The sequence below is a fragment of the Rutidosis leptorrhynchoides genome, chromosome 6 (assembly GCF_046630445.1).
Source record: "Rutidosis leptorrhynchoides isolate AG116_Rl617_1_P2 chromosome 6, CSIRO_AGI_Rlap_v1, whole genome shotgun sequence".
NCBI lineage: Eukaryota > Viridiplantae > Streptophyta > Magnoliopsida > Asterales > Asteraceae > Rutidosis > Rutidosis leptorrhynchoides.
In genome coordinates this window covers 157,702,379-157,774,467 of record NC_092338.1, presented here as the reverse complement: position 1 = coordinate 157,774,467, position 72,089 = coordinate 157,702,379, and the positions used below count along the sequence as shown (strand labels likewise).

General features: G+C 35.1%; 2 protein-coding genes across 3 annotated transcripts; both read right to left on the bottom strand.

Moving 5' to 3' along the window:
• Window positions 1–44,533: 44,533 nt before the first annotated feature.
• LOC139853105 (uncharacterized) lies at window positions 44,534–50,077 on the bottom strand. 2 transcript variants are annotated; one of them, XM_071842476.1, is made up of 8 exons: window positions 49,912–50,077; window positions 48,667–48,870; window positions 48,394–48,575; window positions 48,161–48,263; window positions 47,984–48,076; window positions 47,024–47,269; window positions 46,141–46,404; window positions 44,534–45,259 (listed from the first exon to the last, which is right to left on the bottom strand). In XM_071842476.1, the coding sequence occupies exons 1-8, from the start codon at window positions 50,020–50,022 to the stop codon at window positions 44,723–44,725; spliced, it is 1,740 nt and encodes a 579-aa protein (XP_071698577.1). In that variant the 5' UTR covers window positions 50,023–50,077; the 3' UTR covers window positions 44,534–44,722. The 2 variants fall into 2 exon arrangements, with proteins under 2 accessions (XP_071698577.1, XP_071698578.1); XM_071842477.1 differs by having other exon boundaries at window positions 44,534–45,256.
• A 3,721-nt stretch (window positions 50,078–53,798) lies between these two features.
• Window positions 53,799–63,827, bottom strand: LOC139854203 (uncharacterized). Its single transcript, XM_071843521.1, has 8 exons — window positions 63,691–63,827; window positions 62,984–63,184; window positions 62,724–62,905; window positions 62,399–62,519; window positions 62,236–62,328; window positions 56,167–56,388; window positions 54,486–54,722; window positions 53,799–54,299 (listed from the first exon to the last, which is right to left on the bottom strand). The coding sequence occupies exons 1-8, from the start codon at window positions 63,814–63,816 to the stop codon at window positions 53,799–53,801; spliced, it is 1,683 nt and encodes a 560-aa protein (XP_071699622.1). The 5' UTR covers window positions 63,817–63,827.
• Between the last annotated feature and the right edge of the window lie 8,262 nt (window positions 63,828–72,089).

Here is a 72,089-nt window from a genome sequence, read left to right as displayed (position 1 = left end):
GATTACACGAACCTAAATGTTTTTAGCCAAAATATTGATCCACAAATATATTTTGCAACACCAATGGTGGATCAAATCAGAAAACTTATCTAGGGTAAAAGCTAGATTGAATTTTCAAAAGATCAAATGTTTTCATAAAGATCCTATTTCCTAAAGGATCTAAATTTTTATAGTCATGTGGGACTGTAAACCGCCTTTCAAATGTGCACTTTGCTTTGGAAACCGAAAGTAAATCGGCTATTTGATTGCAAGTGTCGTTGACCTAAACCCAAGGCAACTGTGGATGACACACCCACCTTTAACCATCATTACCGTCATTGTTTATACCGCTATATCAAAATCACTGATGTACAAAATGTGATGAATAAAAAAAGTGATTCATGTATGTTTTTATTTCAAGTTCTGTATTGCTTGAGGACAAGCAACGCTCAAGTGTGGGGATATTTGATAGTGTTCCAAATGAACATATATTTAGTAGCAATATCGTTCCAATATGTAAAGTTTTTTAATGTAATTTCCTTATTTTTAGTTGTAATAGTTAAATAAATAAGTGCGAAGACGAAAGACGCAAATCGCTCGAAAATGAAGATTTAAAGACAAAAACGAAGATTTGAAAGACCAAAACGTCCAAAAAGCTCAAATGTACAAGATACAATTCAAAAGGTTCAATTTATTGATGAGAAACGTCTAAAAATGACAAGAGTACAAGTTACAAAACGCAAAGTACACGATATAAAATTGTACGAATGGACGTTCGAAAATCCGGAACCAGGACATGAGTCAACTCTCAGCGCTCGACGCAACGGTGTAAAAATTACGAGTCAACTATGCACAAGAATAAAATATAATATTTAAATAAATCATAATAAGAATAATATTAAATAATAAAAAGTTGTTAATTGAGCATAGTTCAGGGGTCGTAAATGAAAATTCAATTTATAATTTGGCCTATAAAAGGAACGATCTATGTAACGATGAGCCGGAGGAAGAATTTTTTTCCGATCTTTTTTTCTTCGATCAATTATCAATATCAATTATCAATATCTATATTCTATATCTCTATCATAATGTTAATGTAATAAGATATAACAATAATCTTAATTTTAAGTTTAAATTATGATAATAATAAGATTTATGATAGAGATCATTTGAGTGTGTAAGTCGAAATTCTGTCCGTGTAACGCTACGCTATTTTTAATCATTGTAAGTTATGTTCAACCTTTTTACATTAATGTCTCGTAGCTAAGTTATTATTATGCTTATTTGAGCCGAAGTAATCGTGATGTTGGGCTAAAATATTAAGACGGGGTTATTGAACTTTGTACCATAATTAAGGTTTGGGCAAAAGACCGACACTTGTGGAAATTGGACTATTGACTATTAATAGATGGGGGGTATTGTCTAATTGAGTGACAACTCATTGGAGTCTGTCGAACCTATCTTCAAATTAATTAACCTAATAATTAATAATGATTATGGTTGTCCTATTTAGTGACGTTCATATGGAATCTATTATAATCATTTAATTAATCAATTGGGTTGGGTAATTGATTATTCATTCTGATAAAGTGGATGAATTAATATTCATAAACTAATTAAAACAGGGGTGGATTACATACAGTGATAACTGGTGTAATTGTTGACAGAAGTGATAACTGCGTCATAGTTTAAATCCTTAATCAGTTGGAATATTTGACTTCGGGTATAAGGGTAATTTGACGAGGATACTCGCACTTTATATTTATGACCGATGGACTATTATGGACAAAAACCAGATAGACGTATCAAATAAACTAGGACAAAGGACAATTAACCCATGGTAATAAATTAAAATCAACACGTCAAACATCATGATTACGGAAGTTTAAATAAGCATAATTCTTTTATTATATTTCTCATCGTATCTTTATTTACTGTCATTTTATTACTCGCAATTTTATTTTCTGTCATTTTATTTATCGCAATTTATTTTACGCACTTTAATTTTTGTCATTTATTTTTACGCTTAAAATCGACAAACCGGTCATTAAACGGTAAAACCCCCATTTTATAATAATACTACTACTTATTTATATATATATTTTTACAAATAAACTTAATAATATAGCGTTAACTTCACCAGCTCCCTGTGGAACGAACCGGACTTACTAAAAACTACACTACTCTACGATTAGGTACACTGCCTATAGTGTTGTAGCAAGGTTTAGGTATATCCCATCCGTAAATTAATAAAACTTGTGTCATATTTTGTAGTATTTTGTATTAAAAATAATACTATTTCGTACCCTCACGCTACATCATCAGATATATATATAGTTAACATGATACTATGATAAGTAAACATATCATTAAGTATATTAACAATGAACTACATATGTAAAAACAAGACTACTAACTTAATGATTTTTAAACGAGACATATATGTAACGATTATCGTTGTAAAGACATTTAATGTATATATATCATATTAAGAGATATTCATACATGATAATATCATGATAATATAATAATTTAAAATCTCATTTGATATTATAAACATTGGGTTAACAACATTTAACAAGATCGTTAACCTAAAGGTTTCAAAACAACACTTACATGTAACGACTAACGATGACTTAACGACTCAGTTAAAATGTATATACATGTAGTGTTTTAATATGTATTTATACAATTTTGAAAGACTTCAATACACTTATAAAAATACTTCTACTTAACAAAAATGCTTACAATTACATCCTCGTTCAGTTTTATCAACAATTCTACTCGTATGCACCCGTATTCGTACTCGTACAATACACAGCTTTTAGATGTATGTACTATTGGTATATACACTCCAATGATCAGCTCTTAGCAGCCCATGTGAGTCACCTAACACATGTGGGAACCATCATTTGGCAACTAGCATGAAATATCTCATAAAATTACAAAAATATGAGTAATCATTCATGACTTATTTACATGAAAACAAAATTACATATCCTTTATATCTAATCCATACACCAACGACTAAAAACACCTACAAACACTTTCATTCTTTAATTTTCTTCATCTAATTGATCTCTCTCAAGTTCTATCTTCAAGTTCTAAGTGTTCTTCATAAATTCTACAAGTTCTAGTTACATAAAATCAAGAATACTTTCAAGTTTGCTAGCTCACTTTCAATCTTCTAAGGTGATCATCCAACCTCAAGAAATCTTTGTTTCTTATAGTAGGTTATCATTCTAATACAAGGTAATAATCATATTCAAACTTTGGTTCAATTTCTATAACTATAACAATCTTATTTCAAGTGATGATCTTACTTGAACTTGTTTTCGTGTCATGATTCTGCTTCAAGAACTTCGAGCCATCCAAGGATCCGTTGAAGCTAGATCCATTTTTCTATTTTTCAGTAGGTTTATCCAAGGAACTTAAGGTAGTAATGATGTTCATAACATCATTCGATTCATACATATAAAGCTATCTTATTCGAAGGTTTAAACTTGTAATCACTAGAACATAGTTTAGTTAATTCTAAACTTGTTCGCAAACAAAAGTTAATCCTTCTAACTTGACTTTTAAAATCAACTAAACACATGTTCTATATCTATATGATATGCTAACTTAATGATTTAAAACCTGGAAACACGAAAAATACCGTAAAACCGGATTTACGCCGTCGTAGTAACACCGCGGGCTGTTTTGGGTTAGTTAATTAAAAACTATGATAAACTTTGATTTAAAAGTAGTTATTCTGAGAAAATGATTTTTATTATGAACATGAAACTATATCCAAAAATTATGGTTAAACTCAAAGTGGAAGTATGTTTTCTAAAATGGTCATCTAGACGTCGTTCTTTCGACTGAAATGACTACCTTTACAAAAACGACTTGTAACTTATTTTTCCGACTATAAACCTATACTTTTTTTGTTTAGATTCATAAAATATAGTTCAATATGAAACCATAGCAATTTGATTCACTCAAAACGGATTTAAAATGAAGAAGTTATGGGTAAAACAAGATTGGATAATTTTTCTCATTTTAGCTACGTGAAAATTGGTAACAAATATATTCCAACCATAACTTAATCAACTTGTATTGTATATTATGTAATCTTCAGATACCATAGACACGTATACAATGTTTCGACCTATCATGTCGACACATCTATATATATTTCGGAACAACCATAGACACTCTATATGTGAATGTTGGAGTTAGCTATACAGGGTTGAGGTTGATTCAAAAATATATATAGTTTGAGTTGTGATCAATACTGAGATACGTATACACTGGGTCGTGGATTGATTCAAGATAATATTTATCGATTTATTTCTGTACATCTAACTGTGGACAACTAGTTGTATGTTACTAACGAGGACAGCTGACTTAATAAACTTAAAACATCAAAATATATTAAAAGTGTTGTAAATATATTTTGAACATACTTTGATATATATGTATATATTGTTATAGGTTCGTGAATCAACCAGTGGCCAAGTCTTACTTCCCGACGAAGTAAAAATCTGTGAAAGTGAGTTATAGTCCCACTTTTAAAATCTAATATTTTTGGGATGAGAATACATGCAGGTTTTATAAATGATTTACAAAATAGACACAAGTACGTGAAACTACATTCTATGGTTGAATTATCGAAATCGAATATGCCCTTTTTTATTAAGTCTGGTAATCTAAGAATTAGGGAACAGACACCCTAATTGACGCGAATCCTAAAGATAGATCTATTGGGCCTAACAAACCCCATCCAAAGTACCGGATGCTTTAGTACTTCGAAATTTATATCATATCCGAAGGGTGTCCCGGAATGATGGGGATATTCTTATATATGCATCTTGTTATTGTCGGTTACCAGGTGTTCACCATATGAATGATTTTTATCTCTATGTATGGGATGTGTATTGAAATATGAAATCTTGTGGTCTATTATTATGATTTGATATATATAGGTTAAACCTATAACTCACCAACATTTTTGTTGACGTTTTAAGCATGTTTATTCTCAGGTGATTATTAAGAGCTTTCGCTGTCGCATACTTAAATAAGGACGAGATTTGGAGTCCATGCTTGTATGATATTGTGTAAAAACTGCATTCAAGAAACTTATTTTGTTGTAACATATTTGTATTGTAAACCATTATGAAATGGTCGTGTGTAAACAGGTTATTTTAGATTATCATTATTTGATAATCTACGTAAAGCTTTTTAAACCTTTATTGATGAAATAAAGGTTATGGTTTGTTTTCAAATGAATGCAGTCTTTGAAAAACGTCTCATATAGAGGTCAAAACCTCGCAACGAAATCAATTAATATGGAACGTTTTTAATCAATAAGAACGGGACATTTCAGTTGGTATCCGAGCGTTGGTCTTAGAGAACCAGAATTTTGCATTAGTGTGTCTTATCGAGTTTGTTAGGATGCATTAGTGAGTTTGGACTTCGACCGTGTTTACTTGAAAAATGATTGCTTAACAAATTTTGTTGGAAACTATATATTTTTAACATGTGAATATTATGTGATATATTAATCTCTTAACGCGTTTGATATTATGTGATAGATGTCTACCTCTAGAACAAGTCCCATTGACTCACCTAATAATAATGAAGAGTCAAATGTAAATTGGAATGATTCGTGGACTGATTCAGAAGTTCCCGAAGAGGAACCGGAAGAAGAGTCGGAACCGGAAGAAGAGTCGGAACCGGAAGAAGAGTCGGAACCGGAAGAAGAAATAGAACCGGTGGGGGAAATAATAAAACGGTTAAGTAAAAGAAAATTCTCAACCAACCGACCAAGGTTAATTATGGTCAATGGTGTTTCCGCCAAGGAAGCAAAATATTGGGAGGATTACCAATTCTCCGATGAATCGGATTCCGGCGAGAATTCCGATGATGTTATAGAAATTACCCCAACTGAATTTAAAAAGGCAAAAGAAAATAATAAGGGAAAGGGCATAAAAATAGAGAAATCTAATTCCAACCCCGATAACTTTATATGTATCGTCAACCCCCGAAGTCCTTAAGTTGTAACAATGACCCGGGAACCTCTAAACCACCAGGTGTTTCTAAACCGTTGTGGAAAACGACAGCTAGTATTAGGGGAACATCATATATCCCTAGAAACTTGGCAAAACGAACCAAAACCGAAGAGGAAGAAACGAGTGAGTCGGAATAAGATAGTTGTATTCGTGTGGTATAATATATGTAATATAGTGTGCTTATGCTTTATGATATATGTAAAAATTGCTTGTATTAATAAGTATTTTTTTTATGAATCTAACTCTTGTCTATTTTACAGTTTATAAACACAAAATGGATAGACAACCCAATATTTTAAGAGACCTACCCGGAGACATGATTGATGAAATCTTGTCTAGAGTCGGCCAGAATTCCTCGGCACAACTATTTAAGGCGAGATCAGTTTGTAAGACATTCGAAGAACGTTCCAAGAATGTCTTGGTTTATAAGAGACTTTCGTTTGAAAGATGGGGGATATCACATTGGGAAACCCATAAGTTACGATGTGTTTACTTTGACGCATATATTGCGGGGAACCCAAATGCTATTTTACGCAACGGGTTAAGAAATTATTTTGACTCAATGTATCCGAATATAGGACTTCATGATTTAGAAAAAGCGGCTAACATGCAACATAAAGAAGCATGCTATGCTTACGGGTTAGTAATGTTTGCTTCTCACCAAAGTGAGAAAAAGAACATCGGGCTACAGCTACTAAACAAAACGTTCCCACAAGTGACGAAGTCGGTAATTGGGGTAAGAAATGAGGTTTTTAGGTTATTACGAGACTGTTGGTCATTACGTAACCCTAGTCCCTTTGACGACGTTACAACACGCTGTCTTATCAACGGCCATAACGGTTATGTTCCACAAGACCAAGAATGGGAAGTAATCCTAGTAAAACCAGAATGCATGACTTGTTTCTGGACGTATGAATTACGTGTCTTTATTGCCTTTGCTGAACGACTTGTGTACTAGCTAGAATTATCTTCACAACCATCTTGTATCAAATTTATTGTGTGCTATATTTCATGCTATATGTAAAATAAGCGGTATTGTAAGTTTGTAAAATACTGTGTAAAAGTTTGAACGCGAAATATTATTATAATCAGTTTTTCATATAGAATTGTAGTAGTTGAATTGTATATTAGCTACTAAGTATGAACTTAACGGGTAGGTACTACCCGAATTTAAACTTATAAAATGCTAATATGAAGAAAAAGCTTTTATAAATAAGTTCATATTATGCTACGAAATACTATTAACTACTCTTAATATTCTGTATGATTAACTTGTTCCATTTGACTATTTTGAAGGAAATGGCACCGACTACTCGACACACCGTGAATATGAATGAAGAGGAATTCCGTACTTTTCTAGCTTCAAACATAGCCGCAGTACAGGCTGCGCTACATACAAACAATAACCTTGGATCTAGCAATACAGGAAATCGTGTAGGATGCACCTACAAAGAATTCACTGCCTGCAAACCTTTGGAATTTGATGGAACCGAAGGACCGATCGGATTGAAACGGTGGACCGAGAAGGTCGAATCGGTGTTTGCCATAAGTAAGTGTACTGAAGAGGACAAAGTGAAGTACGCTACGCATACCTTCACAGGTTCTGCGTTAACATGGTGGAATACCTATATAGAGCAAGTGGGACAAGACGATGCGTACGCACTACCGTGGTCAGCATTCAAGCACTTGATGAACGAGAAGTACCGTCCCAGAATCGAGGTCAATAAGCTCAAGACAGAACTTATAGGGTTACGAACCCAAGGATTTGATATTACCACGTACGAAAGACGATTCACAGAATTGTGCCTATTGTGTCCGGGAGCGTTCGAAGATGAGGAAGAGAAGATCGACGCGTTTGTGAAAGGATTACCGGAAAGAATCCAAGAAGATATAAGTTCACACGAACCCGCCTCCATACAACAGGCATGTAGAATGGCTCACAAACTAGTGAACCAGATTGAGGAAAGAATTAAAGAACAGACGGCTGAAGAGGCCAATGTGAAGCAAGTCAAAAGAAAGTGGGAGGAAAACGGTGATAAGAATCACCAATACAACAACAACAGCAGCAATTACAATAATAATCGCAACAATTATCCCAACAATCGCAACATCAATCGCAACTACAACAAACGGCCCAACAACAACAACAACAACAACAACAACAGCAACTACAATAATCGTCCCAACAACAATAACAATCGCAACAACAACAACAACAACAACAATCAGAAGCAGCTATGCCAAAGGTGTGAAAAGTATCACTCGGGGTTCTGCACCAAATTTTGCAACAAGTGTAAAAGAAATGGTCATAGCGCAGCGAAGTGTGACGTCTACGGACCAGGGGTTAATAGAACGAAAGGAACAAATGGTGTCGGAACGAGTAATGGCGGAGCAAGTAGTGTCGGAGCAAGTTATGCCAATGTAGTTTGTTATAAATGTGGAAAACCGGGCCACATTATTAGAAATTGCCCGAACCAGGAGAACACGAATGGACAAGGCCGTGGAAGAGTTTTCAATATTAATGCGACAGAGGCACGGGAAGACTCGGAGCTTGTTACGGGTACGTTTCTTATTGACAATAAATCTGCTTACGTTTTATTTTATTCGGGTGTGGATAGAAGCTATATGAGTAGAGATTTTTGTGCTAAATTAAGTTGTCCATTGACGCCTTTGGATAGTAAATTTTTACTCGAATTAGCAAATGGTAAATTAATTTCAGCAGATAATATATGTCGGAATCGAGAAATTAAACTGGTTAGCGAAACATTTAAGATTGACTTAATACCAGTAGAGTTAGGGAGTTTTGATGTGATAATCGGTATGGACTAGTTGAAAGAAGTAAAAGCAGAGATCGTTTGTTACAAAAATGCAATTCGCATTATACGAGAAAAAGGAAAACCCTTAATGGTGTACGGAGAAAAGGGCAACATGAAGCTACATCTTATTAGTAATTTGAAGGCACAAAAACTAATAAGAAAAGGTTGCTATGCTGTTCTAGCACACGTCGAGAAAGTACAAACTGAAGAAAAGAGCATCAATGATGTTCCCGTCGCAAAAGAATTTCCCGATGTATTTCCGAAAGAATTATCGGGATTACCCCCACATCGATCCGTTGAATTTCAAATAGATCTTGTACCAGGAGCTGCACCAATAGCTCGTGCTCCTTACAGACTCACACCCAGTGAGATGAAAGAACTGCAAAGCCAATTACAAGAACTTTTAGAGCGTGGTTTCATTCGACCAAGCACATCACCGTGGGGAGCTCCTGTTTTGTTTGTCAAGAAGAAAGATGGTACATTCAGGTTGTGTATCGACTACCGAGAGTTGAACAAACTTACCATCAAGAACCGCTACCCACTACCGAGAATCGACGACTTATTTGATCAACTACAAGGCTCGTCTGTTTATTCAAAGATTGACTTACGTTCCGGGTATCATCAAATGCGGGTGAAAGAAGATGATATTCCAAAGACTGCTTTCAGAACACGTTACGGTCATTACGAGTTTATGGTTATGCCGTTTGGTTTAACTAATGCACCAGCTGTGTTCATGGACCTTATGAACCGAGTGTGTGGACCATACCTTGACAAGTTTGTCATTGTTTTCATTGATGACATACTTATTTACTCAAAGAATGACCAAGAACACGGTGAACATTTGAGAAAGGTGTTAGAAGTATTGAGGAAGGAAGAATTGTACGCTAAGTTTTCAAAGTGTGCATTTTGGTTGGAAGAAGTTCAATTCCTCGGTCACATAGTGAACAAAGAAGGTATTAAGGTGGATCCGACAAAGATAGAAACTGTTAAAAAGTGGGAAACCCCGAAAACTCCGAAACACATACGCCAATTTTTAGGACTAGCTGGTTACTACAGAAGGTTCATCCAAGACTTTTCCAGAATAGCAAAACCCTTGACTGCATTAACGCATAAAGGGAAGAAATTTGAATGGAATGATGAACAAGAGAAAGCGTTTCAGTTATTGAAGAAAAAGCTAACTACGGCACCTATATTGTCATTGCTTGAAGGGAATGATGATTTGGTGATTTATTGTGACGCATCAAAGCAAGGTCTCGGTTGTGTATTAATGCAACGAACGAAGGTGATTGCTTATGTGTCTAGACAATTGAAGATTCACGAGCAAAATTATACGACGCATGATTTGGAATTAGGCGCGGTTGTTTTTGCATTAAAGACTTGGAGGCACTACTTATATGGGGTCAAAAGTATTATATATACCGACCACAAAAGTCTTCAACACATATTTAATCAGAAACAACTGAATATGAGGCAGCGTAGGTGGATTGAATTGTTGAATGATTACGACTTTGAGATTCGTTACCACCCGGGGAAGGCAAATGTGGTAGCCGACGCCTTGAGCAGGAAGGACAGAGAACCCATTCGAGTAAAATCTATGAATATAATGATTCATAATAACCTTACTACTCAAATAAAGGAGGCGCAACAAGGAGTTTTAAAAGAGGGAAATTTAAAGGATGAAATACCCAAAGGATCGGAGAAGCATCTTAATATTCGGGAAGACGGAACCCGGTATAGGGCTGAAAGGATTTGGGTACCAAAATTTGGAGATATGAGAGAAATGGTACTTAGAGAAGCTCATAAAACCAGATACTCAATACATCCTGGAACGGGGAAGATGTACAAGGATCTCAAGAAACATTTTTGGTGGCCGGGTATGAAAGCCGATGTTGCTAAATACGTAGGAGAATGTTTGACGTGTTCTAAGGTCAAAGCTGAGCATCAGAAACCATCAGGTCTACTTCAACAACCCGAAATCCCGGAATGGAAATGGGAAAACATTACCATGGATTTCATCACTAAATTGCCAAGGACTGCAAGTGGTTTTGATACTATTTGGGTAATAGTTGATCGTCTCACCAAATCAGCACACTTCCTGCCAATAAGAGAAGATGACAAGATGGAGAAGTTAGCACGACTGTATTTGAAGGAAGTCGTCTCCAGACATGGAATACCAATCTCTATTATCTCTGATAGGGATGGCAGATTTATTTCAAGATTCTGGCAGACATTACAGCAAGCATTAGGAACTCGTCTAGACATGAGTACTGCCTATCATCCACAAACTGATGGGCAGAGTGAAAGGACGATACAAACGCTTGAAGACATGCTACGAGCATGTGTTATTGATTTCGGAAACAGTTGGGATCGACATCTACCGTTAGCAGAATTTTCCTACAACAACAGCTACCATTCAAGCATTGAGATGGCGCCGTTTGAAGCACTTTATGGTAGAAAGTGCAGGTCTCCTATTTGTTGGAGTGAAGTGGGGGATAGACAGATTACGGGTCCGGAGATAATACAAGAAACTACCGAGAAGATCATCCAAATTCAACAACGGTTGAAAACCGCCCAAAGTCGACAAAAGAGCTACGCTGACATTAAAAGAAAAGATATAGAATTTGAAATTGGAGAGATGGTCATGCTTAAAGTTGCACCTTGGAAAGGCGTTGTTCGATTTGGTAAACGAGGGAAATTAAATCCAAGGTATATTGGACCATTCAAGATTATTGATCGTGTCGGACCAGTAGCTTACCGACTTGAGTTACCTCAACAACTCGCGGCTGTACATAACACTTTCCACGTCTCGAATTTGAAGAAATGTTTTTCTAAAGAAGATCTCACTATTCCGTTAGATGAAATCCAAATCAACGAAAAACTTCAATTTATCGAAGAACCCGTCGAAATAATGGATCGTGAGGTTAAAAGACTTAAGCAAAACAAGATACCAATTGTTAAGGTTCGATGGAATGCTCGTAGAGGACCCGAGTTCACCTGGGAACGAGAAGATCAGATGAAGAAGAAATACCCGCATTTATTTCCAGAAGATACGTCAACACCTCCAACTGCTTAAAATTTCGGGACGAAATTTATTTAACGGGTAGGTACTGTAGTGACCCAAACTTTTCCATGTTTATATATATATTAAATGAAATTGTTATTTACATGATTAAATGTTTCCAACATGTTAAGACTTGATTAATTGAAATATGTTTCATATAGACAATTGACCACCCAAGTTGACCGGTGATTCACGAACGTTAAAACTTGTAAAAAATATATGATGACATATATATGGATATATATATATAGTTAACATGATACTATGATAAATAAACATATAATTAAGTATATTAACAATGAACTACATATGTAAAAACAAGACTACTAACTTAATGATTTTTAAAAGAGACATATATGTAACGATTATCGTTGTAAAGACATTTAATGTATATATATCATATTAAGAGATATTCATACATGATAATATCATGATAATATAATAATTTAAAATCTCATTTGATATTATAAACATTGGGTTAACAACATTTAACAAGATCGTTAACCTAAAGGTTTCAAAACAACACTTACATGTAACGACTAACGATGACTTAACGACTCAGTTAAAATGTATATACATGTAGTGTTTTAATATGTATTTATACACTTTTTAAAGACTTCAATACACTTATCAAAATACTTCTACTTAACAAAAATGCTTACAATTACATCCTCGTTCAGTTTCATCAACAATTCTACTCGTATGCACCCGTATTCGTACTCGTACAATACACGGCTTTTAGATGTATGTACTATTGGTATATACACTCCAATGATCAGCTCTTAGCAGCCCATGTGAGTCACCTAACACATGTGGGAACCATCATTTGGCAACTAGCATGAAATATCTCATAAAATTACAAAAATATGAGTAATCATTCATGACTTATTTACATGAAAACAAAATTACATATCCTTTATATCTAATCCATACACCAACGACTAAAAACACCTACAAACACTTTCATTCTTCAATTTTCTTCATCTAATTGATCTCTCTCAAGTTCTATCTTCAAGTTCTAAGTGTTCTTCATAAATTCTACAAGTTCTAGTTACATAAAATCAAGAATACTTTCAAGTTTGCTAGCTCACTTTCAATCTTGTAAGGTGATCATCCAACCTCAAGAAATCTTTGTTTCTTATAGTAGGTTATCATTCTAATACAAGGTAATAATCATATTCAAACTTTGGTTCAATTTCTATAACTATAACAATCTTATTTCAAGTGATAATCTTACTTGAACTTGTTTTCGTGTCATGATTCTGCTTCAAGAACTTCGAGCCATCCAAGGATCCGTTGAAGCTAGATCCATTTTTCTCTTTTTCAGTAGGTTTATCCAAGGAACTTAAGGTAGTAATGATATTCATAACATCATTCGATTCATACATATAAAGCTATCTTATTCGAAGGTTTAAACTTGTAATCACTAGAACATAGTTTAGTTAATTCTAAACTTGTTCGCAAACAAAAGTTAATCCTTCTAACTTGACTTTTAAAATCAACTAAACACATGTTCTATATCTATATGATATGCTAACTTAATGATTTAAAACCTGGAAACACGAAAAACACCGTAAAACCGGATTTACGCCGTCGTAGTAACACCGCGGGCTGTTTTGGGTTAGTTAATTAAAAACTATGATAAAATTTGATTTAAAAGTGGTTATTCTGAGAAAATGATTTTTATTATGAACATGAAACTATATCCAAAAATTATGGTTAAACTCAAAGTGGAAGTATGTTTTCTAAAATGGTCATCTAGACGTCGTTCTTTCGACTGAAATGACTACCTTTACAAAAACGACTTGTAACTTATTTTTCCGACTATAAACCTATACTTTTTCTGTTTAGATTCATAAAATAGAGTTCAATATGAAACCATAGCAATTTTATTCACTCAAAAAGGATTTAAAATGAAGAAGTTATGGGTAAAACAAGATTGGATAATTTTTCTCATTTTAGCTACGTGAAAATTGGTAACAAATATATTCCAACCATAACTTAATCAACTTGTATTGTATATTATGTAATCTTGAGATACCATAGACACGTATACAATGTTTCGACCTATCATGTCAACACATCTATATATATTTAGGAACAACCATAGACACTCTATATGTGAATGTTGGAGTTAGCTATACAGGGTTGATGTTGATTCCAAAATATATATAGTTTGAGTTGTGATCAATACTGAGATACGTATACACTGGGTCGTGGATTAATTCAAGATAATATTTATCGATTTATTTCTGTACATCTAACTGTGGACAACTAGTTGTAGGTTACTAACGAGGACAGCTGACTTAATAAACTTAAAACATCAAAATATATTAAAAGTGTTGTAAATATATTTTGAACATACTTTGATATATATGTATATATTGTTATAGGTTCGTGAATCAACCAGTGGCCAAGTCTTACTTCCCGACGAAGTAAAAATCTGTGAAAGTGAGTTATAGTCCCACTTTTAAAATCTAATATTTTTGGGATGAGAATACATGCAGGTTTTATAAATGATTTACAAAATAGACACAAGTACGTGAAACTAATTCTATTGTTGAATTATCGAAATCGAATATGCCCCTTTTTATTAAGTCTGGTAATCTAAGAATTAGGGAACAGACACCCTAATTGACGCGAATCCTAAAGATAGATCTATTGGGCCTAACAAACCCCATCCAAAATACCGGATGCTTTAGTACTTCGAAATTTATATCATATCCGAAGGGTGTCCCGGAATGATGGGGATATTCTTATATATGCATCTTGTTATTGTCGGTTACCAGGTGTTCACCATATGAATGATTTTTATCTCTATGTATGGGATGTGTATTGAAATATGAAATCTTGTGGTCTATTATTATGATTTGATATATATAGGTTAAACCTATAACTCACCAACATTTTTGTTGACGTTTTAAGCATGTTTATTCTCAGGTGATTATTAAGAGCTTCCGCTGTCGCATACTTAAATAAGGACGAGATTTGGAGTCCATGCTTGTATGATATTGTGTAAAAACTGCATTCAAGAAACTTATTTTGTTGTAACATATTTGTATTGTAAACCATTATGAAATGGTCGTGTGTAAACAGGTTATTTTAGATTATCATTATTTGATAATCTACGTAAAGCTTTTTAAACCTTTATTGATGAAATAAAGGTTATGGTTTGTTTTCAAATGAATGCAGTCTTTGAAAAACGTCTCATATAGAGGTTAAAACCTCGCAATGAAATCAATTAATATGGAACGTTTTTAATCAATAAGAACAGGACATTTCACGCATGAGGTTTCCTTGTTATGGCCATGCGATCGCATGGAGTCGAGTTCCAGTCCAGATGTTGGGCTGCTATAGTACCTTGGCCCGATTACTTTTTATTTATTTTTTTCTGATTTTTAAATTTATATAAAAAAATAATATGTAATAAAAAACTTATATTAAAAAAAAAACTTATTAGTTTTAATTTTTAACAAAAGAAAAATAAAAATGTAAACTTTTTAATTTAAATACTTAAAAATATAGAAATATATTTTTCTTTTTCTGTTTTTTTTCTGTTTTTATATTTTTGTTTTTAATATTTAAAACTTATATAAATATATTTTTACAAAAAATAACTTAAAAACTAATTTTTTTTATAGCGTTTCGCTTCGTCGATCCCCGGCAGCGGCGCCAAAAATACTTGATGTTATGCGAGATGTATACGAAATAGTTATATTTTTATTGCGAAATATTATTAAATACGATACAATTTTACACAAGTTATTTATTTATTTATAGAGTGGATATACCTAAACTTTGCTACAACACTATAGGCAGTGTACCTAATCGTAAAGTAGTGTAGTTTTTTAGTAAGTCCGGTTCGTTCCTCAGGGAGCTAGCCAAGTTTAACGCTATATTTTTAAACTATATTTGTATAAATATATATATATAAATAATATTATTATTATTATAAAAGGGGGTTTTACCGTTTAATGACCGGTTTGTCAATTTTATGCCTTAAGTCACAATTAAAACCTAATGTAAAATATTAAAAATAAATATAACTTAATTTAAAGCGTAAAGTAAATGACGATAAATAAAAATTGCGATAAATAAAATGACGATAAATAAAATTGCGATAATTAAAAAGTACGATAATTAAAAGTGCGATAAGATATAAAATAAAGGAATTATGCTTATTTAAACTTCCGTAATCATGATGTTCGACGTGTTGATTTTAATTTATTACCATGGGTTAATTGTTCTTTGTCCTGGATTATTCGATATATCCATACGGTTTTGTCCATAATAGTCCATCGGTCACAATTATAAAGTGCGAGAATCTTCGTCAAATTAACCTTATATCCGAAGTCAAATATTTCAACTAATTGGGGATTCGAACTGTAACAAGGTCTTAATACTTTGTTTAATGAATACACCAGGTTATCGACTGCATGTAATCCAAGGTTTTACTACTTTGTTAACAATTACACCAATTACCCTTGAATGTAATCCACCCCTATTTTAATGAGTCCATTAACTATTAATCCATCCCCGTGTCCGGTAAAATGAACAATTATTCGTATTTATAGATATCCCGCCCACCGTACCCGATTAAGCGTATGTAGTTATATATAGATACGTCAAATTGTAACCTTTATATTAAATTAACGAGATATCGTTTAGTTAATATAAAGTCCATTAATAGCCCATAGTCTAATTTCCACAAGTGTCGTTCTTTTGTCCAAACCCTAATTATGGTACAAAACCCAATAACCCCGTTTTAATATTTAGCCCAACATCACGATTACTTCGGCTTAAATAAGCATAATAATAACTTAGCTACGAGACATAAATTTAAAAAGGTTGAACATAACTTACAATGAGTATTAATCGCGTAGTGTTACACGGCAGAATTTCGACTTGCAAACTTACAACATTCGCTACCATAACCTTATTATTATTAAACTTTAATATTAAAATTATAATTAAAATATAAATATAATATATATTTAAGAGAGTGAGAGATAGATAATATATGGTGTATTAAACTCGTCCAAAAAATGCTGAATTTATATAACCTGGCCAGCTACAGTATGTCATGTGATCGCATGGGTTTAAGGCTACCAGGCCATGCGATCGCATGGCCGCCTTGGACAGCTCACATCTCTTGTTTTCTTGTTTGCCGACGGTTTATAAATAATATAATATAATATATATAATTTTATATAATTATATATATATTATATTATATTCATGTGCCTAGTTGACTTGTAATTTTTGGTCCGTTGCGTCGCGCGCTGATAGTTGGTTCATGTCCCAGTTTTGGATTTTTGAACGTCCTTGCGTACGATTTAATATCTTGTACTTTGCGTTTTGAGGCTTGTACTCTTGTAATTTTGAGACATTTCTCATCAATAAATTGAACCACTTGGATTGTATTTTGTACTTTTTAGCGTTTTGGTCATTTGCGTCTTCAATTCGTCGAATCTGTCTTTTGTCTTCACCTTTTAATATTTAAACGGATATCACTTGTAAATAGAACAATTGCAACTAAAAGCTTGTCTTTCTTGAAGGATAATGCTATGAAATATATGTTCGTTTTTAGCATTATCACCGTCCCACAAATTATTGAATGTAAATTTGTTTGACCCACTCCAACCCTTTTATTGTCTTGTTGTAATAAACCCTACTCATATTATATTTTATGTATAATGAACCATATTTAACTATGACTTCACATCTGATGTAACTTTAATCACCGTTTGGTTTTTTGGAACAAGGAGCATTACATAGTACTATATGTTGATTTAGTGTGCACGTCATGACACGAACTATACTACCGATTATGTACACGCCTATAGGGTCACACAATTTAGCATTTAGACATCAATTATTATATATTGTTAAGACTAAATTGCGTCGTTGGTCCTTATGGTTTGAACCAAATTGCACGATTTGACCAATACTTTAGTTTCGTTGGTGTTGGTCCTTGTGGTTTCAAAATTGAACTCGTTTGGTACATCCAACAAACGGACGTTTAAGTGGAGCTGTCAAGTCACATGCTACTCACATGAGGGTATTTAGGTAATATGGCTATGAGAGATAGTTAACTAGTCACATGTTTATAAAAAGCCCCTTTACACCTGCATCAATTGATAAAAACCCTAATTTTGAAAATAAATCCCTAAACACCTAATTCACGATGGTTAATTTTTGGTGTGGGAAACCTACTGTTGAACAATGTGCTTGGACAGATCTAAACCCAGGTCATCGATTTTAAGGGTGTAATACACGGGTAATTAACACCTAATTTTATGGGTTTCAATTCGATGGTAAGTAAATTAACAACCTTTTTTTCTTTATTAGACAAATTGTAGGTTTTTCTCATGGATTGATCCACCAATGTGCCAACGTGCTACTATTATTATTCCCGGTTTGTTGAGGGCAAAGAATTATTGGGAAAACAAAGCAAAAGAAGAAGCACGTAACGCAAAAGAAGAAGCACGTAAAGGAAAAGATGAAGCACGTAAAGCAAGGAAGATAAAGTTGATGATGGTTATTAGCTGGTTTCTGTTGGTTGTTTGTTTTATCAATAAATGTTGAATGAATGGTGCTAGTTCTTTTGGTATTTTTTTGGGTTTCTTTTGGTATTAATGTATGGTTGTTATGTAAGTTATGTTGGTACTAGTTCTGTTGGGTTTCTTTTGAATGTATGAAAAGTAGTATGAATGAAAGTAGTTATGTTTGTCTTAAAGACTTTGTCACATTTGTTTTTGCACATTATTTACAGGTTATTGCAGTCTTGCAGATATGTATCAAAGTAGTAACACAATACACAAGTTTATACTAAATGCATATATATGTAACAAAGTAGAAACACAAGTTTATTGATAAAAGACAATAACACAACCAAGTTCAAAAGACAATAACATGTTCAAAAGACAATAACACAACCTAAGATAAAGTACTAGACCAACAAACAAGTAGTTTAAAAGACAATAACAATATTAGACCAACAAACAAGTTCAAAAGACATTAATACCCACAAACAAACTACTTGGACTTCTTGACTCTTCCACCTTCACTGCTACTAGCTTTCCTTTTTCTTCCACTGGATTCACCAACTTTCTTACCTGTGCAACCTCTTTTGTTATGACCTTGGTTGCCACATTTTCCACAAGTAACTGTTTTTCCACTCCTTGAAAGTTTAGAACCAGAACCATCATCCATTCTCTCCTTTTCTTGAAACCCTTTCCTTCTAGATTTCTTTGGTCTACCAGCAGTAGCAATATATTTTGGTGGTAATAGCATTGTGTTAAAAGTAGACTTGGGCCACATGTCTCTTCCATTCACAGGATCAATAGTAAACTCATAGGTTTTTTTCCATGTACTCATCTGTAATACCCCGTTTTCCCATACGTATCGAAAAGTACATACTTAATCATTTGTACGTTGTAACTCGCTAGATTATGCGTAATTGTATAGATATATGAGTAGATATGTATATATATATATATATATATATATATATATATATATATATATATGTACTTGTTAATGTGTGCGTAAATAAATCTTAAAGGAGTTTCGGTTAGTGTTAAGTTTTGTGAGACTTAGATATGAGAGTTAGACGTGTATTGGAAGCTTGGACGAATTTAATGTTGTGTAAAACGATTTTTGTGTTTAAAATGGTCGAGCTGACCAGATCGTGCCTTAGGCCACGCCGCGACAAATGGGTCCGCGCCGCGGCAAAGCAAGCAAACCAGGATCAGAAGTTGGGTTAAGAAGGGTTCATTTTCCTTCGATATGTCGCGCCACAACATTTGGGCCGCGTCGCGGTAAATCTGCTGGACAGATTCCGGTTTTAGCTCCAATTAAATGACTTTGAGGGGCAAATTGGTAAATTGACATGTGGATCTGATGGAAGCATTAACTCTCCACCACATATCCATTTAATTCATTTTTTTTTTCTCTTTTCTCTCCATTTTCTCTCCCAAAACTTAAAACCCATTTGAATCAAAAGTAAGATTGGAGAGGGAAGGATTGAGGGTTGATCTTTGGAGCAAGAATTAAAGTTGTTCCTTGTGTCTCTAGCTATGCGTTGATAGTCTCGGTAAGTTCTAACTCTAAGTTTTGAATTTTAATTAGTTAATGACTAGGGTTTTGGGTACTAGAGATGTGTAAGACCTATTTGGTGGTAAAATGGGTGAGTTGGGTTATGTTGTTGTAATGAAACCCTAATAGCCACAATCTAGGGTTTTGGCCTTGTGATTTGAGGTTGTAAGTGTCAATTGGTGTTGTTAGTCACTAATGCACTTTAAGATTTATGAAATAAGTGTTAATGGGTAAGTTTGACTTGATTGTGAGTTTAAGTGAGATAAAATGGGTCAAAATGTACAAGTTGACCTAATGGGATGAAATGGGTATGGATTACCCTAAGTTTTGTGTTAATTAAAGTTAATAGACTTTAATTCACTAGTCTTAGTGATTAAAGTCGAGTCTTGGCCATGTATGGCCGGTTGTGAGTAGTTGAGTCATTTAATGCAATTTGGGTCATTAAATGCTCAAGTGGGAGTATTGTGGTTAATCCCACTAGTTGTGAAATTGAATGTGCACTTAATGGTTTAGGTACATTGCGTTGAAGCTCGGAAGTGCTAAATCATCATCCTTGTGACAAGGTGAGTGGAATAATTATGCGTTCATGTATATGGCGTGTTTATTTGTGAATGTTATGGTATGAACCACGTGCCGGTAGTGCCATAACATGTGTGGGATGGGATGTGAACCACGATCCGGTAGCATCGAGTGTAAACCACGAGCCAGTAGCACTATAAACTAAGATGTGAACCACGAGCCGGTAGCATCAAGTGTGAACCACTAGCCGGTAGCACTATAAACTAAGATGTGAACCACGAGCCGGTAGCATCGAGTGTGAACCACGAGCCGGTAGCACTATAAAAGAGTATGACTCGAGGGTATGGTGTGAACCACGAGCCGCTAGCACCATAGCGTTATTGGTTAACCATATTGAGATTGTTGATTTGTTTAGCATATTATATTTACATGTTGAGTTGAGTATATGCTAACGAAGTGGCGTGATAATGTACGACTCGTTGGTGTTATGTTTATGTTGACATGCTATTTGAGTTACAAGTTCGTATGAGGTATTTGGTATTGTGAATGCAAATGGATAGGTTATATATGTGTATGTATAATTGTTGCACTCACTAAGCATTGCTTACCCTCTCGTTGTTTACCATTTTATAGGTTCCGGCTTGGACAAGGGTAAGGGAATACGGTTGGATTAGTTGTCTCCCGTTTGTGTTGACAGGGGTGCTTTTGGGATAGCTTTTGAAGTTGGCCTGACGTTTTGGGTAGTTTAGTCCCAAACCATGCTCGAGTGTCGTTTGGATTATAAACTATCATTGTAGGGGGTCAAACTTGTATTGAACTTAATTAATGGCTTTCGTGCCTTTTGTAAACATTTAAATCGTTGTACGTTTAAATGGAACTCGTGGAATGGTTTACATATTTAATTGGCGCATAAATGTGTACTAAAAAAAAAATTTATCGTATGGAATACGGGTTAGGTTGTTTCAAGTGGTATCAGAGCATGGTCTAAGGGATTTAGGCGACTTGAGATAGGTGCCTAGACTTGGGCTTTATTGTGTGAGCGCTTTATGCGGGACTTGTAGGACTTTTGGTCTAATCGAGAATTGTTAGTGCTTTGGTTTATGTGAGCTAACCTTGTGCTAATTGTTTTGTGTTGTGTTTAGCAATCATCAAGCAAGACGGACATTGTACTATCAAGTTAATGCGACGTGCTCGCGTAACAACGATTAGCTACCGTTGTTACAGGTGCAATTCGTGTCAAACGAGTAATGTACGACGATTGTTGAGCAAGATGGGGTAGTGTGGTACGCATGTATATATACTTACGTGTTATGCTTTTCGTTCATGGTTTAACCCTTTCCGTTTTATAGATTGAAGACGAGAAACGGACCCGATCATGATAACGGAAGTACAAGCGAGGACGTCGAGTTTTCGGCCAAGGTTGAGGCCGTCTTTAAAAAGTTAAAAGCAGATTTTCTTACGGACGTCCGAAAGGTCTTCCAAGATTCGGTCGATGGGCAAGTGACTGATTTGATAAATGAACGAATGAAGGCCACTATCGAAGAGGCCCTTGATGCTAGAAACATTTATCCTCGCGGTGAAGGAGGTGAAGGAAGACGGGACTTCCACTACAAGAATTTCAAGGATACTCAACCTCCGATGTTTAATGGGGTGAGGGATCCATTGAAAAGCACTTGTTGGATTTCCGATATCGAGGGAGCGTTCCGTACCGCGGAGTGTCCTCCCGAGAAGAAGACGAGATATGGGTCTAGCATGTTACGTGAAGAAGGCAAGTTGTGGTGGGATGATAAAATCAATTTGTATGGTGAAGAGCAATGCATGAGCTTGACATGGGAGGAGTTTAAGAAGGAATTCTTCCAAGAATACTGAACTTCTTCCGACCTTGATAGAATCCGGGACGAGTTGCATCATTTGCAACAAGGTTCAATGGACTTGGTTACTCTCAAGTCTACCTTTTTGGCAAAGACTCATTTTTGCCCGGAATATGTTGGTGACGACCACAAGCTAATGAAAGATTTCTACCGTACCTTGAACGACGAGTTAAAGGGTAAGATTAGCCGGGGAATGGCTAAGACTTTTGAAGAGCTATTCGAGTTGGCTCGGGGTTTTGAGCCGGAGGTTCCAAGGAAGAGTGATTTCACTTTTTCTAAAAGAAAGTTTGAAGGTTCGAGTCATTCGAACTTTTCCAATAAAAAGAACAAGAAAGGCTTCGAAAGCGTTAATAGTGTGAAGAAGGGTGCTTCTGGGGTTTCGGGCCCACGTGTTATAATTGTAATCAAAGAGGACACATGGCCCGTGATTGCACCAAGGCGTCAACCAAAGTCACTTGCTTTAATTGTGGTAAAGAGGGGCACAAGAGGCAGGAATGCCCCGATTTGAATAATGATTACGTTAAGCGGTTAGAGAAAGCGGCGGGCACGGCTAGGGGTCGCAACTATTTGATGACCAATGACGAAGCCAAACAATCAAACGAAGTAGTCTCAGGTACTTTCATGGTTAATTCTAATCCGGCAAGAATTTTATTTGATAGCGGTGCAAATTTGTCGTTTGTGTCTCCAAAATTTGTGCCTAAACTTGATAGACCGTTAGCTAAGTTAAGTCGTCCGGTAGAAGTCGAAATAGCGGACGGCAAGACGGTGCTAGTGGTTGATGTGTGTAAGGATTGTGATGTCGTTTTTGGTGCCGAAAACTTTAAAATTGATCTCATCCCTATGACTTTGGGCAATTTTGATATCGTTGTTGGTATGGATTGGCTCGATCGAAATAGAGCCGATATTGCATGCCATGAAAAGTTTATACGTGTGAAGACCCCAAGTGGGGGAGAGTTGATTATTCATGGTGATAGACGAAGAAGACTTGTGCCAATATGTTCTTTTGTACGGGCACGTCGTTTTCTTGTTAGTGGTGGCTTGGCTTTTCTTACCCATGTTGTTGATGCTCGCGATGAGTCACCACCTATTCGTGAAATTTCGGTGGTTAGTGAATTCGAAGACGTTTTTCCGGACGAGTTACCGGGTGTTCCGGCGGAAAGACAAGTGGAATTTCGCATTGAGTTGGTTCCGGGAGCTACTCCCATTGCTAAAACTCCTTATCATTTAGCACCAACGAAAATGCAAGAGTTGTTAAATCAAACCCAAGAGTTGCTTGAGAAGGGTTTTATTCGACCGAGTGCTTCGCCATGGGGCGCTCCGGTTTTATTCGTGAAAAAGAAGGATGGTAGTATGCGGATGTGCATCGATTACCTGGAGTTGAATAAAGTGACGATCAAGAATCGTTATCCATTGCCTCGGATTGACGATTTGTTTGACCAACTCCAAGGTGCAACGTATTTCTCTAAAATCGACCTACGGTCCGGCTATCACCAAATGCGGGTCCGTGAGGAAGATATTGAGAAAACGGCTTTTCGAACACGTTATGGGCATTTTGAGTTCGTAGTTATGACTTTTAGTCTTACGAATGCACCGGCGGCATTCATGGATCTTATGAACCGAGTGTGCCAACCTATGTTGGACAAGTCGGTAATTGTGTTCATTGATGACATACTTGTTTATTCAAAGAGTATGAACGAACATGAACGTCATTTGCGTGAAGTATTGAAGACGTTACGAAAGGAGAAGTTGTATGCTAAGTTCTCCAAATGTGAATTTTGGCTAAGGAAAGTTCAATTCCTTGGTCATATTGTGAACAAAGACGGCATTCAAGTGGATCAGGGGAAGATAGAGACGGTGAAGAGTTGGAGACAACCGACTACGCCTACGGAGGTCCGAAGTTTTCTCGGATTGGCCGGTTATTATCGTCAGTTTATCCAAGACTTTTCTAAGATCGCTTCTTCGTTGACGAGATTAACAAGGAAGAACGCGAGGTTTGTTTGGGAGAACGAGCAAGAAGTTGCTTTTCAATTGTTAAAGGAGAAGTTATGTCAAGCTCCGGTGTTAGTTTTGCCCGAAGGGGTGGAAGACATGACGGTTTATTGTGATGCCTCGTTAATTGGACTCGGGTGTGTTCTAATGCAAAGAGGTAAAGTCATCGCTTATGCCTCTCGACAATTAAAGGAACACGAGATGAGATATCCGACTCATGATCTTGAGTTGGCGGCGGTTGTGCATGCGTTGAAAATTTGGCACCATTACTTGTATGGTGTCAAGTGTACGATTTATTCAGATCATAAGAGTTTGAAACACCTCTTTAATCAACGAGATTTGAATTATCGTCAACGTAGGTGGATGGATGTGGTGAAAGATTATGATTGTGAAATACTTTATCATCCGGGCAAGGCGAATGTGGTCGCGGATGCGTTAAGTCGAAAGAGTCATCACCCGGCGTTACGATTGGGATTGTTACGTATGATTATTACTAACGATTTTCTTGAAAAACTCGGTGTGATTCAAATAGAGGCTTACGTTCACAACAAGCATGCGGAGCGAATTGTGGGACAATCAGAGTTCATTACTATGGGCTCGCGGGGTTTGTTGTCTTTTCAAGGAAGAGTGTGGGTGCCTAAGATGGGTGATTATCGACAAGTGCTACTAGATGAAGCACATAAGTCAAAGTATTCCATTCATCCGGGCGCAACGAAAATGTATCTTGACTTAAAGAAAGATTATTGGTGGCCGGGCATGAAACGTGATGTTGTGAAGTATGTTGAGCAATGAGTCACGTGTTTGCAAGTTAAGGCCGAGCACCAAAATCCGTATGGTAAGTTACAACCGTTAGAAATTCTGAAATGGAAATGGGAGCACATTACCATGGATTTCATTACAAAGTTACCTAAAACGGCGAGAACCCAGTTTGATTCGATTTGGGTTATAGTTGATCGACTGACGAAGAGTGCTTTGTTTCTTCCCATTAAGGAAGCGATATCGTCGGAGACCTTGGCTAAGTTGTTTATCAAGGAAGTCATCTCTCGACACGGTGTTCCTATATCGATTATATCGGATCGAGATACTCGTTTTACATCTCAATTTTGGGAAAATTTTCATGAGGATATGGGTACACAATTGAAATTGAGCACGGCGTATCATCCTCAAATGGACGGTCAAACCGAACGTACGAATCAAACTTTGGAAGATATGTTACGTGCGTGTATTATCGATTTTGGTGGTAGTTGGGACGAGCACTTACCTTTGGTGGAATTCTCGTACAATAATAGTTATCATACTAGTATTGGGATGCCACCTTATGAGATGCTTTATGGGCGTAGGTGTCAAACCCTGATTTGTTGGGGTGAAGTGGGACAAAAGGAAATCGGAAGTACCGATTTGGTCTTAGAGACGAATAGCAAAATTGTAGCGACCCCGACAAATCGTCAAGTGACGGCGTCGGCTACGTGGGTCCCATTACCTGATTATAAGTCTTTAAGATAACGTTTGACCAAAATATGTCGCCTTCATTTCAAAATAAAGATTGTTTCAAAGTTTACAAGAATTGTTCAACCAAAAGTTAAGTTACAACGTTATAAGTACGATTGAAATCTAGGCGACACGGTTTAAAGTAAAGTCAAAAGACGCTCCATGAAAAGCATGTATACTCGACATCCAATGCAAGTATCAAAATAATGAGCGGAAGCATGTATCACATATCGTGCAAGACCTGAGAAAAACGTAGAAAAATCTGTCAACGAAAATGTTGGTGAAATCATAGGTTTAGTAAGTAAATTGTATTGAACCACAAGGTTCTTTAAGAATTGCTCAACCAGAATCATTCACATTCCAAAATAGTATTTGTATCACGAGCACCCAATTATCAAGGCTTAACCGAATCTTCCCTCTGAATTTTGAATTTAGTGTTAGAACTTACACTATACATTGTTGAAATTATATTTCATTCACTAACGGTAGCGAACCGTCTGAATGAGGGTTTGTTAAACCCGTATGGCCACACAACATAATTACACGCTTACACTTACACCCTGCAAGTGGAACTAATGATAATTGGATTGAGGACTTTTGTTCAAACTCGTATGCATCTTTGTATTCGTATTTGTTCACAATGTAAAATCATGATAAGTAAATAAGTATGAAATGTATGTGTTTCTCAGCCCACGATGTAAAGAATAAAAGTGATTGAAAAAGTGGGACTATGATCTCACCTTTGATTGCACGGGTATAAATGTACTTCACAAAGTAAACGTGTGCATGAATGTTGCTTAGCCTTGACCTAAACAAATAAGTTGTATCAATTAACCGGTTACGACACAAGGTCGGGTGAAATGTGTTCAATTAGTCCTATGGCTCAATACGACTTGAATAGTATAGCATGTGAATCACGTTGTCAAGTTTCATGCAAGAATCAAGTATAAAAGCATGTTGGAACGATTGTAATAAAGTTTGAGTTGACATTTCAAAACCTTACCATTAGAAAGGAAATCTTATTACGTTTCCAACGATATTTGATTCATCGAAAACGGAGTTACGGTCAAAAAGTTATGGCCAAAACAAGTTTGCTGAAGTTCGGATGAAACAGGCAATTGTCACGGCGCGACAAATTGCTCCGCGGCGCGACAAATGCCTATGTTGAAGGTCAGAAAGCTTGAAAAACATGTTCTAAAATCACCCTTTGGGCCACGGCGCGACAAATTGCTCCGCGGCGCGACAATGGCCGTGGCCTGGTCCCTGGCCTGTTTCACTTGTTCAAGGCTTGGTAAAATTTCAAACAAACGCAAAACTCAAACCGTAAACAACTAGAAGACGTATCTTATACCGTTGGAAAGCTCTTTTGACAAGGAACACAACTAAACATGTTTCACCAAACAAAAACATCATTTATAATAGCCGAAAACTCATCAAGTGATCATTAAACGTTCATTTTTAAGGTTTCAAGTTCTTCAAATGCAATTTGAGTTTCGGGAAACCAATTCACACATATAATATGCCGTTTTGAAGGTAATGAAACATACATTACAACTAAACACTAATAATTAACATTCCATGGCATTCAAGCATCCAAAAATTCATGTCAAGAACTATCAAACCCTAGTCAAACATCACAAAATCAATATTCATGTTTTTGAAGTTTTCTTAATCAACCTACGCATCAAAACGAAGCTAGTGATACTAGTAACACAATTAAAACATGCACTTTAACAATCTAACAACATTAACTCATCCAAAATCAAGGATTAAGCACACCCATTTCAAGTTCATGCTAGTTACTCCAAAAACAACAAATCGAGCAAACCAAACATATATTCATGTTAGACTCGAGCCATAGACACTAACTAACACCATTTCAAATCAAAAACACGAATTTAGAGAAATCTAGAGTTTTAGAAATGTTACCCAAACGAGATGAAGTTGGTATCAAATTGTAGAGGATGAAGAGAGGATTCCAAATATGTAATCGGATTTGTTGTGAGCTTCCAAGATTGAATTTAGATGATGAATGAATGGAATGGGTTTGTGTGTGTGTTCTTGAGATGGAGAGAAAAGGGATGAGGGAGATGATGGAATGGATGAAATGGGTTGACTAGTTGACCTAGTCAACTAGTTTGCCCATTTGGCAACTCCGGTCCCTCGAGTTTCAAAGCGGGTGCGGGATTTAACCGATCGAATATTTTTAAAACGCAAGTTAACGAGAGATGTTATAATTAAATGACGGAATTATTATGAACGTTAGTCAACGGAAACTACGAATTTAAATAACGAAAGGTATTATTTAAAAGAAAAAGACGGTGTTAAAAATAAATTTAACGGAAAAAAAAACGCGGGATGTTACATTATCCACAACTCAAAAGAAATTTCGTCCCGAAATTTAGTTGGAAGTAGTAGTCGATATCTCTTACTCGAGACTTTACGTTGTCAATGCTATGAATAAGTGAAAGTACGTTCTTGAGGGTTCTCATGAATTTGGATAGTCAGGGTTTTACGTTGCATTAAGGTTCGGTTTTTACGATCCCCGGTTTCAACTGGTTTTCCTATGAAGAGAAGTTTGTCATCGATAGTTGATGTATCCAGCAGGATTGCACGTTCCTGTTCCGCAGGACACGTTTCTAAGTTTGTTACACGAAATGTAGGGTAAACGGAAACTTAATTGAGTCGGAAGTTCTAAACGGTAGGGAACGGTTCCAATACGCCCCAAGGTTTCAAAAGGGTTAACATGTCGCGGGTTTAACTTTCCCTGATTCCCGAAACGGATTACACCCTTCCAAGGTGCGGGTTCTCAATATTACGCGGTTACACACTGGGATTTGTGAGGTTCTCCTCTAAGTTTGGTATAACTCTTCTGGCGACAATGGGTTGTCTCGAGCCCTTCTCGGACTTGAACGATCTCAATTGTTGTTTCTTGATGGAGTTCAGATTTCGGTGGTTGATGCTTTGGTTAGATGAACAGGGGTATGACATTAGCGGTCATATAAGGTTTCGAAAAGTGCGCGTGAACACACGAGTGGTAACTACTGTTGTAAGAGTGATCTACTAAAGGTGACAATACGAGTTTGTGAGATGTCTTTCCAAGACGTAAATCGTTCGTTTGCTCGGTTCGTCAGTTTGTGGGTGGTACGCGGTACTCATGTCTAAGCGGGTTCCCAAGGTTTCTTGTAAAACTAGAAGTGAAACGAGTATTTCGATACAGAATAATTGACAAAGATACACCGTGTTGGAATAGAATCTCCTAAGATATGTTTGAACAAGCCAGTTAGGGTTCGAAAAATGTTCGTTAGGACTATTCACCCTCGTGGCGAATATTAATATAATATGAGGAATTTCTCTATCCATGGAGAAATGTCACAAGGAGTTTCCTTAAACGGAAATGCGAGCGATAAAGATAGGAGTGAAATGAGGACTGAGAATAGGATGAGCTTACATCTCGAGGTTGCCATAACGCGCCTCTAGTTGTCGAAAATTGAAGTCTGGAAGAGAAACAAGATAGTACACGTAGTTGTATAGTTCGGGGTTGAATAATAGTTGGCCGATTATCAGAAACACAAGGACGTTAAGTCAAAGAAGAGTGAAGTATCGTTGGATTGTGTGTTATCTTAAATTCCAGTAATATCAGACAGTAACGGTGAAATAACAGAGGTATGTGTGTGGTACGTGATGACGAGAAAGTTGATCGGATCTACAGTTTAATATTCGAATTCTTCGTGCAAAATAACGAATTTTAGTTACGTTAATTTTGAGTCGAGAGAGTATGCCTTTCGGCGTTCATGTAGAAATATTTCCATGTTTGAGTTCCATCTGTTGCTATACGATTTTAACTAGAAATGTTGGTGTGAAGAATCACGCTCAATGTTCGAACACGGAGAGGTTTAAAGTTTTCCCTTAGTGAGTTAACGAGTGTAAAAGTCGGGTAACACGAGAAAAGTCAGAAATGAATCTTCGGTGATAACAGGCGAGATCTAAGATTTTACGAATACAAGTCTGAGTTTGGGAGAGTTTCCTGATTACATGTGGCTTGATTTCGAGATTAATTGTAATGCCTTGACCATTAACATCATGGTCTAGAAAATTGGACTTCGTTCAACAGAAATTCTCACTCGGAGAATTTGGTATAAAGTTGCTCTTTTCTCAAAAGTTCGAGCGTAAGATGGTGATGTTGTTCGTTTTCCTTCTTTACTTAAATAAGTTAAGATGTCATCTATAAATACAATAACAGATTAGTCTATATGAATTTGCATACGCGGTTCAAGAGGTTTATGGATACGGGCGAGCCCTAAATAAATCAAACGGTACTAAGAGAGTTTTACAACCAATGTTGCGAGTTCGGAAAGTGGCTTAGGAGACATCGTCTCACTTAACCCCCAATTGATGATAACCGGAACGGAGGTCGATTTGGAACATACGGGATTTGTGCAAATAATCATGAGGTCATGGATGCGAGGGAGAGGGTATCGGTTTCCAACCGAAAATTACTCAGTTCACAATAATCTATACAAGATGATGGGGAAACACATTTTTTTTTTTTTTTTTTTTTTTTTTTACGAATAGGTTCCGAGCTCCCTAGTTCCATAGGTGTCAAGTCAAAAGTCTTAACGTATTTCCTCCAATAAAATTTATAGGCACACAATATTTTTCCGTCGGTCACTTAAATAGTCTAAGTAGTATCTGGGGGAAAGAGGTGGAATATAAAGAGCACGAGTCAAATCCTTGGTTATAAAACGTCTAACGGTACTCGAATCGAATAAGTATGAAATATACGGTTTGTTGTGAAGAAACGTACCCGTGACTAGTCCCTCATCGTCTCGGGCATCCTAGGTGTCGATGTTGTAAGTTCAACGGCGTGCGTTGGGGTTGATTTTCTTGTTTGGGCACGCACTCCTAAAATGACCCGGTTGGCCACATTCAAAACAAACACCCGTCTTGGGTGCATTGTGCTCCTTTTGGGCGACGGGAGCGGTATTCCTACAATCGTGGGCTACATGGCCACTTCTTTGACACTTCAAGCAAAATGGTTTGCCACATTCACCTAAATGATGTTTGTAGCACTCGTTACAATACGGTAGGTGTCCGGTATAACCTTTCTTGCCGTTGGGGATGAAGGGCTGCTTGGCGGGGTTGTTGTAATTGCTTGATTGGGGGGCTTCCCATTTTCTTTTGTTGTCACCCGACTTATCCTCGGCTTTACGTGCCGGCACTTCAATCTCGTCCACTGTTTCAATCAATTGGCGGGCCATATTCAAAGCCTCTTGGTGGTTAGCGGGTTTGGATGACATTACTCCTTGTTTGATGCTCTTGGGGAGACCATCCATGTAAAGTTCAACCCTTAAAGATTCGGGGTTCACAAGATTTGGGCACATCAAAGCAAGTTCGGAGAATCGTTGATTATAGGCCTTAAGGTCATTCCCGACCGCTTTTAAAGTTCTTAGTTCGTGTTCGAGCTTACGGGTCTCTTCGCGCGGGAAGTATTCGGTGATCATCTTTTTCTTTAAGTCGGCCCATGAGAGTGTGTGGGCTTCATTGATACCCACCGACAGCACATACGTATTCCACCATGTGAGGGCGATACCGGCAAAAGTGTGGGTGGAATATTTGACTTTGTCTTGGTCCCGACAACCGCTTATGCTAAAAACGGCTTCTGTTTGCTCAAACCATCGGGTGAGCACAACCGGTCCTCCGGTCCCATCGAAGGTGTGAGGTTTGCACCCCATGAAAGTTTTGTAGGAGCAACCCTCGTTTGAATTACCGGCTCCATGGTTATTGTGGTTGTGGTTGTTATTGATGTCGGAGGAGATACTAGCCATAGCCGCACCTATGGCGGCGGCTATCATGCGTTGAAAAACTTGTTCGGAAGTTTCATTACGTGGCCCGCGACGGGGAGGCATTGTTCCTTCAAGACACAAGAATATCGTTGATTAGTATTCTCAATAATACTAATCATGATATGGAATGATGATGTAGAGAAAATTTTCCTTGACTCGCCTTAAATTCTTTATGTCATAATGTCGGAATGTCCATATGAATCATCGTAATATAATCCCGGAAATTATATTACCCTGATTCTCATGTGCATTTAACATTACTTCATAAAGTCAAGGTGGCGCGTCAACAAAATTTATCAACGTAAGATCAAGATCGAATACGAGTTAGATATGATAGAAGAGTTCGAGTATAAATGCACAAATAGTCAAGTAATTCCTACTTCTGTCTATATGCCGGTTGTAGTCTAGATTCACCTATGTACCCTATGACTCGGGGTGGACACAAATGAACTCTAAATCCCTACAACCAAGGCTCTGATACCACCTGTAGCGACCCCGACAAATCGTCAAGTGATGGCGTCGGCTACGTGGGTCCCATTACCTGATTATAAGTCTTTAAGATAACGTTTGACCAAAATATGTCGCCTTCATTTCAAAATAAAGATTGTTTCAAAGTTTACAAGAATTGTTCAACCAAAAGTTAAGTTACAACGTTATAAGTACGATTGAAATCTAGGCGACACGGTTTAAAGTAAAGTCAAAAGACGCTCCATGAAAAGCATGTATACTCGACATCCAATGCAAGTATCAAAATAATGAGCGGAAGCATGTATCACATATCGTGCAAGACCTGAGAAAAACGTAGAAAAATCTGTCAACGAAAACGTTGGTGAAATCATAGGTTTAGTAAGTAAATTGTATTGAACCACAAGGTTCTTTAAGAATTGCTCAACCAGAATCATTCACATTCCAAAATAGTATTTGTATCACGAGCACCCAATTATCAAGGCTTAACCGAATCTTCCCTCTGAATTTTGAATTTAGTGTTAGAACTTACACTATACATTGTTGAAATTATATTTCATTCACTAACGGTAGCGAACCGTCTGAATGAGGGTTTGTTAAACCCGTATGGCCACACAACATAATTACACGCTTACACTTACACCCTGCAAGTGGAACTAATGATAATTGGATTGAGGACTTTTGTTCAAACTCGTATGCATCTTTGTATTCGTATTTGTTCACAATGTAAAAGCATGATAAGTAAATAAGTATGAAATGTATGTGTTTCTCAGCCCACGATGTAAAGAATAAAAGTGATTGAAAAAGTGGGACTATGATCTCACCTTTGATTGCACGGGTATAAATGTACTTCACAAAGTAAACGTGTGCATGAATGTTGCTTAGCCTTGACCTAAACAAATAAGTTGTATCAATTAACCGGTTACGACACAAGGTCGGGTGAAATTTGTTCAATTAGTCCTATGGCTCAATACGACTTGAATAGTATAGCATGTGAATCACGTTGTCAAGTTTCATGCAAGAATCAAGTATAAAAGCATGTTGGAACGATTGTAATAAAGTTTGAGTTGACATTTCAAAACCTTACCATTAGAAAGGAAATCTTATTACGTTTCCAACGATATTTGATTCATCGAAAACGGAGTTACGGTCAAAAAGTTATGGCCAAAACAAGTTTGCTGAAGTTCGGATGAAACAGGCAATTGTCACGGCGCGACAAATTGCTCCGCGGCGCGACAAATGCCTATGTTGAAGGTCAGAAAGCTTGAAAAACATGTTCTAAAATCACCCTTTGGGCCACGGCGCGACAAATTGCTCCGCGGCGCGACAATGGCCGTGGCCTGGTCCCTGGCCTGTTTCACTTGTTCAAGGCTTGGTAAAATTTCAAACAAACGCAAAACTCAAACCGTAAACAACTAGAAGACGTATCTTATACCGTTGGAAAGATCTTTTGACAAGGAACACAACTAAACATGTTTCACCAAACAAAAACATCATTTATAATAGCCGAAAACTCATCAAGTGATCATTAAACGTTCATTTTTAAGGTTTCAAGTTCTTCAAATGCAATTTGAGTTTCGGGAAACCAATTCACACATATAATATGCCGTTTTGAAGGTAATGAAACATACATTACAACTAAACACTAATAATTAACATTCCATGGCATTCAAGCATCCAAAAATTCATGTCAAGAACTATCAAACCCTAGTCAAACATCACAAAATCAATATTCATGTTTTTGAAGTTTTCTTAATCAACCTATGCATCAAAACGAAGCTAGTGATACTAGTAACACAATTAAAACATGCACTTTAACAATCTAACAACATTAACTCATCCAAAATCAAGGATTAAGCACACCCATTTCAAGTTCATGCTAGTTACTCCAAAAACAACAAATCGAGCAAACCAAACATATATTCATGTTAGACTCGAGCCATAGACACTAACTAACACCATTTCAAATCAAAAACACGAATTTAGAGAAATCTAGAGTTTTAGAAATGTTACCCAAACGAGATGAAGTTGGTATCAAATTGTAGAGGATGAAGAGAGGATTCCAAATATGTAATCGGATTTGTTGTGAGCTTCCAAGATTGAATTTAGATGATGAATGAATGGAATGGGTTTGTGTGTGTGTTCTTGAGATGGAGAGAAAAGGGATGAGGGAGATGATGGAATGGATGAAATGGGTTGACTAGTTGACCTAGTCAACTAGTTTGCCCATTTGGCAACTCCGGTCCCTCGAGTTTCAAAGCGGGTGCGGGATTTAACCGATCGAATATTTTTAAAATGCAAGTTAACGAGAGATGTTATAATTAAATGACGGAATTATTATGAACGTTAGTCAACGGAAACTACGAATTTAAATAACGAAAGGTATTATTTAAAAGAAAAAGACGGTGTTAAAAATAAATTTAACGGAAAAAAAAACGCGGGATGTTACAAAAATTGATATTATTCGAGAGCATTTGAAAAAGGCTCAAGATAGGCAAAAGTCGTATGCCGACAAGCGTAGACGAACGATCGAATTTCAAGAAGGTGACATGGTGATGCTTAAGGTTTCGCCATGGAAGGGTATTATTCGATTTCGAAAACGAGGAAAGTTAGCTCCTTGGTTTATTGGACCATTTAAGGTTTTAGCTCGTGTTGGTGAAGTCGCGTATCGTTTGGAATTACCCGAAGACCTTGCAGGGATCTATAATACATTTCATATTTCCCATCTCCTTAAGTGTCTTGCGGATGATTCATCTTGGGTGCCATTAGACGAGATTGAGCTAAATAATAAGTTAGAGTATATCGAGGAACCGATTGCCATACTTGATGAGAAGGTCAAAAGGTTGAGACATAAAGAGGGTAGGACTTTTAAAGTTCAATGGCGTCGTAGTAAGGGTTCCGAGTTTACTTGGGAGCCCGAAGAGTTTGTGCTGGTTTATCTTCCTTCTTGTCATGCGGCTTGGATCGTGAGGACGCGCTCCGATTCAAGTGGGGAGAGTTGTAACACCTCGTTTTCCCGTACGTATCGAAAGGTACATACTTAATCATTTGTACGTTGTAACTCGCTAGATTATGCGTAATTGTATAGATATATGAGTAGATATGTATATGTATGTATATATATATATATATATATATATATATATATATATATATATATATATATATATATATATATATATATATATATATATATATGTATGTACTTGTTAATGTGTGCGTAAATAAATCTTAAAGGAGTTTCGGTTAGTGTTAAGTCTTGTGAGACTTAGATATGAGAGTTAGACGTGTATTGGAAGCTTGGACGAATTTAATGTTGTGTAAAACGATTTTTGTGTTTAAGATGGTCGAGCTGACCAGATCGTGCCTTAGGCCGCGCCGCGACAAATGGGTCCGCGACGCGGCAAAGCAAGCAAACCAGGATCAGAAGTTGGGTTAAGAAGGGTTCATTTTCTTTCGATATGTCGCGCCGCGACATTTGGGCCGCGCCGCGGCAAATCTGCTGGACAGATTCCGGTTTTAGCTCCAATTAAATGACTTTGAGGGGCAAATTGGTAAATTGACATGTGGATCTGATGGAAGCATTAACTCTCCACCACATATCCATTTAATTCATTTCTTTTTCTCTTTTCTCTCCATTTTCTCTCCCAAAACTTAAAACTCATTTGAATCAAAAGTAAGATTGGAGAGGGAAGGATTGAGGGTTGATCTTTGGAGCAAGAATTAAAGTTGTTCCTTGTGTTTCTAGCTACGCGTTGATAGTCTCGGTAAGTTCTAACTCTAAGTTTTGAGTTTTAATTGGTTAATGACTAGGGTTTTGGGTACTAGAGATTTGTAAGACCCATTTGGTGGTAAAATGGGTGAGTTGGGTTATGTTGTTGTAATGAAACCCTAATAGCCACAATCTAGGGTTTTGGCCTTGTGATTTGAGGTTGTAAGTGTCAATTGGTGTTGTTAGTCACTAATGTACTTTAATATTTATGAAATAAGTGTTAATGGGTAAGTTTGACTTGATTGTGAGTTTAAGTGAGATAAAATGGGTCAAAATGTACTAGTTGACCAAATGGGATGAAATGGGTATGGATTACCCTAAGTTTTGTGTTAATTGAAGTTAATAGACTTTAATTCACTAGTCTTAATGATTAAAGTCGAGTCTTGGCCATGTATGGGCGGTTGTGAGTAGTTGAGTCATTTAATGCAATTTGAGTCATTAAATGCTCAAGTGGGAGTATTGTGGTTAATCCCACTAGTTGTGAAATTGAATGTGCACTTAATGATTTAGGTACATTGCGTTGAAGCTCGGAAGTGCTAAATCATCATCCTTGTGACAAGGTGAGTGGAATAATTATGCGTTCATGTATATGGCGTGTTTATTTGTGAATGTTATGGTATGAACCACGTGCCGGTAGTGCCATAACATGTGTGGGATGGGATGTGAACCACGAGCCGGTAGCATCGAGTGTGAACCACGAGCCGGTAGCACTATAAACTAAGATGTGAACCACGAGCCGGTAGCATTGAGTGTGAACCACGAGCCGGTAGCACTATAAACTAAGATGTGAACCACGAGCCGGTAGCATCGAGTGTGAACCATGAGCCGGTAGCACTATAAAAGAGTATGACTCGAGCGTATGGTGTGAACCACAAGCCGGTAGCACCATAGCGTTATTGGTTAACCATATTGAGATTGTTGATTTGTTTAGCATATTATATTTACATGTTGAGTTGAGTATATGCTAACGAAGTGGCGTGATAATGTATGACTTGTTGGTGTTATGTTTATGTTGACATGCTATTTGAGTTACAAGTTCGTATGAGGTATTTGGTATTGTGAATGCAAATGGATAGGTTATATATGTGTATGTATAATTGTTGCACTCACTAAGCATTGCTTACCCTCTCGTTGTTTACCATTTTATAGGTTCCGGCTTGGACAAGGGTAAGGGCATACGGTTGGATTAGTTGTCTCCCGTTTGTGTTGACAGGGGTGCTTTTGGGATAGCTTTTGAAGTTGGCCTGACGTTTTGGGTAGTTTAGTCCCAAACCATGCTCGAGTGTCGTTTGGATTATAAACTATCATTGTAGGGGGTCAAACTTGTATTGAACTTAATTAATGGCTTTCGTGCCTTTTGTAAACATTCAAATCGGTGTACGTTTAAATGGAACTCATGGAATGGTTTACATATTTAATTGGCGCATAAATGTGTATTAAAAAAATAAAAATTATCGTATGGAATACGGGTTGGGTTGTTTCATCATCCTATGTACTGGGTCTACCCAATGTTCTGGAGGCCCAACCCTTTCATCATTAATTGCCATATCATGTAAACATGCAACTGCATGCTTACATGGTATGCAGTGAGTTCCCACCTTCTGCAGGCACAAGTCTTGTTCTGCATATCAACCACCACTTGTTCATTGCTCAACCCATTAGCTTGGTACTTCATACTTCCACTCCATAAAACTTGTACTTTTTGAGCATCTTTTTTAATGGCTTCAATCTACTTGGTTACAGCTGGTGTCAAGTAACCTTCACTCTTAGTAATGTGGTTGATTACATTTACTATTCTCTTAGTCAAGTACACCCTTACATACTCCAAGCAAGTTATGATTGGCTTATCTCTTGCATCTACTAACCACCTATTAAGCACTTCACACATATTGTTGAGTAGTACATCTGATTTTGCTCTACCTACAAATAAGTAAAGAACAACAATGACTAATGTTACTATGATGACTAATGTAATAATGACTAAGTAAATAGAAAAACTAGCCTGAAAAATGGCTTTTTGCCCAGTGTTTTGGATGGATATCAGATAAGTACTTGTGACAGTTCAAATTAAACTCTTTAAATTCAAGCATGTTTTTTTCAAAATGTGGGATGGTTGTTGCTCTAGCACACTTCCAGAGTAGTTGTTTGTAAGCAAGGCCACTCCAAGTCTTCCTCATATTCTCATACAAATGCCTTAGACAAAATCTATGCTCTACACTAGGGAAAACCCTTTCAACTGCTTTAATGAGACCCTGCAATAGACTGAATGTTATTTACATACTTAAACATAATTAAATTGAAGTGCTATTGATTTAAACCCAATCAAATCCCTTCCTATTGATTTAAATCCTTGTTTTAAGGGTCCTAAGCAGATGTACACTCTCATAAAAACCCTAGTTGTTAAAGATGGATCACAAGGTTCACACATGACTTTGGTAGTAGTACCTGGATTACATCTCACTAATTCTTTTAGGTAGTCTCTCAAATGAGCATACTGAACATCATAATCACCTTGCATAGTAGTAATTGCCTTTTTTCGTGTCCTGTATGCCTTTGTTTTTGTAATATGGATATCTAACTTAGATTCACACTGAACCATTACTGCATTTGTGGGAATATTAGGGTTTGATTGAATTTGTTCCTGAATCTGTTTGGCAAGAAAATCATAAGTACACTGTTGGATGTATCTGGATTGGTAGCACTTGTGTTTATAATTTAGGGTTTTCACTTGCCAAGTCTAAGAAGGTTTAAGCTTAGATACATAACAAGACCATTTACAATCAACATTCAGATCTCTCTTTCTCCAAGACTTGGTTTGGCTGTTTGTGCTTTTCTCACTTTCATTTACTTTTTTGCCCTTACCTTTACTGTCATTTACTCCTTTCTTTAATATTTCACCTACTTGTGTCTGAGATGTGGTCCCACCATCTATATTCTCCCCATGTGACTTCACTTCTTTTGATTCTTTAACAATTGTTCCCCTGCACTTAGCTTGGATTCTATCATTGTCATTTTTAACAAATACAATTTGTCTCCTTGTTTCAATTGCATGCAATCTGATGTACTCTAACACATCCTGCTTGGTACCAAACTCTTGACCTAAACATAAGTTAGTCTTACCCACTTCACTATTTGCTTCTCCTTCATTAACCAACTCTTTAAGCTTCTTCTTTCTCTCCCCTTCAATATCATTTTCATCTATCTCAGAACCACTATCCATATTATCATTATGCAAGATGTTTACATTAACTGCTACATCTGGAATCTGGTTACCAGATACTACTACTGATTCTTTATTGTTAGAAAGCTTGAACTGAAAACTAGTCATGTCCACAACCACATCATTAATTTCATTGTCCACAACCTCATCAACATCATCAATATCCTTTTCAACATGCACCTGATCAGTTGAGGGTGGCTGGCTCAAATAATCTTCACTAACCCCACCAACAACACTAGCCTGAGATTGGTTCACATTAACTTCACTAACTACACTATCTTCATTCCATTCTAATAATAATGGTATCCTTTTCTTTTTCTTTAAAGGTACTGGTGCTCTTGGTTCATCAACTAGTTCCTCTATCACCACACTACTCTTATCTGGACTTGTATAATTGTTCAACCTATTCTCTAAATGTTCAATGAATACCCATATTTCCTTATGAATACCTAGATACTGCCTTAGATTATTAACATCATTGTCACTGCCAAGTGGTTCTAACCCATAATCAAGATTAGTATCAGGTCTTAAAAAATGGTAATACATTCTAGTAAATCCGTCATGACCCAATTCTTCAACAATATCATTTAACAAAAGCACTGAAAAGGTATCCACATCAATCATGTCAATATATGTAACCTTACCATGATCATATCTTCTATTTGGTTTATCAGTGAAATGTCCTCCATGATGTAATTTCATGCTAAATAACTGAGGATGAGTAGCTGCAAAATTATGAAAATAATAGAAATTTAAAAACCAATTTCATGCTAAAAAAACCCTAATTAAATACCCTAAAACACACCGTATACAAATGGAAGATCAATTTCATCTCCTTCAGCACGTATATTGTACAACAAATTACCAGCCATCTTCCTCTGATTTTGATGAACGGACCAATTGAAAAGATGAATATGAGAGGGAACAGATGAAGCGTTCAAAAAAAAAATGAAATTGAAATTGATTTCAGAAGATTTGGTACGTATAAACCATCTCTCATAGCCATATTACCTAAATACCCTCATGTGAGTAGCATGTGACTTGATGTAACAGCTCCACTTAAACGCCCATTTGTTGGATGTACCAAACGAGTTCAATTTTGAAACCACAAGGAACAACGCCAACGAAACTAAAGTATTGGTCAAATCGTGCAATTTGGTGCAAACCATAAGGACCAATGACGCAATTTAGTCTATTGTTAATTTATAATTATAACATATAGTTTGAAAAGCATAAATTTAATTAAATATAAAAGGCTTAACGGAGCATTGAACCACAAAATTTGAGTGAACTTATTTTAATTTTTAAAAGATATAAAAAAATAAATGATGGACCTTTTGACTTGTTGGATACGTAAAGGGGTGCCAACCCTTTTGTATGGAAAATTATATTTCCACACTCATATTTGATACATCCACCATAAATTTAAGTCACTTGACTAAAATGCCCTTTTCATAGTTATCTAGTACCCGTACGTATTATTTGATACAACTAGTTTTTTTTATCTCTCACTATAAATAGCAAGACTTGAAGAACTTTGAAACTTAACCCTCTTGCATGATTCAACTCTAATACATCAAAGACCTTCATTCATATATGTGTTTGTGATTAGCAAGAAAGATTCTATAATCTCGTAGATTGTAGAATTAATGTAAACTTACTTTCAAATGTTTATCTTTGTGAGTTTACTTAGTGTGATATTACTAAAAGAGTGAATCTTGTATTTTGTAATAGAAGGACTAGCTAGCTTAGGGATCATCTTCCTTAAAGGAATTAGGAGGTTGATTAATTCCATTAGAAATTGGTACTTGTCCAAGGTGAAGACAAGTTGATCTAAGATATAATTAATCCTTCAAAGGGATAGAAAGATTATATGTGTTGTCTACAAGAGGTACAAGATTTGTAAAACGGATCTCCACCGGGTTTGGAAAAAAGCTTAGTGAAGCCAACTCTCGATAAGGCGTATCGAGAAGTGGATTAAGGTGAATTAGTTAACATCCACCCGAACCACATTAAATCCTTGTATTTATGTTTTTTACATTATATTTTTTTCCTTTTTTGAACAGCACATTATTTACATTATTTATTTAAACATAAACACTATGCACATTGAGTTTAAGTTGATTAAAATTGGTTAAATCTTATTGATCATCGAAAAAGTTTTAAAAATGTATTATTTTTTTTTACGGCGAAAAATTAAAATATTAATAAAACCTTCATCGGAACGATGAAGAAAATACAACATATTACATTGGAAGGAACTTGAAAGTCCATAAAAATTGAAAATACAACGGGAAATACATCTAATTGAAACACTCATTGCAACGATAAAACCGAACGTAAACGAACTTGGACGCCCACTCAAACCAGGCCTTAAAGAAACAATTGAAAAACGCCCGTCCCCATTGCTGGGCTTAGAAGCCCAAAGAAACAGAATAAGAAACTTGCAGAAGTCCACATGCATAAAATGGGCTCAGATGCCCAGAGCTAAGGCCCAAAAAAAAGAGACCAAAAGACGGGAGATGAAAAATTGAGTCCTCATCCCCAATTGTAGTTAGATATCCCCAAATCCAAAACGAGCAAGAGATTGAAAAGAAAGATAGAACAATTGCTGAACCGAGAGAAGAAATATACCATTAGCTTTGAATGCAATTGTTGTGCAGACAGTTCATCTTTCGGGAATTGAGAAGAAAAAAAAAGGAATGATCCGGACACAATGAAGGGACAAGCAGGTAAACAAGAATGAGCATAAAAGAGTGATCAAGTGAAGATAAATTGACACCAGATTGAAGCATTCTAATCATTCTGAACATTACTTTTTGTTTGACTTGATGCTTTCACAGATAATATTCCACACGAAGACGTGTCAATATCAGAACCGTATTCACAACTTGATTTTTATCACAAAAAATGTGAACTTAATTGTATCCGTGAGTCAAGCCTCATGGTTTTGATTTATTGATTGGAGTATCGTAATCCTTCATGTTTTGCATCATAACCCCAAAATTGGCCATCTCTTCTCTAAAGGTAAGTTTTTTTACCTCCAAATTGGTTATGCTCCTTACTTGATTTAACATCACCAACAACGTGGTTGATTTCATTTGGAGTATCAAAAACACCCGAAAGATTTGGAATCTGATCTAACCAATCAACACTTGTGTTTTTACCCTTGTTCTTGATTCGGTTTTCTTTATTGTGAAACAGGGACCTCGCAAGAAGCAATGGGGATACACCTTGCTTTGATTTTCTCACATGAATCTTTGCAACCTTTATCGATGCAATGATTCTCTTGTGTATTATTGAGAGGGCTGGAATGAGAAATATTAGCATGACTTGAAGGCTTCACAATGTCAGCAAAGGAAGAATGGTTAACAGGTAAAGGGGAGATGTAATCAGGCTCGGGAGAAATGTCGATTTGTTTAGAAGGTGGGGAGTATTTTGGGGAAAGGGAAAGAAGGGTAGGATAGTCATTTAGGTTGAGGTTGAAGGGGGCATAACTCTTGGGAGGGGAAGGTGTTGAAAGGGACAAGTCATTATTTGCCACATGGTCAGCAACATAGGCTACACTTTGTACTTTGAAAAGACTTGTTTTGATATCATTCTCTGCTTTCTTGAAGACAACTCCCTTTTCTTTTTGTTTTTAAATAGCATTTGAAACTTTTTCCATAGAATTATGGATTACTCTAGGGACGTTGTCCGAAAATGGGTTGAAAGACTTTTTGGGAGATTCGAAATTCAATTCCACCTTTTCAATGTAAACTTCACCCTCCTCTAAATTATGAATCACTTTTGGATTGGAATCCAATTTATGACCATTAGATTTTTGAGGGGTTTGAAACTGCACTTCAAAGCATGACTCATCAACTTCCCCATCCTTCATTTGACGTTCTTTGATCGGCATTTGTAAAAACCGCTGCCTGGTTATCAGCTTTTTTATCGGGTTTATCTTCTTTAGGGAGATCAATCCCCTCAGAAAGCAAAGTGTTATACTCTTCAATAATAACTTCACTAACCGATTCAAGAAACTCTTCTTCAATAACCTCCTCAACCCAAACCTTACCGATAGGAGAGTTGTTCAAAAAGGCCTGTACATATTGTTTTATGGGGCCTGCAACTTCGGTTTCAACCATGGCATGAAGAACATCCGGACATTGGTGATTATGAGACAAAAAATCAACATGTAACACCCTTCCAAAAAACCTAGCTGCTTCAATTGTGCAATTAGACGAAGAACAATTGTACGGAATACCTTTGATTGCAAGTTTTAGGATTCTAGAATACTTGTTTTTGTAGTTTCTCATTGGAATAACCTCAAGGAATTCCAATTCATTATTTGAAGGACCCTTTGTCATGTTCTTATAACTTTCAGCATCTTTACAAGAAACAATATAACCATATGACCCCCATGTAGAAACAGAAGTTACTGCTATCGATCTATATTTTAACCAGTTAAACAATTTTAGAGCTTTAATTGGTACCTTATCCACAACGAGGGCTGACAATTGCAGTTTATCCGTCACCTCTTGATTAATTGACAGGTGAAACGCCGGGATCGACTCAGGAGGAAGATTCATAGCCTCTTTCTGTTGCTCATGAGATGACAGATGGTGATTATCTTGAAGATGAAACGGCGGTACAAACGAAGAGGGAATCCTTGTGTTCAACTCTTTCCTTGCATAACCCACAAAAATTGAACGACCATTGATAACTTTACCTTTCATTCCTTGTAAAGCCCTACTAGCTTGAGAGAGATTCTGGAATTTTAAGAATGCGAAATTACGATCCTGTTTCCAGGAAATACCCTCGATTACACCAAAACAGCAGAAATTGGTGATTATTGTGTCTTGATTTGTGAATTTGGATAACCCACCCAAAAACAAGGTTGATTTTTGGGGAAAAACTTTCGATTTTGTTTGATTTTGGGATGGGATATAATGTGAGGATTGATGTGGTTGCTTAATTGGATTTGAATTAGGGTAGAAAGGATGATGGTGTTGATTAATTGGGATTGAATTGGGGTAAGAAGGTTTGAAAATTGGAAGAACATGTTGTACGGATTGAGAGCGTTTCATCCCTTTTGTCTTTTTTTATTTTTTAAAAATGTATTAACTATTCACCTCTTCTGGTTGCTTTAAATGTTCCTCTAGTTGCTTTAAATGTGTAGACCTATGCAGTCTCGTCCTGTTAGGGGCACAAACTATGCGGTCTGATTTGATCAGAAAAAGGAACATGAACACAAAAACGAAAAAAACTAACTAAAAGTCAAACTGCCGAAACCAGTCATCCCAACGAATAAACATCACAGATTAGAACTATTCATGTAGCAAATCCAATAACCCCCACATGTCAGCAGGTACTTATATATACAAAATGAGCCAGTTGAGCAACATACAATTAAAAAATTCAGTGAAAGAGAATCAGGAGCTATCAAGAATCTGATTCATCATTTTAACAAGGATTTCTATTTTGTTACATTTTTTATTTCAAAAAAATTCGTATGAGTAATTTCTACAAAAATATTCTAGTACGAGTAAATCAACTTATAAAACCGAATCTTTTAGCCACGAGTCTTTTTCAGCCTCAGATTCCAAGAAATCATTATTCATCTTCGTTTCAACAAGATCAAGTACTTGAACGCACCTTTCAGCCTTTTTAAATTCTTCTTGTGCAGTCACAAGTTCTATACGTTTCTCTTCCAGATCCAATTTTGCAGCTTTTTTAACCAAACTTGTGTTAGTCTTCATATTTACAAGCAAAGCTGACCGTTTGCGCAAAGCTTCCAGGTGAGTTCGAAGCCAGGCAACATTCATGTTGGTTGCTTCTGCATCTGACACTTGCATCTCTATTTCTTCCATATCAGAAATTATGGTTTTAAAATCATCTGTTTGAATTCGTTTGACGACTTCACAAATAACCTCGAGGATCGATTCTCTAACAGAAGCTGTTTTGACTACACAATTCGATGCAATGTCGCCGTGTTTCTTGAAAATAGCTTCGAGAATTGGTGCATTACTTTTCTTGATTTTGTAGCCATGGACACGTATCATGCTGTATAAAACCTTTTTGGTCGCTTTCTGCTGTCCGATATGGAAATAACTTAGAAATAGCATGACGGGCGGGGCGGGGCAAGTAATAGGTCAAATAGGCTGGGTTGAAAAAGTTAGTTTCTTTAAACTTTCGTAATAACCAAAATAGTATATGTAATTTTGTAACAACTTGTTTATTACTCGGTATATAAACCGTAACATAAAAAAATTTGAGTACAAACCCAACAACAATAGTTGATTTTATGTTTGATTTCAAAAGAAGGTTACCATAATTACGCGGAGATTTGTTCATATTTATGGCTACTGACTCAAGTACTTAATTTCGGTCAGTGGGGAATGCATGCCTTAAGAGGTGGGGTCCTATGACCCCACTAGAATAAATATATTTTATACAACGTACTCTTCAAATTGTATACTTCAATTGTATAGGACACTACTAAATTTAGCTACAGGACCCCATATATTTTTAAAATTTATGATTTTTTTGAAAGTAAACAGCTACTAAAGTGCCTATCAAATATAATTATCTTTGAAAAAAAATAATATTGGGATCCCAATGGGTTTTTATCGTGGATTCTCGCCTATGAGTTGTTGGAAACTGGTTAAACGAGTCAAACCAGTCAAAAGTCTCTCGCAAGGCACTCAAAATGCATTATGTCCTAAATTATTTACTTTAAAAACCAGATTTTCAATATACCAACATAGCTTTTTTAACATTTTTAAAAATTAAAATTCGTATAACTCAACTACTATAGATAAAAACAAGATATAAGTGTTGCAGGTTAAATTAACCCGTCTAAAAAACACTCCTTTTGACCCATTATAGCCTACTACGTCTAAGAGTGCAAATCTGGGACAAACCCGTAAACATGCCCATAACAGAATAGTTACAAGATGCAAATGTGGTTTACCTGTTGGTCATTTCTCTTGCGTTTTCCATTAACTTCTGTTACACAATTTGGGGTCACCGATGGATCATCAAATGAAACAGCATTTTTTTCATCATTCGAGTGCATGCCTATAAGGCTAACTTTATCTCTTTTTGAATCTTGACAATCGCTTAATGTATGCTCGGTATTAATGGTCTCCTCTAAAGGTTCCAGTTTAATCTTATGAGTTGTATCGTTTCTCAAATTGCTTGTATCACTTGTACATTGATTAGTACCTTTAGCCTCCTGTTGAAAAAAAAATAAACATTAGTTATTAAACATACGCCAATGATGACCAACATATTGGTTGAACCAAAAACTAGACGCCAAAATATAAAATGAACAAAGAGCAAATAAATTCTAAGCATTTGCCATATTTAGGTTGTAAACAACCAGTAGAATATGGGGTTGCATTACTCGCCCTCCTGGGTAACCCGAACAGGGAAAACCCTTATAGCTATTTAAGATAGCTTCGAGAATTGGTACATTAGTATTATTGATCTTGTAGCCTTGGACACGTCACACGTGTCATGCTGTATAAAACCTTTCTGGGCACTCTCTGCTGTAAGATATGAAAAAACCTTATAATTGGTAAGACGGGCGGGGCAAGTAACAAATACAGTAATATTTTATTACTCGGGATATAAACCGTAGCATAAAAAACTAGAGTAAAAACCTAAATACTATTACTCTAGTCCAGAAATAAACAAGATATATTTGCAGGTAAGATAAACCTGTCCTAAAAACAACCTTTTGACCCATTAGCCTACGCCGTCTAACCTTGCAAATCTGGGCAAACCCTATAAACCAGAACCGCAAAACCATAGGCATGCTAGTATAGTTACAAGATGCAAATGTCGTTTACCTGTTGGTCATTTCTCTTGCGTTTTCCATTCACTTCTGTTACACAATTTGAGGTCGCTAATGGATCATCGAATGAAACGGCTAATTCCGATTTAATGCTAATTCCATCTCTTATTGAATCTTGACAACCGATTAGTGTCTGCTCCATTTTAATGGTCTCCTCTAAAGGCTCCACTTTAATGTTATGAGTTGTATCGTTCTTTAAGTTGTTTGTATCACTTGTACAAGGATTACTACTTTTAGCCTCCTGTTGAATAAAATCGATTAGTACACATATGACAATGATGACCAACATTAGTTAGTTTTGGTTGAACCAAAAACTAGACGGCAAAATATAAAATGAACAAGAACACATAACTTATAAGCTTTTGGCATATTTAGAGGTGTAGAAAGACAAAATAGCCCGAATCTACTCATATATATTTAGCACCCCGTCTAGTGTCTCTTTTAAGTACATATAGACGTAAATTTTTTCATTTTACATCTCTAGACATGGTAAAAGCCAAGGATCACTCTGTATTTTACAATGTTTTGGAAAGTTCTTTCAAGATCTGAACATCAAACAAAACAAAATTTATATTATGTTTGTTATATTTGGATGGGAAGATGGTTAACTTGTGGTGGTTGTTCTGATATCCTTGCAAGAGGTCTCGGGTTCGAATCTTGTGGTAGCCAGGGACGGACTGGAAACAGTAGAGTATGGAGTTTGGAGTTGGATTACTCGCCCTCTAACTTATTATGAAATTAAACTTATACATAATTGGGTCGCATGTGTGTAGTATGCATGCATTATCCATTAACTAATAAAAAGAATCCCATTAAAATTCTAACAAATGTCTGTTACTAAAAAGTTTTGTATCTATAGAAATACATACATGAGCATCACACACCTTAACTTATATAATGGAGTAATATAAAGACGTGCAACCATATTGAAATAATCATAGAAAGCAATGCTTACATCTTGTGCCATATTTGTGCGATGTGATCTAAGTTTAGCATCACAGTTCTTGAGAACTTTCTGCCCTAATTGCCAACAAATAGGTGAAACAGTCTGCAATAGTATACGATGTAATCAGTGATGAATAAAGAACCTTTGCGAGTGAAGATCCGAAACACGATTAATCAACTCATTAACCTTTTCGAGAATGGTATTAATAAGAGCTTCAAGAGAGAGCGCATCGCCACTTTCCTCTATAATCATGGTCATTATTTTCTCCATTTTTAACGAGTTGTTGGGGCTTAAAAGGTCAAAAAAAGAACAAATTCATTTACGATTAGCATTTTCTCTGTAAATGAGATGAAGTTGAAGTCTGGTATCATTTTATTCTTATATTTCAATTATTTAACGCAAAGAAATAGAGTTCTTACCTGGGAAAAGTTAAAAATTGTTTAAAAAGACGACCTACTAGTTCCTCCAATTGTAAGTCGAACATCATTACCGGCAATCTGGTTTTGCTAAATATTCTGAGAACTCTATTCAACTTGCCATAGTTACTATCAGATGCACAAGATTGTTTCTCAAAGGACGTCACAACAACTTCAAAAAACTCCTGTCCCCAACGACAACAGAACAGTAACTACTTTAAACTATATACTTTTTCTCAACTAGTTAAATAAAAGGCTTATTAAGATGTCTCATACCTTCATTTGTTGGTGGTCATACGGGGGGGCATCAGGGCCCATAATCCTTATAACCTCGCAGATACAACATACAGCCGAAATATTGACATTCATGTCAGGATGTCTCACCAGTCCATTAGCACTCAATGGCTGAATGATTGGATGCAGTGCTTTAATCATCGCTTTGGATGGTAGGTGCACCTTAAGTAGAACATTCCCCAATTCCTATCACAATTATACAAAACTAACTTAGTCTAAAAGTGTTAAAAGAAAATATTATACAATAGCAAATTAGTTTCGCTTGGTGAGTAACGGACACAATAAACAGACCTACTTCATTCATCTATACCCAATTTGTCACTACCCAATTTGTACCTTACTGTTACTAAAATTTGTACCCAATTTTTTTTTTATTTTTTAAAAACTTTTTTCCTACTTATTGGCCGGAGGTCCACTCGGAAGCAATCTCTCTATCCGTCGAATAGAGATAGGGATGACTTTCTCTACTTTTGAGAGTGTTTTCACTTTGGGTGAAGAAATGACTTGTCTTTATTCTTGGATAGGGGAAGGATTGTCTACATCTCACCTCCCCCATACACCACTTATGTGGTATTGGGTTTTGTTGTTGTTGTTGTTGTTGTTGTTCAAGTACTCATGTAATCAAAGTGCATATTTTGGGTAAACAAAAATAAGCAAACCTATTAATTATGCATTGCATATTTTGACATAAATCTAACAGAATATCCAGTGTGTTTTTTTTTTTTTCTCCTTAGGCTGATAAATAAATAAGCACATAAAAGCAGCATAATTTATGAAATAGTCTTTGGACTTCATAATACTGAAAAATTATGGTCAATCAATCAAATCCATTACAATAGTAAAACGAATTAAATTAAATTAAATTAAATTCATATCTATTAAGCAGCTCCCTATTTACTTATTATTATTATTATTATCACAAAAAAAATAAATAAATAAAAAATTAGCCCTCTTTTATGCACCGACTAAAATTAAACAAGGTAAAACCCTATGCTTATTGCGAAATTCAGATAACAATAAACAGAGTGGCTTCTCCTTAATATGAGAATGACTAAATATGAAGTCGCAAACGCCATCTGAATTTCGTACCAGAAACCCTAACAGTATTATTATTAATATTATTATTATTATTATTATTATTATTATTATTATTATTATTATTATTATTATTATTATTAAAATAGCATCAATCAAGTAAAGAAAAATAAAGAAAACGAAAACCCTAACCAAAAGAACATTGAGAATGTCAGGAGTTGAAGAAGAAACATTTAAAAACTTATTCCCGGCGTCAATCAACTGAGATTTCAGCTTAGTTATTGCTCTCTGTTTAGTCTGCATTTTTTTCGCTGCTCAATATGCTCACGCGCTATTGATTACTGCCTTCGTGCACTCAAATTTGTATTCACGGTATGACAAATTTGGGGATACATAAAAAAAAACCATCTTAAGCCCTTCCTAGAAACGACAAATAAGGAAAGCCAGCTCATATCTTCTGGAATTACAGTAACAGCCCTCCAAGTTACATCTTTCTAGTATTAACACCTTTAGCCCCTTAACTTGCATCCAGAATGAGGGCAGCCCCAAAATAAACTTCAACTGAAAAAACAAAACATTTATCCTTGTACTACTACAAAACGTGCCTTTTTTTGTCGTCGCCTGTCTAAACAACATTCACCCACACTTCACCTCAAAAAATGCAACATACTCCTCTTCTCTATAACCAATTTACAAAAACTACCCTGAACTCTAGCGGCGTAATACATAAATTCTCTCAAATAAATTCTCTCAATTAAAATAAAACTTCACTCAAACACTTCGACAGCCCGTATCTTCCTCCTCGCCCCGAGTTAAATTTCACCGACCATACCGTTAAACTCGAAATATTTTTATGAACAAAACGAAACTAACTACATCCAAAACGGACACTTTTTAAAAAACGCTAAACACAACGAGAGCCCGTATCTTCCCGCTCGGCGCGAGTTAAATTTTTTCGACAGCAGAGTCAGACTCGAAATAATTTTATGTACAAAACGAAAATAAGCACGTTCGAAACGTACATTTTTTAAAAAACGCTAAACACAACGACAACCCGTATCTTCCTGCTCGCCGCGAGTTAAATTTTTTCGACAGCACCGTTAGACTCGAAATAATTTTATCAACAAAACGAAGAAAAAAAACTACGTTCGAACCGAACAATTTTTAAAAAACACTAAAGACGACGACACCTACAACGGCGCTTACCAAATGAGTCGTTTTCCCTTTTGTAAATACATAAAGCTACGTTAAATATGAATATGCAGGCTGAAAGCCCCCGCCGCATCGCGCGGATCCGAACTAGTTATAATTATAATTATAATTATAAATATATTCATTTGGAAAAAATTTATCTACAGTAACAACAATAGCAATTGAGCTGCCAATTTTGACTTTTAAAAACCCTTTTTTGACTAAACATATAGTAACAGTTATGGGAAATAACACAAACTATTTGTTCACAGGACCAAATAAGTCGAACCTAGACCTAAATCTAGATTGGAATGGCACCTAGAATGTGTTATTCGGTGGGTTGGAGGTAGGAGACGATATCAGACCAGTTGAGCACGATTAGGGTTGATAGAGTGTGTAAACAAATCAATGAAAACCGAAACCAGTTTATATACTGTCTGCAGTGACAGTCGGTTGACTGACTCCATCAGTCGGTCGACTGTCTGGTTTAGTCGATCGTTGTTCAACTTACACTGGTCAGTTTAACTATTGATTAATACATTCACGCACAATAACAAACTTTCAATAGTCACAATACATAGTTCAAGGTTACATGTCTTCAGTTGGTCGACTGTCTGGTCAGTATAGCTATTGATTAATACATTCATGCACAATAACAAACGTTCAATACTCACTAATAGTTCAAGTTAACATGACTGAATTACAAGTTGTTCATAAAACTAGGGATTACAAATATTCACGAACACTTATTGATAAACTTAACACTTGGTGGGAGTTTTTATACTTAATTGTACATCTGCTTGTTTATATTTTCGGTTGTTGCAGAAAGCCCTAAATTTAACAACAGAATTAGTTACAAATCTCATGATGGAAGTGGAATGCGAAGAGAAAGCTGCAGAACAAGTGAAAGAAGAAGCTGCTCAGTTTAGCATAGATACTCATGTGATAATGGTTGAACGCAAAAGGGCGATGCTAGAACAAGAAGATATAAATTATGTGGTTGTAAATTGCGTTTTCGATAATAAAAAAAGTTACATGGTTAATTTGTTTCAAATTAGTTGATTTACTACTTTCGATTATCTGCAGCTTGCTAAAAAAGTTGATGCTGAAAAGAATGTATTAGCATTAAAAACAGAGCTGCTTTATCGTCGTGTTGAACACGTTGGATGTTGGAGATCAATCGCTCGATGTTCTTAAAGAGGTACTACTTTTGTTTACGCGTACGTGTTGATTAAAACTTGTATTGATCTAATAATATTAAGTTTTTTTTCATTAGATGCGTAAAGGACTCAATTTGAGATTGAATTCGGCTAAAAAGGAAAAGGACTTGGCGAATGAAAAAATTCAACAAAGTAAATCAGCACTCGCAAACCAAACAATCGAGATAAATAAGATGATTGAAGAATTTGATAAACTGAAACAACAAACTTTGGAGAATTCAAAGGTGATAAGGTTACATTATAGTTTACTAATATGCCATAACCTTTCAGCCGTTTTAAAATTTTCTTGTACAGTCAAAAGCTCAATACGTCTCTGTTCCAGATCCAATTTTGAAGCTCGTTTAACCAAACTAGTGTTAAAACTATTCTTATAGATATAAAATGAGCCAGTTTGGCAAGCTATCAAGTAGGCCAAAAAGAATGTTACTCCGAATAATTTTGAACAAAACATTAATTTTGAACAAAACATGCGCATAAGCGTGGTACTTTCTACAAAAAATAAAAAATAAAAAAATAAAAAATAAAAAAAATCTTAGTGAGAGTTAAATCAGTCTATAAAATCGAATCTATTAGCCACGAGTATTTTTCAGTCTCAGATTCCATGAATTTATCATTCAGTTTCATTTCAACAAGATCAAGTACTTCAACGCATGTTTCAGCCTTTTTAAATTGTTCTTGTGCATTCACAAGCTCTATACGTCTCTCTTCAAGATCCATTATTGCAGCTTTTTTAACCAAACTAGTGTTAGACTTCATTTTCACAAGTGAACTTGACCACTTGTGGGCCGCGTTCTTTTTATGTAAAGATTCAAGGTGAGTTCGAAGCCACGTAATGTTCATGTTGGTTGCTTCTGCATCTAAGGGGGCGTTTGGTTGGAGGATTTCAAATCCTAGGATTTGAAATCCCATTGGATTTGAAATCCCAAAGGATTTAAAATCCTAGTATTTAAAATCCTATCCTATGTTTGGTACACGATTTTTGTTCAAAGGATTTCAAAAGAGTGACCAAAAGTCCAAAATATATCATCTTCTTTCTTTTTACCAAACCACAATTAGTTCAACAGTTCATCTTCATCAACATTTATAAAAACACACATTTTCTTTTTCTTTATTTTTTTATAAAAAGCAAATCTACCAAATATAAGGTCAGTACATGAACTATGAAGGGAGTCATCTTTGTGACTATAACCCCATCCAACAGATAGTCACTTTTATAAGATCAAACATGGATGCACGTTTCAAAACAACACACTTATTGAATTATTAGTTAACGAAATTATAAAAAATAAAAATAAAAACAATACAGGTTTAAACACACCTATTGTTGTTGCACGTAGCTCCGTCGTAACAATAATGTTCGCCACCGCCGCTGCAACTAACTTTCCTCTATTTTTGTTTGTTACGACGTTATTGTGGTCGTGAAACAAAATTCTGGTAAAGGAACGAAACTCCGATTAAAAGCTTCAAAGTTTTAGGTTTCCATTCGAAATGATTGACCGGAGATCGGAGACCGTAAAGATGAATCCAGTTGGGGTAAAAATTGACAAAAATAAAGTGGGGTGTTTATATTGATTCATCTGTAAACAGAGATACCAATTATAAACCCAGTTAGGTAGAATAAGAAATTAGCAAATTAGCAAAAAGACAATTTTATAGTGTGATAATTTTTTAGTGAGAGAAAGTGGGGTGAGATGGAACGGGGGATAGAATTTGGGGAAGAAATACTATTTGTGAAGAAAGAAGAAGAGATAAGGGTGGGATTTGAAATCCTCTATCAATTCCAGGGATTTTAAATCCCTTGTACTTGGCATTTGAAATACAAATCCCATTTTTAAAAACTCCAACCAAACACATATTTTCATGGGATTTCAAATACAAATCCAATGAAATCCCATGAAATCCATCCAACCAAACACCCCCTAACACTTTCATCTCTATTTCTTCCATATTAGAAATTATGGTTGCAAAGTCATTGGTTTGAATTCGGATGACGACTTCACAAATAACTTCAAGGATAGATTCTCTAACTGAAGCGGTTTTAACTACACAATTAGATGCGATGTCGCCGTGTTTCTTGAAGATAGCTTCGAGAATTGGTGCATTACTTTTCTTGATCTTGTAGCCTTGGACACGTATCATGCTGTATAGCACCTTTTTGGGCACTCTTTGCTGTACGATATGGAAATAACTTAGAAATGGCAAGACGGGCGGGGCGGGAAACCGGTCAAATTGGTTGGGTTGAAAAGATAGTTACTTTATATAGTTTAGAAATAACCAAAATATAATATTATGTAATTTTGAAACCGCAAAACCATAGCCATAATAGAATAGTTACAAGATACAAAATTCGGTTACCTGTTGGTCATTTCTCCTCTTGCGTTTTCCATTCACTTCTGTTACACAATTTGAGGTCGCTGACGGATCATCAAATGAAACAGCATTTTTTACATCATCTCTTGTTGAATCTTGACAAACGATTAGTGTCTGCTCCATTTTAATGCTCTCCTCTAAAGGTTCCAGTTTAATCTTACGATTTGTATCGTTCCTCAACTTGTTTGTATCATTTGTACAAGGATTAGTACCTTTAACCTCCTGTTGAAAAAAATACAATGATGACCAACATTCGGTTTAACCAAAAACTAGACGGAAAATATAAAATGAACAAAGAGCACATAACTTCTAAGCTTTTGCCATATTTAGGGTTGTAAAATGACAAAAATACCCCAAATCTAGACATGTATTTAACAACCACTCTAGAGGTGTCTCTTTTGAGTACATATAGGCGTATTTTTTAAATTTTACATCTCTAGACTTGGCAAAATCCTAGGCGCACTCTGTAATTTACATGTTATAGAAAGTTTTTGCCGGATCAGAACATCAAACAAAACAAAATTTATATTTTGTATTTAATATTTGGGTGGGATGAAGGTTACTTGTGGTAGGGCCTAATATCCTTGCAATAGGTCTCAGGTTTGAATCTGAAAGGGAAAGGAAAAACCTTATAACTTTTTATGAAGGTTAACTTATACATAATTGGGTCACATCTGTATATGTATGCATTATCCCCTAAAAAATATGCATTATCCCCTAAAAAATACTCCCTCCGTCCCCTATTAATAGTCCCAGACACACAGTTTATGAATTCTCAACATTACACTATACTTTTTTATTACTTTACACTTTTACCCCTTACTTTTTCTCTATCTTTTGTCTTATATGTAAAAGGTAACGGTATGAAAGGAACTTTGCCTTATCATTCTTATCTATTCATGGAAGTGGACTATTAATTTGGGACAACCCAAAATGAAATAATGGAGTATCAATACGGGACAGAAGGAGTAGAATGAATCCCGTGGTGGACTATTTGTAATCGGGTGCGTGAGTTTGTTTATCTAAAAAAAAGAGGTTAACATAATTAAGAGGAGATTTGTTCATATTTAAGCCTAATGACTAAAGTACATAATTTCAGTTATAATTTTACCATTATGTGTTGGAAACTGGTTAAACTCTCGAAATGCACTATTAAGTCCTAAATGATTTACTTTTTTTTTTTTTTTTGAACAGCAGCTAAATTATTTACTTCAAAAACTAGATTTTCGATATAATGATATACTCCCTCCTTCCCAATTTTATAGTCCTCATACAAAAAACACGCAGTTTTAAGAAATCCCACTAACTCTATTCTCCACCAATAAAATATCTTCTATCTCCACTATAACCTCTTTCAATTGGTTGAAATACAAAGTGGATTATTAATTTGGGACATCCGAAAATGAAAAGTAGGCCTCTTAAATTGGGACGGAGGGAGTAGTTTTTTAATCATTTAAAAAAAAAATATATAATTCGTATTAACTCGACTACTCCAGAAATAAACAAGATATAAGTATTTGCAAGTTAGATAAACCTGTCCTGAAAACACCCCTTTTGACTCATCATAGCTTACTTTGTCTAAGAGTGCAAACGGGCAAAAACCATAAACCAGAACCGCAAAACCATAGGCATACTAGAATAGTTACAAGATGCAAATGTCGTTTACCTGTTCGTTATCTCTCTTGCGTTCTCCATTCACTTCTGTTGCACAATTTGAGGTGAGTGAAACAGCATTTTTTTCATCATGCGAGTGGGCGCCTATAAGGCTAATTCCATCTTTTGTTGATACTTGACAACCGCTTAGTGTCTGCTCCAGTTTAATCTTATGAGTTGTATCGTTCCTAAATTGGCTTGTATCACTTGTACAGAGATTAGTAACTATAGCCTCCTGTTAGAAAAAAAAAATTGATCATTAAACATACGACAACATAAGTTGGTATTGGTTGAACCAAAAACTAGACGGCAACATATAAGATGAACAAAAAGCACATAACTTCTAAGCTTATATTTAGAGTTGTAAAATGGCAAGAATACCCTGAATCTACTCATATATATTGAGCAACCCATCTAAAGGTGTCTCTTTTGAGTACATATTAGGCGTGTTTTTTTCATTTTACATCTCTACACATGGCAAAAGCCTAGGAGCATTTTTTATTTACAATGTTTTAGAAACTTTTTACCAGATCTGAACGTCAAACAAAACTAAATTAATATTATGTTTTTTTATATTTGGGTGGCATGTTAGTAGTGGGGGCCAGATACCCTTGCAAGAGGTCTCAGGTTCGAATCTTGTGATGGAAACAACCATGGAGTAATCATGGGCTGCGTACAATAAAGTGTGCGGTTGGATTACTCGCCCTCCTAGGTAACCCGGATAGGGAAAAAGCTTATAACTATTTAAGAGGGTTAACTCATACTCGTACATAATGGAGTCGCATAGGTGTATGCATTATGCATTATCCCCTAAATAATAGAAAGAATCCTAGTGAAATTCCAAACAAACGTCAGTTACAAAAAAGTTTTGTATCTATAGAAGTACATACACATGAGCATCACACACCCTAATTGATTAACAAAGCAGTTATATAAAGACGTGCAACCATTTTGAAATAATCATTGTTGGACCAATCTTGACATAAAATAATAGTTAGAGGTTTATTTTGTGAAATTATATCTCAAATGGATTTGAGGAGGTAGAACGTGTGAACGGAGAACAAGTGGGCTAGCCGTCATTGTTTTCAATTTTGCTTGTTCCTTGATTACTTCTAATTTATTCTAGACTTGATTATCCTAGATTATTCTAGACTTGCTTAATGGACAAGGATAATCAACTATAAATAGGGATAGTTGCTCTATGAAATAAGAGAATTGTATTAAGAGTTTTTCTATAATTGGAGAAGGATTTCCAATATGTTCTTGTTCTTAAATATTGCTATTTTGTTTTATAATCTGGTACCAATTTTTTCAATTGGTATCAGAGCTAAGTTACAAAAGGGATCGTGTTGTTGATCAAAAGGACACTAGATCAATCACTAGATTCTAAGACAGAAAAAAATACGAGCACCGATCGAAGACCAGATTCATGGGGGATTGGATATTATCAATACCTCGACTGCAATCAAGGATACCAACCATCTTACTTTACTTTCCAGTGCCCTATCCTAACTGCGACCAATTATCCCATCTGGTCGCTTAGGATCAAAGCGATTTTTAAGGCACATGGAATCTGGGAATCAATTGAACCTGGAACTGATGTCGATCAGAAAAAGGATAATGCTGCAGTCGCTTATCTGTATCAAGAAGACTTGATTTTTCAAGTTGCAGGTTGCACCCATGCAAAGGAAATCTGGGATGCAATCAAGACCCGTCACCTTGGAGTTGAACGAGTAATGGAGGCTAGGCTTCAAACTCTTAAAGCTGAATTTGAAGCAGCACAGATGAAAGATAGCGAAAAAATTGATGATTTTGCAGCAAAACTTTCTGGAATTGCCTCAAAATCAGCTGCACTTGGAACCATCATTGAGGAAACCACGTTGGTGAGAAAAATATTAACTGCCATACCAGAAAAATTCTTAAATATGGCAGCCACTATCGAACAACTGGTTGATCTCAAAACGGTGAAATTCCAGAAAGTTGTGGGTAGGCTAAAAGCTTATGAAGAACGAACCAGTCTAAAGACTACAAATAACAGCCATGACCAACTTTTGTTGTCCTATGAAGAATGGGACTCGAGAAAGAAAAGGGAAACCAGCTTTGGTCGAGGTCGAGGGAATGGCCAAGACACCCGGGGTAGAGGCCGAGGTCGTGGACAATTTGGTGGTCGAGGAAGGGGTTCGGTCCGCAGACAAAACTCTCCTGCTGGAAGACAAACAACCGAAAGTTTAACTAAAGATCGATCCAAGCTGCAGTGTTTTCGATGTGATGCATTTGGACACTTCTCATCCGATTGTCCAACACGAAAGAAAGGAGAACAAGCAAATTTGACTCACGCTAGATCAACCGAACTACCAGTGGCTAATGATGACAGGCCTGCACTATTGATGTCTGTAGCCAATGGCCAATCAAAGAAACGAGAAGCAAGTTATTCATTTAAGTGAAAAGAAGGTTTTTCCAGCAAAGTACGAGTCACATGATGGTAGAGAAAACATGTGGTACTTAGATACTGGAGCAACAAACCATATGACAGGAAACAAAGGGCTGTTTTCAAAACTTGATACAGATATTGGTGGTACAGTGAGGTTTGGGGACAACTCGTGTGTAGATATGGAAGGAAGAGGATCTATTCTTTTAACATGTAAGAATGGTGAACAACGTTTGTTGACCGACATACTTTATATCCCATACTTAAAGACTAACATATTTAGTCTTGGACAAGCTGAAGAAGGGGGTTGTGTAATCTTGATCAAACATGGTTTCTTGTATATGTTTGAGGTAGATGGGTCGCTGCTAATGAAGGTTCAAAGGTCTCCCAATCGGCTGTATAAAATTAATCTCGAGGTTGGGTAACCAATCTGTTTACATGCCAAGATTGATGATCCGTGGCATGCCCGTCTCGGTCATGTGAACTTTGATACAATAAAGCGGCTAGGGACCAACAATCTAGTTGATGGAGTGCCGGTTATTGATCACCCTACACAGATGTGCGAAGCATGTTTAGCAGGGAAACATTCACGACAAAGTTTTCCTGTTCAGACAACTTTTAGAGCCCAAAATCCACTAGAACAGGTTTATGCAGATCTGTGCGGACCCATAACCCCTGCCACCCAAGCTGGAAACAGGTACGTTCTGCTGATTGTTGATGAACAAAGCAGGTTTATGTGGTCTTTCATGTAAAAACCAAAGGAGAGGCGTTTGAGCAATTCAAGAAATTCAAGGCGATTGCTGAAAATCAATATGGAAGGAAAATAAAGGTTTGATCGGGGAGGAGAATTTACATCCAACGAGTTCAATCAGTATTGTGATTATGCTGGAATCACAAGACAGTTGACTTCACCTTACCCGCCACAGCAGAATGGTATCGTTGAAAGGCGAAATCGAACAGTGATGAGCACAACAAGGAGTATTCTTAAAGCAATGGATATGCCACAAAGTTTCTGGGCTGAAGCAGTACGTCACTCGGTTTATGTTCTAAACAGGTTGCCCACGAAGATTCTGAAAAATCAAACACCATATGAGGCTTTAAAAGGAAGAAGACCAAATCTTGATCATTTACGGGTGTTTGGATGTGTTGGATATGTGAAAGTACCTTCAGATCAAGTAAAAAAAAAGTTGATGACGGAAGTATTCCTATGGTTTATTTAGGAACTGAACCAGGAACTAAGGCACATCGTATGTATGATCCCGAGGAGATGACTAAAGTAATCAGTCGAGATGTGAAATTTGATGAGGCACGCAAATGGAATTGGCATTCCGGAGTAGAATACAATCAAGAACCTAATCACAAAGGAGAATTCGTGATACATATAAACCCCAGTGAAGTATCGGAAGTTGTATCGGCTGATCAAAATTCCGAAAATGGGCCTACTAAACCAGGCAGCCCAAGTAGCTCATATAGCCCACAAAGCAGCAACTCCTCAAGTCAAGGAAGATCGACCAATGAGGAAAGTATAACCCATTCTGATGTTAGCAGTCCTGAAACAACAGTAAAACAGCGAGGACCTATGATGTCTCGTCTCCCGACAGGTACAGTCAATGAGTCGGATCCATCTATGGCAGAAGAGGAGACATATGATGATACACCACCTCGAGGTTGGAAAAATCAAAGTGATATATACGATCTTCTTCTTACTGAAGGAGAACCAACAAATTTCAGGGAAGCTACAAGATATAAAGAATGGCAGCAAGCTATGGAAGGTGAAATAGCTTCTATTAAAAGGAATAATACTTGGGAGTTAATGGATCTACCCCCGGGACACCAACCTATTGGACTAAAATGGGTATACAAAATTAAAAGAGATGCAAAAGGAAATGTCACGCGACATAAAGCACGGCTAGTTGCCAAAGGCTACATCCAAACACATGGTGTAGACTTTGACGAGGTATTCGCACCCGTAGCTAGACTTGAGACTGTTAGACTTATTCTAGATTTTGCAGCCCAAAAAGGGTGGGATGTTCATCACCTAGATATTAAAACAGCATTTCTACACGGTGACTTCAAGGAAGAAGTCTTTGTATCTCAACCGAAGGTTTTGTGATAAAGGGGAAGGAACAAAAGGTGTACAGACGGTCAAAGGCTCACTATGGCTTAAAGCAAGCTCCACGTGCTTGGAATACAAAATTAGATGGAGTTCTAAAGGAATATGGATTTCAAAGGTGTAAGCTTGAACAAGCTGTATACACAAAAAAAACACAATAAGGAGAATTTATGTTAATGATTTGATTGTAACGGGTAATAACCCGGAGAAAATTAAACAATAAAAGCAAATGGAAGATAAATTCTAGATGAGTGATCTGGGTTTACTTTCTTATTATCTCGGACTCGAAGTAATACAAGGCATAGATGGAATAAAAATTCATCAATCAAGATATGCTAAAAGAATCCTAGAGGAAGCTGGAATGTGGGAGTGCAATTCTACCAAATATCCAAAATATCCAATGGGACCAGGTCTGAAGTTGATGAAAGATGATGGCAGCACATTTGTTGATGCAACTGAATACCGAAAAAGAATTGGATGCCTTCGGTAGTTAACTCATACACGGTCGGATCTTGCGTACTCGGTAGGATATGCAAGTAGGTATATGCAAACTCCTAAAATTACTCATCTTCAAGCTGTTAAACAAATTCTCAGGTACTTGAAAGGTACAGTAGACCTGGGTATTCACTATCGAACGAATGGTAGCAATAACCTACTTGGATTTAGCGACAGCAACTTCTCGGTGGACCCAGATGATGGAAAGGGTACTACTGGATTAGTGTTCTACTTTGATGATGGACCTATTGCTTGGAATTCACAAAAACAACAAACAATGGCCTTATCATCCTGCGAAGCAGAATTTCTGCTACTGCAGCAGCTTGTCAAGCAATATGGTTAAGGGGACTCTTAGCTGAAATAACTGGAAGAAAGGAAGAACAAGTTGTGATCAAAGTTGATAATAAGTTTGCAATATCATTGATGAAAAAGCCAGTATTTCATGGAAGAAGTAAGCATATCGACACACGGTATGATTACATACGAGATTGTGTTGAAAAGGAGAAGATTAAAGCTGAACACATCAGTGGGGATCAACAACGGGCTGATATTCTTACAAAAGCAGTGCCGAAGTTAAAGTTTGCTGAAATGAGAGAGATTCTTGGGGCTCAAAGGATTGAAGACTCAAAGAAATAAATGATGACTCAAGGTCAAGATTGGGGGGGGTGATTGTTGGACCAATCTTGACATAAAGTAATAGTTAGAGGTTTATTTTGTGAAATTATATCTCAAATGGATTTGAGGAGGTGGAACGTGTGAACAGAGAACAAGTGGGGTAGCCGTCATTGTTTTCAATTTTTCTTCTTCCTTGATTACTTCTAATTTATTCTAGACTTGATTATCCTAGATTGTTCTAGACTTGCTTAATGGACAAGGTTAATCAACTTTAAATAGGGATAGTTGCTCTATGTAATAAGAGAATTGTATTAAGAGTTTTTCTATAATTGGAGAAGGATTTCCAATACGTTCTTGTTCTTAAATTTTACTATTCTGTTTTATAATCTGGTACCAATTTCTTCAATCATAGAAAGAAAATAAATGCTCACATCTTTTGCCATATCCGGGGAACGAGGTGTAAGTTTAGCATCACAGTTCTTGAGAACTTTCTCCCCTAATTGCCAACAACTAGGTGAAGCAATCTACAATATTATAGGATGTAATTAGTGATGAACAAATAACATTCGTTAATGAAGATCCAAAACATGATACCTTATTAATCTTTCCGAGAGTGGTAATAATAAGAGCTTCAAGAGCGAGTGCTTCGCCACTTTCCTCTATGATCATGGTCATTATTCCCTCCATTTTGTGTACAGTAGTCGAGTTATTGGAACTTAAAAGGTTAAAAAACTACAAATTCAGTTAAAAATAGCATTTTCTTTTCTCTCTAAATGATATGAAGTTGAATTCTGATATCATTTTATTCATGTATTTCAATTTTAATTATTATAGGCATATAAACTTTCATAACAACTATATCGTTTAAGAGAGAAATATGTATCAAACACTTTTTAACGCAAAGAAATAGAGATCTTACTCGGCAAAACTTAAAAATTGTTTGAAAAGACGACCTACTAATTCCTCCGATTTTATGTCCAACATCATTACCAGCAATCGGGATTTGCTAAATATTTCAAGAACTCTAGTCATCTTGGCACAGTACCCTCCAGATGCAGAAGATTGTTTCTCAAACGATGTCACTAACGCTTCAAAAAAATCCTGTCCACCAATGAAAATAGAAGGGTATATTAATATTCCCGATTAGTTAAACAAAAAGCTGATTAAGATGTCTCATACCTTAATATGTTGTTGGTGGTCGTAAGGGGTAACATGGGCCATAATTCTAAAAATCTCGCAGATGCAACATACAGCTGAAATATTCACATTCATGTCAGGATGTTTCAGTCGTTCAGTGATCAGATCCTGAATGATTGGATGTAGTGCTTTAATCGTCGCTTTGGATGGTGTGTGCATCCTACGTAGAACATTCTCCAGTTCCTATCACAATTATACATAACTTAGTCTAAAAATATCTAATCAAAGTGGTTATTTTGAGGCAACAAAATAAGCAAACTTATTAACTGAAATATGCATATTTTGACACAACAACAACAACAACAACAACAACAACAACAACAACAACAACAACAACAAAAAAAACTAACAGAATATAAGGCGTTATACGTTTGTTCTCCTAAGGATGATAAATAATCACATATAAGCAGCATAAATTTATGAATTAGTAGTTGGATTTGGTTATGCTGAGATAAAATTATAGTAAAACTGGTTAATTTCATGTTAAAAGATCAAATTACTGTCTCCGATCGATCCCATTCCTAATCTTCGTACTAAGCACCAACTTAATTAAAAAAGAAGAAGAAGAAACCCTAACCAAACGCCGTCCGAATTTCGTATCAGAAACCCTAACTGTATTATTTATTATTATTAATAATATTAGCTTAAAAAAATCAAGTAAAAATAAGTTAAGAAAAAGAAACCCTAACCAAAAGAACGTTGAGAATGACAGGAGTTGAAGAAGAAGAAGAAACATTAATCAGCTTATTTCCGGCGTCCATCACCTGATATTTTAGCTTCATCCCTGAACCCCTTGCTGTCTGTTTAGTCCGCATTTATTTTCCGCTGCTCAATAATTGATTACTGGCTTTATGCATAAAATTTGTACTTATATATTATTATTTTTTATCTTTTTATGGGCGGTTTGGTAATGTACTAATGTTTCATTTAAACACCTTAATTTTGCATAGTTCTACTTTCGACACATTTTTTTGGCTAGTGTCATCTATTAATTAATTTAATATATTTAACTTGCAATAATTTCTACCCGGCAATTTTTGGCTCATTCCGTGAACACATTTCTAGCTAGTTGTGGTGATCTACTACTCAGTTGGTGGTATTTAAAAGATTAACTTTTATGAAGACATCATAATTGTACCGATTATATTAACTCTGTTGCAGCTCCGGCCTAAAGCAGAGCAGGCTGCTCAACTACTCAGAGCCCGTCATTTCTAGGGGTCCAAAAACAATTATCAAGCCATGTATTTATTGAGGCCTAAAAATAATTCAAGGAGTATTTTAGGCCATATTTTCACGGGAAAAAAATGATACTAGAAAATCTTACTTTTAGTGGGGATCACCTTTTCTAGGCTTCATTTCTTTACATATTCTTAGTGTACCAATGGAGCCCATTTTATTATGTTTTGATAATTTCTAATTATGTAATCTATTTATCTATCTATATCTATATCTATATCTATATCTATATCTATCTATATCTATATATAAAACAAAAAGTATTTTGCTGATTTGTCATTTTTTAATTAATTTGAATTAATTATTAATTATAATTATACGTATAATATATCAATATATCAATATATATATATATATATATATATATATATATATATATATATATATATATATATATATATATATATATATATATATATATATATATATATATATATATATATAAAGTATTTTGCTGATTTGTCATTTTTTAACTAATTTGAATTAATTATTAATTATAATTATACGTATAATATATATATATATATATATATATATATATATATATATATATATATATATATCTATATATAAAACAAAAAGTATTTTGCTGATTTGTCATTTTTTAATTAATTTGAATTAATTATTAATTATAATTATACATATAATATATCAATATATCAATATATATATATATATATATATAAAGTATTTTGCTGATTTGTCATTTTTTTAACTAATTTGATTAATTATTAATTATAATTATACGTATAATATATATATATATATATATATATATATATATATATATATATATATATATATATATATATATATATATATATATATATATATATATATGGGGAGATCAAGGGATAATCACCAAATTGGGGATAAGGGGATAAGTGAATCCTGGTCGCAGATCTCATCTAATTAAAAAATAACGCGGAGGGGTAGTTTCGTCCAAACACAAAAATATTAATAATTATTAATTATAATAAAATAAAATAAAAAATAACGAAAAATGAGAAATTAGGGTTTTTGTTGAGATCGAAGCATTCATTCATTGTTTCATTCAAAATCCGAAAGATCAATCGAGATACGAATTCAGAAATTCAAATCTTAAAAATCAAAAAGAAAATTGAACGTAAATCAATCGCGACAAGGTATATTCAACATTCAGTAAAAAAAAAATATTCTAATTACGTGAGACATTTAATATTCATATTGATTCATTTTTTAAATCCATATGAAAAAAACTGCAGATGAATAGCGAAGAAGATAGAAAAGGAAAAAAACCAGCAGATAAAGGGAAAGGTAACGCAAAAAAATTTCAAAAAATAGGTACGAATATGTTCTGATATTCATACTGATTCATATATTTATATTAAATTGAATGCATCAAACTGTGAATTTTTGTTATGTAGCTGATAGATTCAGATATAAAAACATTCAGTTGGACCTATGAATGTATTGATTATATAACATACAATTGATGTATGTTAATAATCATCATAAAACTGTATACTCATATTGAATTGTATGTTAATACATCGTACTTTTTATCTGAAAAAATGAAGTGAAACTCGAAAAATAGAAAATGATAACATACGTCAGATGTATGTTAAAGTAGCTGATAGATTCATATATAAAAACATTCAGTTGGACTATATGAATGTATTGATTATATAACATACAATTGACGTATGTTAAATAATCATGATAAACTGTATATTCATATTGAATTGAATATTTATATTGAACTGAATACATCATACTGTTTATATGAAAAAAATGAATTGAAAATGATAACATACATCAGATGTAAGTTAAGTAATTGATGTATGTTGATAAAAAATCAGTATGTGTGGATTAAAAATTTATTGAATCATATTAACATACATATAATTTATGTTGTTAAGAATTTCTCATGTAATGTATGAATATATGATTTAAAAACTGTTATGAAGTTAAATCAACTATGTTTTTGTTTTCTGCTAAATTGTTGTAGGTTTGAAACACCTTTTAGTAAGTAAGAGACAAAAAATTAACTACTTTTAGCAAGGAAGACATTAAGATACTTGAGAAAGTAATGTTTGAAATACTTAAAAAAATTTAACATAATACCAAATAAAAAACCTCGATCTATTGTATATTGTATATAATAATAATAATTTCGGAGAAGGAACTAGTGGAACAAAGAAGGAAAAAAGAAAGTATACAAAAAAATGATAAAGAAGTTGAGGTGAAAATAATAACAAAGAAAAGGAAGAAGAAAGCATAGTTGATTCAGATGATGACTTTGAAAGACCACATATCAAGAAAAAAGAGAAACAAGGTAGTATTCATTTTTAAGAAAATGACATCTGTTATTGTTTTAATCTTTTAATTTGATAACTGAAATTACAGAATGTATATAAAAGTTATTGAAGTAGATAAAAGTGAAGACAAAATAAAGGAAAAAACAACATATCCAAACAAAGGTGATAAGACAGACAACGGTGCATGTAATGAGAAGAAGGAAGATGGAGACAAAAAGAAAGCAAGTTCAAGTGATGACTCGAAACATCCTCAAGTAAAAAACAAAAAAGAATCGGGTAAGATTCATCTTAAACACTTATTAGTTTGTAAAAAAGTGCTTGAAGTAACAAACTGTTAATAAATCTACAGATGAAGATAGCATAACCTCAAGATTATCACCAAAGTGAGTATACACAGCAATACAACAGATGAATGATGAACAAAAGAGAAAAGTGAAAGAAATTGGATTTGGGTCGATCTTAGGGTTGAAGTTTTCTGAAAATAAGTTGAAGCTTGATTACTATCTTGTAGATAAGTTTGATGAAAAATCATCAACACTGAACTTGAAAAATGGATCAATAAAAATTTCAAAGAAAACCATTCATGATGTGCTTGGTGTTACGATTGGAGGATCAAAGATTCAAAGATTGGACAGAAGTGACCCAGAAGATCCAATAACAATTTCCTGGAGAAATCAATTCACAAAAAAGAAAAATGGGATTAGATCAGGAGAGGTGGTTGAATATATGAAAGAACACGGAGAAGCTGACAAAATGTTTGTATTAAATTTTTTTGTTGTTTTTGTGACTACAATGGCTGAAGGGACGTAGCTTGGAACATGCAACACAAAATTCTTACCATGTATCAAAAGTGAAACTGATGTATCAAAACTAGATCAGTGTGAATATATATACCAATCTCTACTTCAGAGCAAGAATGGATGGAGCAGAGAACAGTTTTATGACGGGCCATTATCGTTTCTGATTGTAAGTAAACGTTTATAAAAAATCGTTGAATATGATTATGTAATTATATGATACATAAAAATGTAAAAACTGACAATTAGTTTTTGGATAACAGCTGCTATATTTGGACAGAGTTAAATGTGAAGGATTTGAATATAAACGCAAAGTTGCAGTCATTGAAAGATGGTCATCTGAAGACATAAAGAAAAAACTTGAAATGGAGATGGAAAATGGTGAATTTGGTGAAGGTTTAGTAGATGATGACGATGATGATAATGATGAGAGTGAAAATAAGTTGAATGAAGATTGTAAGCAAGATTTGGGCCAACTGAATTATGAGTGCCTACCAACACCAGATTCTGAACAGGTAAAAAATATAGTTTTATTATTTTTGTTGATGAATATGAATAATAACATTATTAATATGAATTTAAAAAATATACAGCAATACATTACAAGTTTGGAGCTCAGATACGAACATATTGTGGAAGAAATTGAAGGAATGAAGAATGTTTTTGAAACTACAAATAATATGTATGGAAAGAGTAAAAAGATTGGTGAATGGAAAACAAAGATTACAAAATTGATTAAAGGATATGCAAGTGATGAAAATAAAGTAACTGAACCAGTTGATCGAGAGATTACAATTCAAGATGAAGTTGAACCATTTACAGGAATTACAAAGACAGATTTGTATAAGCTTATGTATGCTGATAACACTACAAATTTGGAATCTAAAGGAAAAGCAAAAATGATTGAAGATTCATGCATACCATCTTTTGACCTTAGAATCGACTTCAATTTGGTTTAAAGTCCACAACAAGAACAAACATGGGAAATAGTTGATGCACAAGGTGAAGTTACAAAAATAGAGAATGATTTGTCAACATTCATGTACTGTTTCGTTGATCTACCAACGTGAAATGCCCCATTCATATCGATTATAAACGTTACATAATAATTGATTTCATTGCGAGGTATTTGACCTCTAAATGATACATTTTACAAATATTGCATTCGTTTTTAAAAGACAAACTTTCATTACATCAAAAGTTGACAGGCATGCATACCATTTCATAATATATCCAAACTATAAATGACTTAATAATAATCTTGTTGAACTCAACGACTCGAATGTAACGTCTTTTGAAATATGCCATGAATGACTCCAAGTAATATCTTTAAAATGAGCAAATGCACAGCGGAAGATTTCTTTCATACCTGAGAATAAACATGCTTAAAAGTGTCAACCAAAAGGTTGGCGAGTTCATTAGTTTATCGTAATCAATCATTTTCATAATTTTAATAGACTACAAGATTTTCATTTCCATTTTTCATAAACATCATACACCCGCAAGTGTATAAAAATCATTCATATGGTGAATGCTTGATAACCGAACTAAGAGGATGCATATAGAATATCCCTCGCATACCGGCTCATCGCAATCAGTATGCTATATACCGGCCGTCGTAATCAGTATATATCGATCGAAGTACTAAAGCATTCGTACCCCGAATGAGACTTGTCAAGGTCCATAGATCTATCTTTAAGATTCGCGTCAATTAGAAGGCAATTATAACGTCCAACAAATTCTTAGGCTACCAAGCTAAAAGGGGTGATATTCGATTTCGATAATCCAACCATACAATGTAATTTTTGAGTACTTGTGTCTATTTCGTCAAACACTTATAAAATAGCGCATGTATTCTCAGTCCCAAAAATATATATTGCAAAAGCATTTAAAAAGGGAGCAAATGAAACTCACAATACGATATTTTGTAGTAAAAATATGCATACGACGATACTGAACAATGCAGGGTTGGCCTCGGATTCACGAACCTATATCATTTATATATATATATATATATATATATATATATATATATATATATATATATATATATATATATATATATTAACACATATAATTGTAATCGAACAAATTTATATATATATTTAGTTATGTATTAAGATTAATAAAATTTTATTAATACCTATAATATATTATAATGCTTATGTGTTATATAATTTAGTTAACGTTATATAAATATAAATAATATTATATCATGATTTTAAGTAATATTAGTATACTTATGTTATAATTATATTTTTACATAAATTTCTTTTGTTTGCAAAATAATAATTATAGTAATACTAGAATAAGTATAATAATAGTAATAAAATTTTTAATACTAATAATAATAATAATAATAATAATAATAATAATAATAATAATAATAATAATAATAATAATAATAATAATAATAATAAGTAAATAAATAAATAACTACCTCAAAGAAGTAGTCTAAAAAAATGCCCAAGTCCGGGTTTGAACCCGCGACGTCCCGCTAACCTGTTAATCCCTTAAATCGTCTGCTCTGCTGTTGTCTTTCTGCTTTAATTTATCACTTAAATTTATTTATGCCTATTTCTGTTTTCTTCATCAAATCATCTAAAATGTCCCGTTCTTATTGATTAAAAACGTTCCATATTAATTGATTTCGTTGCGAGGTTTTGACCTCTATATGAGACGTTTTTCAAAGAATGCATTCATTTTAAAACAAACCATAACCTTTATTTCATCAATAAAAGGTTTAAAAAGCTTTACGTAGATTATCAAATAATGATAATCTAAAATATCCTGTTTACACACGACCATTACATAATGGTTTACAATACAAATATGTTACAACAAAATAAGTTTCTTGAATGCAGTTTTTACACAATATCATACAAGCATGGACTCCAAATCTCGTCCTTATTTAAGTATGCGACAGCGGAAGCTCTTAATAATCACCTGAGAATAAACATACTTAAAACGTCAACAAAAATGTTGGTGAGTTATAGGTTTAACCTATATATATCAAATCATAATAATAGACCACAAGATTTCATATTTCAATACACATCCCATACATAGAGATAAAAATCATTCATATGGTGAACACCTGGTAACCGACATTAACAAGATGCATATATAAGAATATCCCCATCATTCCGGGACACCCTTCGGATATGATATAAATTTCGAAGTACTAAAGCATCCGGTACTTTGGATGGGGCTTGTTGGGCCCGATAGATCTATCTTTAGGATTCGCGTCAATTAGGGTGTCTGTTCCCTAATTCTTAGATTACCAGACTTAATAAAAAGGGGCATATTCGATTTCGATAATTCAACCATAGAATATAGTTTCACGTACTTGTGTCTATTTTGTAAATCATTTATAAAACCTGCATGTATTCTCATCCCAAAAATATTAGATTTTAAAAGTGGGACTATAACTCACTTTCACAGATTTTTACTTCGTCGGGAAGTAAGACTTGGCCACTGGTTGATTCACGAACCTATAACAATATATACATATATATCAAAGTATGTTCAAAATATATTTACAATACTTTTAATATATTTTGATGTTTTAAGTTTATTAAGTCAGCTGTCCTCGTTAGTAACCTACAACTAGTTGTCCACAGTTAGATGTACAGAAATAAATCGATAAATATTATCTTGAATCAATCCACGACCTAGTGTATACGTATCTCAGTATTGATCACAACTCAAACTATATATATTTTGGAATCAACCTCAACCCTGTATAGCTAACTCCAACATTCACATATAGAGTGTCTATGGTTGTTCCGAAATATATATAGATGTGTCGACATGATAGGTCGAAACATTGTATACGTGTCTATGGTATCTCAAGATTACATAATATACAATACAAGTTGATTAAGTTATGGTTGGAATAGATTTGTTACCAATTTTCACGTAGCTAAAATGAGAAAAATTATCCAATCTTGTTTTACCCATAACTTCTTCATTTTAAATCCGTTTTGAGTGAATCAAATTGCTATGGTTTCATATTGAACTCTATTTTATGAATCTAAACAGAAAAAGTATAGGTTTATAGTCGGAAAAATAAGTTACAAGTCGTTTTTGTAAGGGTAGTCATTTCAGTCGAAAGAACGACGTCTAGATGACCATTTTAGAAAACATACTTCCACTTTGAGTTTAACCATAATTTTTGGATATAGTTTCATGTTCATAATAAAAATCATTTTCTTAGAATAACAACTTTTAAATCAAAGTTTATCATAGTTTTTAATTAACTAACCCAAAACAACCCGCGGTGTTACTAAGACGGCGTAAATCCGGTTTTACGGTGTTTTTCGTGTTTCCAGGTTTTAAATCGTTAAGTTAGCATATCATATAGATATATAACATGTGTTTAGTTGATTTTAAAAGTCAAGTTAGAAGGATTAACTTTTGTTTGCGAACAAGTTTAGAATTAACTAAACTATGTTCTAGTGATTACAAGTTTAAACCTTCGAATAAGATAGCTTTATATGTATGAATCGAATGATGTTATGAACATCATTACTACCTTAAGTTCCTTGGATAAAACTACTGGAAAAGAGAAAAATGGATCTAGCTTCAACGGATCCTTGGATGGCTCGAAGTTCTTGAAGCAGAATCATGACACGAAAACAAGTTCAAGTAAGATCATCACTTGAAATAAGATTGTTATAGTTATAGAAATTGAATCAAAGTTTGAATATGATTATTACCTTGTATTAGAATGATAACCTACTGTAAGAAACA

What these genes read in the sequence shown, in the direction of transcription:
- LOC139853105 (XM_071842476.1), bottom strand. Translation starts at nt 50,022, where the DNA reads ATGCAGACTAAACAGAGAGCAATAACTAAGCTGAAATCTCAGTTGATT. An exon ending in CAATTTTTAACTTTTCCCAG is followed by an intron (nt 48,264 to 48,393) that starts GTAAGAACTCTA and finishes TGACCTTTTAAG; the next exon opens with CCCCAACAACTCGTTAAAAA. An exon ending in GCAAGAGAAATGACCAACAG is followed by an intron (nt 46,405 to 47,023) that starts GTAAACGACATT and finishes TTTTTTCAACAG; the next exon opens with GAGGCTAAAGGTACTAATCA.
- LOC139854203 (XM_071843521.1), bottom strand. Translation starts at nt 63,816, where the DNA reads ATGCGGACTAAACAGACAGCAAGGGGTTCAGGGATGAAGCTAAAATAT. An exon ending in ACCACCAACAACATATTAAG is followed by an intron (nt 62,906 to 62,983) that starts GTATGAGACATC and finishes ATTGGTGGACAG; the next exon opens with GATTTTTTTGAAGCGTTAGT. An exon ending in CCCCGGATATGGCAAAAGAT is followed by an intron (nt 56,389 to 62,235) that starts GTGAGCATTTAT and finishes TTTTTCTAACAG; the next exon opens with GAGGCTATAGTTACTAATCT.